The sequence below is a fragment of the Artemia franciscana genome, chromosome 16 (assembly GCF_032884065.1).
Source record: "Artemia franciscana chromosome 16, ASM3288406v1, whole genome shotgun sequence".
In the NCBI taxonomy this organism is placed as follows: Eukaryota; Metazoa; Arthropoda; class Branchiopoda; order Anostraca; family Artemiidae; genus Artemia; species Artemia franciscana.
The window spans coordinates 28,494,620-28,566,708 of NC_088878.1; the positions used below are offsets into that span (position 1 = coordinate 28,494,620).

The window sequence follows — 72,089 nt, forward strand, 5'->3', positions numbered from 1 at the left end:
GGTTGAAACGAATTATCTTCGACTTGGCTACGTTAATGGCAAGATCATGACTTGAGCATTCGGTCTTTAGCTGATCAAATAACTGGTCTGAAAACTGATTTGTTATGATAGTGTTTTCGACCAGGTAAGCGAGCACTATGGACAGATCATCTACAAACTTGTAACGGTCGTCGTGATGATTAAGTAGGGAATTAATTACAGCCAGGAAAATTATTCCAGCTAATTTCGTGCCTTGTGGGGCCCCGCAAGAAGTATCTAACCATGATGAATCCGAATCGTTTTCGTGGAGTGCAAAGACTTTTTGTTTTCGGCCAGTTGAGAAGTCAAGTACAAGGCCAAGGGTGCGTCATTTGGCCCCCATTTCCTGGAGATTCATGCCTGCAGTCAGGGCGGATAAGATCAAAGGCCTCTCGGAAATCCACTGCGCAAATGTCGAAGGAACAGCTACCTTTTTCAAGTCATTGGAGGACACAGTCAAACATCCGTACTAGGTAGATTGTAGTACTACACTTGGGGAATCCACCGTACTGGAATTTATCAATGCGCCCATGAATTTGTTTCAGAAGAAACTTGAGCATAAAGGCCTCAGTTACTTTTGCCAAACAAGGTGTCAGTAAGATCGGGCGGAGATCGTCACATGCACTTGGGGCGCGCTTTTTCGGAATAATTCTAATATAGGCCCTTTTCCACTGTGACGGGAAATAGCCAGAAGCAAAACACTCGTTAATGAAAAAACTTCAGACTTTACAGTACGTTATTTATAGTTACGGAGCAAGTTTATCCGTAAAGTAGACACGTATAGTAGACCTGAATTCTACTTAGAATTTTACGCTACAGCAATCATGTCACCTTATGCAAGAGCCAATACCAGCAGCGAGATGAAATCTCTTGATGAGCATTTAATAAATTTTTGAAAATAAAATAGTGTATTTAACACACAAAGCCTTTCATGCTTGATCAGAGATTTAATCGCCTTTTCCTTTCATCATTTTCAGTTTTCGAACAGTTTGCTAGTGATGGTTTTAGATGATGATTATGATGATTTTATGTAATCCTACGTTAGCCTACCTTGAAAAGACGTGCTTCAGTTTGAAAATTTATGCTTAATGTAATGTAACTTAACAGTTTACCATATAAAAGTATATTTGAAGTGTAAAAACAACTTAAGCTGTCTCCTCAAATGCATTAGGTTTTGCGCTGTGACTCATATTTGAATCCAGTTCATGAGGAATATGATATTTAAAAAATAGCATGATTATATTTATCGTCGAAAGACTAAATCATCATTTAATGGGCCTAAGTTGTGAGGGACCGGTTTAAAGATGGTTCATCTACTCAGCTAGAATTTTCGAAAATTTTACCGGCATTCTCTATTATTTACCGAAACTTTTGGAGATTCTTACAAAAATTTCCGACTTTTACTTGTATTTTCTGGGTTTTATCTTTGTTTTGCTGGAATTTTTCTTGGATCATTTCTCATGTACATATGCAACCGAGGAGAAACTCGTTTGTTTTTTTTTTTTATGTAATTTCTACATTTTGAGTCTAGTTAACCGTCAACCTGAAAACCAGTGTTTTCAGTGCTTGTTTTGAGTCGCCTCTAAACTATTTGTTGTGGAAGGTTACTCAAACAAGGATTTTACAAGGTGAGTAACAGCGTTGTACAGTAATATATTTGGAAGTATGGTACCCATATTAACTAATATGTGTAACTAGTTCCTCTACGCCTTCAATATTGATGGGAGCGATTTGGAATTCACGTTTTCCCAAGATTCGGGCTACATTTAGCGTACATAAAGAATAGCCTAAACATTCTAATAGACCACCCACGAATCTAAAACTATCTCTGTTTGGAGTTTGTGGCAAAGCCAGCATTTCTTTAAACAATTTGTCAATAGATTAATCCTAAAACGAAGAAATCTTAAAATGGATAATCAAATAAAACTGAAAGTGAAGAGAAATCATCATAAACAAGATAAGGACTACCCTCTCCCTCCCCCATAAGGCTTCTAGTTACCAAAGTGTAGTTTTTATTTCGAGCCGTGTTTTGTTTTGTCATTACGTCAACAACAACAGAATGAAAAAATAGTATCACAAAGCTAATCAAAGTTTACAAATAAAATTGGCGCTACCCATCCTTTCCCTCTTCAACTCTAAACAGCCTTAGTATCATTTACCTGTCATCAGAAAAGACATGCTTTTAAACACTGTTCTTATCAAATGACAAATATTAGCAAATCACCATAGTAACTAAGGCTACAGATAAAAAATAATGAATTTTAAATTGATTGTTCAAAATTTAATTATATCAATTACTGTCTCACCGATTTTTTTTTCACTTTTGCGGTTACATAATTACAAAATTGAAGCTTTAGAATATGTTTTGTTTTCAATAAAACCCAAATGACATTCTAGTGTTTGGAAGGTTAAGTGGAGCCGTAACTGTAACTCTTGGCTGCGGTAATTTATCTTTGTTTTAGGTTGGATTTGATGATTCAATTTGATTTCTATTTGTTATAGGATTCACTTATAGTAATATCAGATAACTTTACGTTTACACGTTTAGTATGATTATTCGATTCATCTTCTTCTCGTTACGGTTTCCATTAATTTATTCCCAGTTATTTCCTTATAATTCTTTTTTTTTCTTTTTTTTAACCCTCTCCATCTTTAGTAGCGTGGTATAATTATTGGTTACTATGAAATATTTGTAAGTTTTCTGTTTTTAAGCTTAAGAATAGAAAAGTTTGATTATTATCAAAATTTTAGATATAATTCCAATATTCAGTCGAAATGATCAATCAGCAGGGGTTGTGTCCTATAGTTTTAAGATAATGTTTTACTCTAGAATTTCAGGTGGATGTCAAAAGGGGACTATTACTCATAAGACTTTAAAATTTGCGTACTGATTTGGGACTATAGGACAGAAGCCATCTTGCCCCTATGCTATATCTTAATCCCCGATTTCGTCCAGAGAATGTTTGTGTCTTACATGCTGCTCTAACCGTTTATCTGTTAAGGTTATCATGTCAAGCTCATTTATAAAAAAAAGTTTTGTTGTGCTAAAAAAAATCAGACATCATGAATCAATTTAACAGTGTTGGTTCTGTAATTTTTCGTTTTAATTAAGGTTCCCCTGGCCCTGAATTTTAATTGAGTTATCTGTATGGCCTGAAATGTTAAATCAGATCAGTATAAAAAAATTGAATTTTTTGCGCTTAGAATCGATACAAACCCATTTTTTGTATGTCTTTGTTAAGGTGTCTTTAGTCCAGTCTACTTACCCTGGCACGTTAAGTAACTCCGAAAAGAAACTATGTTTGGTCTATTTCGGATTATCATGAATCACTACAGCCTAATTATTTTAAAAACATTTTTTTCCTCTTTGTTTCGTTTGCTTTAGTATAAATGCCCAGTAAGCATTAAGCTGGTCGGAGCCTAGACCAAACAAATTTGTTTTTGTTATGGTTGCCACGAATCAAGTCAATAATTTTTTTCATAGCTCTTGTCTCCATAGAAGTCCCCTTGTCTCTTTCTACATGCACTTTAAGCTGAAGCCAATCTGAGAGACTGAAATATTTTGGTCCAGTTTCAGCTCTATCACATCAACAAAAATAATCTTCTAAACATTCTTCTTAGGGGTCTACTTTGACCTATATACGTTGACCTCTAATTTCCAAGCCTATCGGAGACCAAACAAAATTTGGGCCCTTCTTTTGTAATAAAAAAAAAGAAAGATCAGGAAGATAAGTCTTTAAAATAGAATTAAGATATTGGAAGCCACGCTAAAGGCAGTTACCAAGAATAGTGTTAGGTACTCACATGACTGACCATGTTTCAAGCAGTAAGCTGTATGAAAAAATTGGCTGAGTCCCATATTCTAGGCTGAGAGATTCTCCAAAGAAATTGTTCAGAAATAGTGTTAGGTACTCGTCTGGCTCATTGTATATCACACAATAAGCTCTGCGGAAAATATGGGTTTGATCCCGCTTTTTAGGGTGATAACAAACGAATGGTTAAAGTAAATAGGTTGTGGGCTTTTTGACCACCCATGTGGTGCCTATGAAAAGCAAGTCATAACCGAATGAGGTGGAAAGAGGTCATTAGGAAAAATTAAAAAGGAGCAGTAGTAGTATTATCTTTCTCAATTTTCTGTCGTAGGTTTGGACGACTATGAAAACCTTTCAAATGACCTGTGTGAAAAAAATTGAGGTAAAAAATCGAAAATATTTGACTGTTTTTTACTCTAGTAGTTTTTGTGTTTCTTTTGTGGTAGACTTGTAAAACCTGTTTTTGTTTTTCAGAGATAAGCACCCAAGATAATAGAGCATGGTACGGACTTGGACAAACCTATTAAGTATTGAAATTGTATCACTACTCCTTGCACTATTACCGACAAGCAGCTGTTCTAAGACCAAATGACTCCAGAATGGTTGTAGCTCTTGGAGATATATATGAAAAGTTGGAGCTTTATGATGAAGCTGCCAAGTGCTATTGGAAAGCTAGATGTCTTGGTGATATTGAAGCCATTTCTTTGCACAATTTAGCCAGGTTTGCAGTATTTTGAAAAGTTTCTTAGGTATTTGAAAACAGGGGTGGCACCAGAATTTAGTATTAAATTTTCGAGCTGAACGCTCAGACTTTGCTCTGGATCCAGGTCCCTGAGGCTCCCCTTCGAATTCAAAGGGTCTGGTTGGGTGTATTCGAACCTTAGAGTATATACAAAATCAGCAACCACTGACAAATGTCTTGTCAAAATGAAGACTTAACAGTAAAGTGCTTACTCTGAGTTTTATCGGAAATAATATATTTTTTTGTCTTTTTTTTTAATTCAATGGAACGTAGATTTAAAGCTTTTGGTGTTAAGGTTTTAAGATTTTTAATTCAAATAGCTTACGGGATTTGGGAAAACCGAATCTTCGTACTTTAACAACACTTTGACAACTTTAACTTAAAGAATTTTATAACTCTTTCAAGAGAAGAGAACTACTTATGTAACACCAGTACAGTGGTTCTAAGCTAAGATAAGAAAGTAAAACCAGAAGCTTGAAACAGAAATGCCGCAAGCATTATGGTCAAGATTTGATATAGGGAGCTAGAGGGGCCAGGCACCCGGGTGGCACACCCAGGGGACGTCAAAACAAGCTTAAATTGTAATATGTTTGAGTAAAAGTTGTAATATTGACAGTATTGATGGTACGGCAGAGGACAGCAAAGTTTGCATTCCCCCCCCCCCCTACAACTCCAGCTCTGGGTGTGGTGGTGAACATTGTAGTTAGGATGGTAAAATAAAAACGTTATAATATATATCCGGCAATCGATATAGAAGTACTCAGTTTCATTAAGAAAATCAAAAGGTTAGCTTAGACTACAAGCACCGCAAGAAGTTTAGGTCATTTAGCCCTTATTGCCTAATGATTGCCATTAAGAAAAAAGAATAAAATATTTATTTACAAGCGCCATGATCAGTGATTAAGTATTCAAGAAAATCAGTTAACCCAAAAATTAAAAGGTCAGAATAAAATTTTCATTGTCAGAGTAGTGGAACCTATGTGAATCCAGTGCAACCAGTTTAAGCTGTTAGTAAAAGCTTAAAACCTAAACGCTGCGAGTAGTATAGTAGCATAATGTTTGTAGACATGAGTACATAATGAGTCGGAGGCAATAGGCTTGAGACTTTCTGTGTAAGATTTTGATTCTTGTTGATAGAAGAGCCCCACCAAGTGCTGAAAGCCATGTTGTGACCAGAATGGGTCCAGTACTGCACAAAGCCTCCTTTCATACTGGAGGTCCCAGGGACTTGCTGTCCAGTTCTAAGCCGGTTAAAGCGTTTCTGTGTAGACTTGAGAAGATATGTCGATACCTGTCCTATTATATGTCGATCCCTGGTATCTGGGACAATTGCTTTTCTACAGGTCAAAATAATTTCAATGATTTAAAGAACTTGAAAATGGAAATTTGGAATGCTATGACGTTAAAAAATAATTGTTGTATTGACATTTTGACTGATGAATACCGATGATCCGAACTGGACTTCAGAAACCCATACCCCAGGGGTAGGAAGCATGGCATTAGATGATATAGAGTTTGTTACTCATGTATCCCATGAAGGACGGGGTACATAGACATTGAGTAGGGCTCATGATGAATAAGGAAGTTGCTAAGTCTTGTTAGGCCTGGGAAGGTATTAATAATAGAATACTCATTTTATGACTAAAAATTTCAGGATATAAAAAATCAGATATAACTATAGTAGTATATGCCCCTGTAGAACCAATTGACGGAGATACTAGTCACTCAGATGAATTTTACTCATATTTACAGGAGCAAAGAGACTGGGTCCCAGGTAGAAATATTGTGTCTGCATTAGGAGATTTTAGCGCCCAGGTCGGTAGAAATAGGAATCAATTGTATCATAACCTTGGTAAATTTTGTGTAGGAAAAGAAAACAGTAATGGCTTCATACTGTTGCAGTTTTGTAGGTATAATAATCTAGTTATAACCAGTAGGATGTTTGGTCATAAAATTGCCCACAGGTTAACTTGGTATTCACTTGATGGTGAGACAGCAAATCTCAGTGATTATGTGATTTTAAACCGAAGAATGGCAGGATCAATACAAGATACTAGGGTATATAGTAGTGTTGTTATAAATGATAAAATTAAAGATCAACATCTAGTATTCCGGGGTGAATTTCAAGCTGAAATTTCGGAAGGGTAACTACCTCCAGGGAAATTTTGATGTTGGTAGACTCCAGGATGAGAATTTGAATGAAACTTTCCAGGAACAGTTGAATACTTAACTTGAGATTTAAAAATTTAACAATTGGGAGATAATTGGAATAATTAAAAAAAAAACATTTTGTGAAGTTGCTTATGGAGTCTTAGGGAAGAAACTTAGAACCGCAGCTAGGAATATTAGTGAAATAGCTTTATGTTTAATAGGACGAGGAGGGGCTTGTACAAGGATTATCTCAGTGATAAATTATATGAGAACAAAAGGAATGTAAAGAAGGTGTAGAAAGCAATAAAATATGAACTAAGGAGGTGTGAAGTGCAGGGAGGCCATGGATAAAATTCTGAGGATCTGGTAGATGCAGCTTAGCTGTATAATAGTAAAATATTTTACTGGCATGTTATTTAACTGAGAGGGGTTAGTCAATCCAGAATCGTCCCAGCTAAACATAGGAACGGGGCCACAATTAGTGATAAGGAAAAACTTAAAGAGAGATAGGCAAAACATTTTGAGAATGTGCTAAACTGAGATGGATCTGCAGGAAGAGTTATAAAGGAAAAGTGCTAAAAGGATTGTAAAATAATAAGGCTCCTGGTGCTGATAGTGTGGTAAATGAGTTTCTTAAATATAGTGGCTCTGTGGTTAGAAATGAGTTTCTAAAGATTATGAATAAGATAACTGAAAAGGGGATGTACCTAGCGATTTTAGGAAAACTGTAATTAAACCACTGTGTATGAGAGGTAATAAGAGAGATTGTGATTATTATTGAGGCATTAGTCTGGTCTCTAGGTAGTAGATTACTTAGTAATATTATATTTAACCGTCTTTGTCTGAAGGGAAAGCAGGTCGTACTCGCTTAGGGCCAGAAGATGTCATAAAAAAGATTTATGAAATGGAAAGGAAAGGAAATGAGAACTTCTTGGGGGGTATAAAGAGTGAGGATTTTAATAGATTTGGATGGTGGAGGATCGTGCGTAGTTCTGTTAGCCCCAAGTGGCTTGTTTCTGCTGTTAGTCGTTAGTAGTAGTAGTAATAGTATATTTGTATATTTTTGTTTGAGATTTCTATTAAACAGCATTGGAAGTGCCCTGTTTTTTTTTTTTTCCAGGGGTCATCGTATCGACCATGTAGTCCTACGTGTTGCAAGAGGGCTCATTCTAAGGGAAATGAAAAGTTCTAATGCCCTTTTTAAGTGACCAAAAAAATTGGAGGGCACCTAGGCCCCCTCCCACGCTCATTTTTTTCCCAAAGTCAACGAATCAAAATTATTAGATAGCCATTTTGTTTCGCATAGTCGAAAATCATAATAACTATGTCATTGGGGATGACTTATACCCCCACAGTCCCTGGGGGAGGGGCTGCAAGTTACAAACTTTGACCAATGTTTACATACAGTAATGGTTATCGGTAAGTGTATCGACGTTTTCAGGGGGATTTTTTGGTTTGGGTGTGGGGTTGAGGGGAGGGGGCTGTGTGGGAGGATCTTTCATTGGAGGAATCTTTCATGGGGGAAGAGAAACTCAATGAAAAGGGCGCAGGATTTTCAAGCATTACTATTAAAAAAATGAAAATATAAAAATGAAAAAAAATTTTCAATTGAAAGTAAAGAGAAGCATTAAAACTTAAAACGAAACAGAGATTATTACGCATATGAGGGGTTCTAAAAATACTTTAGCTTAAAGAACGAGGTATTTAGGAGGAGATAAATACTTCGCTCTTTATGCTAAAGTATTTTTAGTAATTTCAACTATTTATTCTATGGCCTTTCTGATTCAGGGGTCATTCTTAAAGAATTGGGAAAAAACTTAAGATTTAGTGTGAAGAGCGAGGTATAAAACGAGGGGACAAACCTCCTCATATATATAATCAAAAATATAAGAATATAAAAGTTTATTACGTAAGTTAATTCTTAAGTTATGTGTATTTTTTACTAATAAAAACGTTCGTTAAAAATTGAAAGTTCTAGTTGCCTTTTTAAGCAACCGAAAAATTGGAGGGCAACAAAGCCTCCTTCTCTACCCCTTATTTCTCAAAATCTTCTGATCAAAACTAAGAGAAAGCCATTTAGCGAAAAAAAGAATTAATATGCAAATTTCATTTTAATAATTTATGTACGGAGAGCCAAAATCAAACATGCATTAATTCAAAAACGCTCAGAAATTAAATTAAAAAAAAAGTTTTTTTAAATGAAAGTAAGGAGCGACACTAAAACTTAAAACGAACAGAAATTACTTCGTATATGAAAGGGGCTGCTTCCTCCTCAACGCCCCGGTCTTTACGCTAAAGTTTTTTACTGTTTTAAAAAGATGAGTTGAGCGAAAGAGTCAAACTTTAGCGTTTGTAAAAAGATGAGTTGAGAGAAAGAGTCAAACTTTAGCGTAAAGTGCGGGGCGTTGAGGAGGAAGCAGCCCCTTTCATATACGAAGTAATTTCTGTTTGTTTTAAGTTTTAATGTCGCTCCTTACTTTCATTTACAAAAAACTTGTTTTTTTTATTTAATTTTTATACATGAGGCTTCCCTTTGCCAATGAACATGAAGCTGTAATGCTCAAATTGACTAGGGAAAATGTTTTGGCCCCTTTTTAACACCCTTTTTCCTGGTGGGGAGGTTGGGTTGGCTCACCAAAGAATAAGTTTGTACATTAGGCTTCACTTTGCCAAATAACTTACGGCTGTAATATCTAAACTGACCAGAAAAAAGGTTTCCTGACCCATTTCTAGGCCCCATGACTCTGGCTACGAAAAAACTTTTGTTTTTTTAATTTAGAGGACAATCTTTGAAAGTTCCGAGCCAATCCCAATTCCAACATATATGTTTAAACAATCATAAATTTGCACTATTTACGCTTCTTTTCCCACGTTCCATTAAGGCCATTTGATTCCAAGAGGCATGTTTATTTGACATTTTTACTGTTTTAAACAAAATTGCCATATGAAATCTCTGTTTTATGTCTTTGGAGGATATGGAGGCCTAAGTAGAAAAAAAAGAAATTTAGTGCTGCTCAGTTGTCCTTTAGTTTCTTTGAAATCTTAAAAAGGCAACAGAACTTTCCATTTTCAATGGCAACTGAAGTTTCCATTACCACCCTTTCCATACAAGGTGACGATGTGAGTTTTAAGAGAACACAATTATCGCTTCACACTTCGCATAAAATGTATTTCCTGAAATTTTCCTATGTCCACGTTAGTAAAAAAACTGGCACCACGTTGAAAACACGAAACCAAAGGCAAAAATTAGGATGCTCTTTTAGGAGAATAAAATTGTTTAACTAGCTTTCACTAAAGAAAGACAGAGTTACAAGTTTCTTAGTAGGTTAGCAGTGACCTTGATATCTATTACTTTTAGCATGCAAATACAATTCTCTAAGAAATTTAAACAAGCTGAGTTGTCAGTTAAGCTCTGTGTTTCAGAATTCTTCAGATATTGGCAGGCCTAAACAGGGCTTGACAAACAATTTACATTTTCAGACACAGGATAAAGAAATGATTAGGCGGAAATTCTGGTTGAATAAGCTAGTGCACATAAAACTGAATAAAAATAGAAATTCAATGAAAAGGGCGCAGGATTTTCTAAAATTACTATAAAAAAAAACAATGAAAAAATAAACATGGAAAAGTTTTTTCAATTGAAAGTAAGGAGTAGCATTGAAATGGGCTTTCAAATGGGCAAAGCTTTTAATTGTTTTAAAAAGTAGAATTGTGGCAAAGAGTCAAACTTTAGCGTAAAGAGCGAGGGATTGCGGAAGGGACAACCCATTTCATGTACGGAGTAATTTCTGTTCGTTTTAAGTTTTAATGTCCCTCCTTACTTTCAGTTAAAAAAAACTAGTTTTTTTTATGTAATCAGAAAAAAGAATCAAGTGAACTTTTTGACTTTTCCTTTCTTTTTTCCAATTTCTTTTTAATGAACAACCAGCAATTGAAGAGAGTAAGCAATTATTACCATATTTTGTTGTTTTTTGTGTAGGAGAAAGCTGTTGTATAATATATTCTGGGACTCTTTATTCTTAGATTTGTTGCTTTGCAGACTTTGAAATCTCTTATTTTTGGTTTGTTTGTACTTTTGTTGTTAGTAAAATCCTATGACATTCATTATAAGCAATCTAGAATTAGAGCATGAACTTTCTACCCCTGCACTTACAAGGGATGCTACCTAGAAGGCTTAATTAATACCCGGATTAAAAAAAACATTTTTTCGTCATTTTAAAAATATTACTGTACCCCTCCCCCACATTTTAGCAAATTGGCACCACTGACACCTTGTATGTTTTCTTGATAAAACCTCATTCTTTTTACTGCTTGAACTGTTATATTTGATTAAATTGGCATAAAATTCAAATGAATATCAACATAACTAAATTTTCAAAAACTACACAGTATGGCATTTTCTTGATGTGAATCAGAGTATTAAAGGATTGTGTTATGTTTTCTTCAGCAAAGATATCCTGGTTGTTAAAATTGAAATTGACTATAGGTTAGGCTTTTCCGTCTAAAATGTTTTGCTTCTCTTCTCTTCTTGATTGTACTAGCTTTATTTTTTTTGTGTGGGTGTGTGTTTTTAGACTATAGGAACTTACCAAATCTTTCAGATGTGTTTTTTTTTTCACCTTGGCCAATGTAAATATACAATTTTAAAGACTGATGACAATCAAATCTCCTTTATATGGTCCAGGTTCTGATATCTGGTATAGGGATGTGTCAATTAAGCACAAACTTAACACAATAATTAGAAGGAATTGTTTCAAAGATCAAAAGAGGATACTATTGATAAAAGTAACTAGTCTTCGGTTGCTTTAAATATTGAAGTGTCTGGTAAGTTTCCTTGAAGTAAAGAATTTTTTCATCATGATCCATTTGGATTCCATGCAAAACATTAAAAAGAAAACATGAATGTAATGGAATTTTTTGGCTTATACAACTGTATTCATTTCTGACCTTATTCCTGCATCCATTTTCCTTGATGTAAAGAAAGCTTTCAACAGTATTACCCAAAAGATAATTATCAGTAAACCAGCTCATTATGGTGTAGGTAGGGAGGCATTTTCATGGTTTATCTTCTTACCTCACTTGCAGATCTATTGCTGTGGAGGCTGTAAACAAGTAAGTCCAGTTGAAGACAGAGTCCCAAGTAAAGAATTTTTTCATCAGGGTCCATTTTGGTTCCATGCAAAACATTAAAAAGAACATGCATGTTCTTTCTAAAGATACAAAGTTCCTTTTTACATGAATAGATAGCTTATTTATTCACTTTTCTTGGTAATTTATTTCAATGGCATCCATTGAGTCACTTCTTGGTGAGACACAAAAATATTCCAGACATTCATTATTTAATGATTGTAATAACGTTTTCAGAAGACATCAACACTTAATTCAGATAATATACAAGTTAAATGTAACATTTAATTAATTTTATGAGAAATTGGGCCAAATCACTGCCAAATACAACGACTTTGGCTGTTCTGTCAGCTCCTTCTGGTGTAGGTAGGGAAGCATTTTCATGGTTCTCTTCTTACCTCTCTTGCAGATGTATTGCCATGGAAGCTGTAAACATGGAAGTCCAGTTGAAAACAGAGTCCCCAAGGGTTCAGTTCTTGAGGCATCCTGTTTCTTCATCTGTATTAACAAGTTTTACTGACTTATTAGCACCATAACTTCAATAGCTTTGATCTTTTCAGGATCAGGTTGTATTCCTTGCTCACTGATGACATTTCCAAAATAAGTCATGCTGGTTACACAGAAGTGACATTTCCCTTTGTTGAATCTGATGCCCTTTTCTCTTGCTCTCTGCAGTACAGCCTTCAATCTCTTCTTATGTTTTCCAAGGGAGGATTTAAACATGAGAAGATCACCAGTGATGACAACAAATCTCCCTAATCCTTATAGGGCTTCTTCCATTCGTCTTTGAAATTCATCCTGGGCTGATATGATATCAAATGGCATGCGTTTGAAACAGTATCTACCAAAAACTGTTTTGAATGTCGCTAGGTCGGCAGATTCATCATCCAAGACCGATGACCAATACCCAGATCTTGCATCCAATTTGCTCAGAAGCTTTGCTCCATGGAGTTTTGATGTTATATCTTCAAGGGAAAGGATTGGGTAGAAGGGTCTTTTGATGAATCTGTTCAAATCAACAGGGCTTATGCATATTCCTAAAATGCCATCCTTTTATACTGCTACCATTGAATTAACCTAGTCAGTTGGTCTGGAGATCTTTTCGATTATTCCCTCGACCTCGGCTTCCAACTTGTCTTGGAGTAATGATGGGATTTTTCTTGTTGGGTAGGCAGTAGGGATCCTTCAGGTATAAGTGACATATTATTTTATTCACTTCTGTCCTTTTGACTGCATGAATGTCACTGCGTTCAATTTCATCAGCCTTACTGATTTTCAGAACTAGTTTGATTACATTCAAGTCTATGCTTGGCCTGAATCCAAGAACTGGTATAGAGTCAGTTTCAACAATGAAAAAGAGCAAGGTTTTAGCTTTGTTGGAGTGGTGCTTACAATTCAGCTGGCAAACACCTCTGACAGGGATTTTCGATCCGCAGTAAGTTTTGAGTCTCTGGGTACTTTTTATTAGAGGTTGTTTATGCGGTAGGGTGTAAAAGTATTTAGCAGGTAAGATGTTAGCTTGTGCTGCTGTGTCTACCTTGAATTTTACCGACACTGGCATTAACCCCCTTATTAAGATTGTATAAAAATGAGTCTGTTCATTTTCTTGGGTATTTTTAGACTGCTTAGGCTGGTCTAAATTGGATTTTTGTGTCTTTCCTTTTCATTAGATAGTTTGGATCTTGTTGAATGCAACGCCAAATCGTATGACTCATTTTTAAAATAATTTTGCCCCTTGGGTCACACCTTGTTTTTTTTTTCACCAAACACTACGCTGTTTAACGTTATGTCGCTTGTTTGTTTAAACCATCTAGTGGCCCTTAGAAGGGCTGTTGGTTAAGAAGCTATTGTGTAGAACTAGGGTACTTAAGCTCCCTTGCCATGAATACGATGAACAAGTTGAATATCTTCGGTTATGATGGTCACCCTCTTGGCGTGAATGGTACACAAGTTGGTATCCTCAAAAGTTTCAACTAGACACACCTCACTGGTTTCTTGTAGGGCCATCACAGCCGAACTCTGGAACCTCAAATCAGTTTTGAAATGATCTATCCCCATCTATTACCGCCCAATCAGCTGGGTCCTAACAGAAAGCCCTTTTAAGGGCTAACACCCTATTTTTAAAACTCTTAAATCACTTTCATTGCTCATAGCATTCATTTGTAAAATTACAGTTAAACATGAACCGACAATAATAAAACCTTTCAATTTTCAAAATTCCTTTTTTTCGGTGGTAGGTCTCAATTTAATAGTATATAAAGTAATATCTATATTGACGGATAGTTGGGAAAGAATAGGGGGCTTGGCTTTTTCATCACATTCCCTTAGAATCCATAGAAAGCCCTTTAATAGCCTTACTGCCCCATTGGGCTATGCTTTCCTAAGTTCTCGCGATAATTTTGCTGTTTTTAACCCCAAAAACAGGTTCTATATTATTTATTTTTGCATTCTAGCTTTATTGCCGTCTAAAATACACCAAATTAATGACTAGATTTTATAGCTGTTTCGTAAGGTCCAAGCTTTACAATAGAGTGGCCACGTTAATAAATATACTAATACTTTGCCAAAGCCAAATGGGTAGAGTAGTGCCTTCAAATCCAGGGGGTTGATGCTCTATTCCCGACTAGGCTGAGTGAGGCTGATAAATAATCTATATATATATATATATATATATATATATATATATATATACATATATATATATATATATATATATATATATATATATATATATATATATATATATATATATATATATATATATATATATATATATATATATATTTTTTTTTTTTTCCTGGGGTCATCGTATCGACCATGTGGTCCTAGAGTGATGCAAGAGGGCTCATTCTAAGGGAAATGAAAAGGTATTTAGGAGGAGATAAATACTTCGCTCTTTATGCTAAAGTATTTTAGTAATTTCAACTATTTATTGTGTGGCCTTTCTGATTCAGGGGTCATTCTTAAAGAATTGGGAAAAAACGTAAGATTTAGTTTGAAGAGCGAGGTATTAACGAGGGGACAATCCTCCTCATATATATAATCAAAAATATAAGAATATAAAAGTTTATTACGTAAGTTAATTCTTAAGTTATGTATATTTTTTACTAATAAAAACGTTCGTTAAAAATTGAAAGTTCTAGTTGCCTTTTTAAGTAACCGAAAAATTGGAGGGTAACAAGGCCTCCTTCCCCACCCCTTATTTCTCAAAATCGTCTGATCAAAACTAAGAGAAACCCATTTAGCCAAAAAACATTCAAAATAGAATTCATTCAAAATAGAATCAAAGGAAAGGTAAGTTTTCGAAACTATGAGTAAGTCTGTAATTCCAAGATAAGATTTAACGGCTGCTGTTTCTTTTATAATATCACTGATATATTCTTCCCTAGACTGACCTGACTGGTTCTAGCAATCTTTCCTAGACTCATCTGAGTCAAACTTATTCTCATTAAAGGTTAGGCAACTTGCAATAAGTCTATTACGTACACATATCGCATTTTCAGTATTTTAAATTCTGGCAAAGTTATTTGAGGCGGAAACTACATTGTCAGTATTGATGGTCTATTTCTATTGCGTATCTCGTGTCTTAATGGTATTCTAATTATTAGCAGCATTTAACAATGCTTCGTGTCAAAGTCGCGCTATTAGCTTATTTTCCGTCAAACTGTGGGAAAATTTCAAGCCCCCTGGCTTAAAATGTGGTCTATTTTATTCTGGCCTGGCTTAGCTTTTGGCATGAACTGCTTTTTCGGGAAGAAATTATTTTCTTCCAATACTTTTCACGTTGTAAACGAAGGTGTAATTTCTGTGAGCACTAAAGGTTGGAAAGGACGAATTAAAGGGTTTAGTCCCAAAAAGTCCAGGGAAATATGCTAGGTGATGGCGCTGGCGAACTCACGAACCCACAAATTTTAAATAAAAGAAAAGGTGGTTAAAAGGACAGTATAGTGTTCCAGGTATATTGTTAACGTGGCTATATGGAAAGGAAGTGTGGTCTTCGAAGTTATCTTTGTGGCTAACTGGTTTTAACAAGACAGATCCGTTTTGAAAAAATTGAAGCTCTGGGGTTAATTGTATCCTAAGTGTTTTCTGAACAACCAGTTACTCATATTATGGATAGCTTATATAACACAAGTTGTACTTGGCCTCAAATCTATATGTATGAAAAGGACTAGGCCTGTATATAGTTTAAAGACAGTGGTCTGCATAATAAGCATTTGAATGCTTTCAACTTGTTCTGGTTTGGCTAGTGGCAACATTGTATGTTGATCAAAATAGCCATTTGTATAATAAACTTGGCATAGGGGTATGTGTTTTGCATCAATTTATAGCCTACTGATAAATTTTACATTTTGAAGTTGAATGGCTAGTCTATCAGTTTAGTTTTTCAAAACTCCATGAGAAAACATGCTAGTAAAAGAAAAGTAGGCTAGTTCCATTTAATTTTTTCATTTTGGTGCTAGAGTCTTGTTTCTATTGAGCTGACTTAATCTTCACTTACAGCTCATTACCACAAATTATTTAACATATAAATAGTATATCCATAGCAATAGGCTAAATCCAGTTATAGAAGCCAATAAAATTTTCTCATATTGATTGATCCACTATGATGAATAAACCTACAGCAAAAAATAGATGAAATTTGGTGGATCATGCACAAATTGTTGTGTTTGCATGACAACACAGTAAGGTGTAGCCTACTGCTTGATAAAATTTTGCAATTCAGCTTAGATGAAAGTGAATATATCACTTGGTGCCCTTTTTGTATGTTTTTTCATAATTTGGTAATTGTTTCTCTGGTAAATTACATTGTTAGCCCTTAAAAGGCTAAGAAGACTCAAAACAGTCCTTTGCTGATACAAGAATGGTATTTATAATTTTTCTTTAGTGTTAGCAGTAAAATGTTAAATCAAATTTGCTGGAATTTCAAAAGAGCTAGGAATCCCCTTAAAAATGACACCAATTTTGATGTGACATCATTTTCAAAGGGTTTCAGGCACTTACTTTTAACACTAAGGAAAATAATTATTAAAATTTTTGAATCAGCCACAAATGGCAGTGTTTTCCCACTAGTTTTTTTAGAAACATGTTTTTTAAACTTTTGGTTGCTGTGGACTGTTTTACCATTAAGGGTTCAAAATATAATGCCCCACAGAAGTTATTATTGAATAATGAAAGAGCATAGGAACGGTATCAGGTATGTATCAGGAAAGGTATGTATTTTCTTTCATTCTAGTTAAATTATGTCTAAAAATACAAATTTCTGGCAAGATCAACCAAAGGTAACTAAGCAAGGTAAAAATTGAGGAGGATTTGAAGTAAAATGTTGTGTAGCTTGTTAGCTTTTTTTTAAAGGTTTTGCTTTATTTTTGGCACATTTTCAATGACAAGGTTAATTTTGGTTCAGAATCTGACAATGTTGCCTTAATCATTGTTGAAGTGAAAAAATTTACAATTATAAGGAAAAGATTACAAAGGTTAAAAAAAAAACAGTTGATAAAACTGGTGGGGAAGGCAGATACTATTTGTTTCTGAATCTTTTGGTTTCTATCACAAATCAATCTGAAAATAGTCATAATTTATAACAATATGCTGATCTGGTGGGTGCTAGGCTTACTTCATACAGAAAACAAAAGTAAAAACTGTAAACAAATGACAAGGTTGTCTGATATTTGGCTAATTTTTATTTTTTCCAGAGGTTATATATTGGCAATTTTGTACTGATCATATTATACAGAAATTGAAAACAAAGGTAGCTACTAGATAAAATAATTCAAAAATGTAGAAAACATCTTTAAGGCAAAATTCTGTCTTCACATATTTCCGTGGGTTTGTTTCAGTGTTCCATTTTAGGATTTCCCCCTAAAATGGGGATTTTCTAAAAATACCCTTTTTTATTGAAGGAATTTTATAATTTAGTGCTTCAAATTTGTCAAAATGATTCTCCTTAGATTTGTAAACTATATTGGCCTACATTGTAAGGAATAAAGAATTAAATAAAAGATAAATAAGAATTAGTTTTTAAGGCTAACAACAATACTGAACAAAACAAATATTTTCAGATGACAACCACTTCTTTTTCAGTGCTATAAGAAAAAGTTAGAAAGAAACACCTATACATTTTCTGAACAGAAAAAACTGGATAAAATCACACAACAAATAAACAATCAAACAGTTTTTGGTAACAAACTGTAGTAAGGAGCAACCTGGCTCAATAGCAACCAAAACTCTAAAAATGGGGTTTTGATATCAATAGCTACATCAAAAGAATGGCATTTTAATGCTGATCTTAAATATATTAGTTTAATCAAGTAGTCTTACGAGCCTGAAAGTTACGAGCCTGAGAAAATTTCCCTTATTTTAAAAAATAGGGGAAACAACCCCTAAAAGTCATAGAATCTTAACAAAAATCACACCATCGGATTCAGTTTACCAGAGAACCCTGTTGTAGAAGTTTCAAGCTCCTATCTACAAAAATGTGGAATTTCGTATTTTTTGCCAGAAGACAAATCATGGGTGCGTGTTTATTTTTTTTTCAGGGGTCATCGTAACGTCCAAGTGGTTCTAGAATGTCGTAAGAGGGCTCATTCTAACGGAAATGAAAAGTTCTAGTGCCCTTTTTAAGTGACCAAAAAAATTGGAGGGCACCTAGGCCCCCGTCCATGGTCATTTTTTCTCCAAAGTCAACGGATCAAAATTTTGAGATAGCCATTTTGTTCTGCATAGTCAAAAACCATAATAACTATGTCTTTGGGAATGAATTACTCCCCCACAGTCCCTGGGAGAGGGGCTGCAAGTTACAAACTTTGGCCAGTGTTTACACATAATAATGGTTATTGGGAAGTGTACAGCATTTTCAGGGGATTTTTTTGGGTTTTGGGGGTGGGGTTGAGGGGAAGGAGCTTTGTGGGAGGATCTTTCCTTGGAGAAATATGTCATGGGGGAACAGAAATTCAATGAAAAGGGCGCAGGATTTTCTAAAATTACTATAAGAAAAAAACAATGAAAAAATAAACATGGAAAAGTTTTTTGAATTGAAAGTAAGGAGTAGCATTGAAACTTAACACAAACAGAGATTATTACGCATATGAGGGGTTCTAAAAATACTTTAGCATAAAGAGCAAGGTATTTAGGAGGAGATAAATACCTGATTTAGTGTAAAGAGCGAGGTATTAACGATGGGACAAACCCCCTCATATACATAATACAAATTTAAGAATATAAAAGTTCGTTACGTAAGCTAATTCTCAAGTTACATATATTTTTTACTAATAAAAACATTCGTTAAAAATTAAAATTTATAGTTGCCTTTTTATGTAACCGAAAAATTGCAGGGCAACTAGGCTTTCCCCACCCCTTATTTCTCAAAATCGTCTGATCAAAACTAAGAGAAAGCCCTTTAGCCAAAAAAGGAATTAATATGCAAGTTTTATTTTAATAATTTATGTGTGGAGAGCCACAATCAAACATGCATTAATTCAAAAACGTTCAGAAATTACATAAAAAAAACTAGTTTTTTTTAACTGAAAGTAAGGAGCAACATTAAAACTTAAAACGGACAGAAATTACTCCATATATGAAATGGGTTGTCCCTTCCACAATCCCTTGTTCTTTACGCTAAAGTTTTTAATTGTTTTAAAAAGTAGAATTGTGGCAAAGAGTCAAACTTTAGCGTAAAGAGCGAGGGATTGCGGAAGGGACAACCCATTTCATATACGGAGTAATTTCTGTTCGTTTAAGTTTTAATGTCCCTCCTTACTTTCAGTTAAAAAAACTATTTTTTTTATGTAATCAGAAAAAAGAATCCAATGAACTTTTTGACTTTTCCTTTCTTTTTTCCAATTTCTTTTTAATGAACAACCAGCAATTGAAGAGAGTAAGCAATTATTACCATATTTTGGTTTTTGTGCATGAGAAAGCTGTTCTATAATATATTCTGGGACTCTTTATTCTTAGATTTGTTGCTTTGCAGACTTTGAAATCTCTTATTTTTGGTTTGTTTGTACTTTTGTTGTTAGTAAAATCCTATGACATTCATTATAAGCAATATAGAATTAGAGCATGAACTTTCTACCCCTGCACTTACAAGGGATGCTACCTAGAGGGCACAATAATTATCTGGATTAAAAAAAAATTATTTTCTTCATTTTAAAAATATTATTGTACCCCTCCCCCACATTTGAGCAAATTGGCACCACTGACACCTTGTATGTTTTCTTGATAAAACCTCATTCTTTTTACTGCTTGAACTGTTATATTTGATTAAATTGGCATAAAATTCAAATGAATATCAACATAACTAAATTTTCAAAAACTACACAGTATGGGTTTTTCTTGATGTGAATCAGAGTATTAAAGGATTGTGTTTTGTTTTCTTCAGCAAAGATATCCTGGTTGTTAAAATTGAAATTGACTATAGGTTAGGCTTTTCTGTCTAAAATGTTTTGCTTCTCTTCTTTTTCTTGATTGACTAGCTTTATTTTTTTTTGTGTGGGTGTGTGTTTTTAGACTATAGGAACTTACCAAATCTTTCAGATGTGTTTTTTTTCCCACCTTGGCCAATGTAAATATACAATTTTAAAGACTGATGACAATCAAATCTCCTTTATATGGTCCAGGTTCTGATATCTGGTACAGGGATGTGTCAATTAAGCACAAACTTAACACAATAATTAAAAGGAATAGTTTCAAAGATCAAAAGAGGATACTATTGGTAAAAGCAACTAGTCTTATGTTGCTTTAAATATTGAAGTGTCTGGTAAGTTTTCTTGAAGTAAAGAATTTTTTCATCATGATCCATTTGGATTCCATGCAAAACATTAAAACGAAAACATGAATGTAATGGAATTTTTTGGCTTATACAACTGTATTCATTTCTGACCTTATTCCTGCATCCATTTTCCTTGATGTAAAGAAAGCTTTCAACAGTATTACCCAAAAGATACTTATCAGTAAACCAGCTCATTATGTTGTAGGTAGGGAAGCATTTTCATGGTTTATCTTCTTACCTCACTTGCAGATCTATTGCTGTGGAGGCTGTAAACAAGTAAGTCCAGTTGAAAACAGAGTCCCAAGTAAAGAATTTTTTCATCAGGGTCCATTTTGGTTCCATGCAAAACATTAAAAAGAACATGCATGTTCTTTCTAAAGATACAAAGTTCCTTTTTACATGAATAGATAGCTTATTTATTCACTTTTCTTGGTAATTTATTTCAATGGCATCCATTGAGTCACTTCTTGGTGAGACACAAAAATATTCCAGACATTCATTATTTAATGATTGTAATAACGTTTTCAGAAAACATCAACACTTAATTCAGATAATATACAAGTTAAATGTAACATTTAATTTATTTTATGAGAAATTGGGCCAAATCACTGCCAAATACAACGACTTTGGCTGTTTGGTCAGCTCATTCTGGTGTAGGTAGGGAAGCATTTTCATGGTTCTCTTCTTACCTCACTTGCAGATCTATTGCCTTGGAAGCTGTAAACATGGAATTCCAGTTGAAAACAGAGTCCCCAAGGGTTCAGTTCTTGAGGCATCCTGTTTCTTCATCTGTATTAACAAGTTTTACTGACTTATTAGCACCATAACTTCAATAGCTTTGATCTTTTCAGGATCAGGTTGTATTCCTTGCTCACTGATGACATTTCCAAAATAAGTCATGCTGGTTACACAGAAGTGACATTTCCCTTTGTTGAATCTGATGCCCTTTTCTCTTGCTCTCTGCAGTACAGCCTTCAATCTCTTCTTATGTTTTCCAAGGGAGGATTTAAACACGAGAAGATCACCAGTGATGACAACAAATCTCCCTAATCCTTATAGGGCTTCTTCCATTCGTCTTTGAAATTCATCCTGGACTGATATCAAATGGCATCCGTTTGAAACAGTATCTACCAAAAACTGTTTTGAATGTCGCTAGGTCGGCAGATTCATCATCCAAGACCGATGACCAATACCCAGATCTTGTATCTAATTTGCTCCATGGAGTTTTGATGTTATATCTTCAAGGGAAAGGATTGGGTAGAAGGGTCTTTTGATGAATCTGTTCAAATCAACAGGGCTTATGCATATTCGTAAAATGCCATTCTTTTTTATACTGCTACCATTGAATTAACCTAGTCAGTTGGTCTGGAGATCTTTTCGATTATTCCCTCGACTTCCCTGCGATATAGTTCGGCTTCCAACTTGTCTTGGAGTAATGATGGGATTTTTCTTGTTGGGTAGGCAGTAGGGATCCTTCAGGTATAAGTGACATTATCCATAAAGTTTTCCTATTCCTTGAAACACGTCGTTGTAGCTGTTGATTATTTCATTCACTTCTGTCCTTTTGACTGCATGAATGTCACTGCGTTCAATTTCATCAGCCTTACTGATTTTCAGAACTAGTTTGATTACATTCAAGTCTATGCTTGACCTGAATCCAAGAACTGGTATAGAGTCAGTTTCAACAATGAAAAAGAGCAAGGTTTTAGCTTTGTTGGAGTGGTGCTTACAATTCAGCTGGCAAACACCTCTGACAGGGATTTTCGATCCGCAGTAAGTTTTGAGTCTCTGGGTACTGTTTATTAGAGGTTGTTTATGCGGTAGGGTGTCAAAGTATTTAGCAGGTAAGATGTTAGCTTGTGCTGCTGTGTCTACCTTGAATTTTACCGACACTGGCATTAACCCCCTTATTAAGATTGTATAAAAATGAGTCTGTTCATTTTCTTGGGAATTTTTAGACTTCTTAGGCTGGGCTAAATCGGATTTTTGTGTCTTTCCTTTTCATTAGATAGTTTGGATCTTGTTGAATGCAACGCCAAATCTTATGACTCATTTTTAAAAAGAATTTGCCCCTTGAGTCACACCTTGTTTTTTTTCCACCAAACACTACGCTGTTTAACGTTATGTCGCTTGTTTGTTTAAAGCATCTAGTGGCCCTTAGAAGGGCCGTTGGTTAAGAGGCTATTGTGTAGAACTAGGGTACTTAAGCTCTCTCGCCATGAATACGATGGACAAGTTGAATATCTTCGGTTATGATGGTCACCCTCTTGGCGTGAATGGCACACAAGTTGGTATCCTCAAAAGTTTCAACTAGATACGCCTCACTGGTTTCTTGTAGGGCCATCACAGCCGAACTCTGGAACCTCAAATCAGTTTTGAAATCCTTGGCAATTTCTAGCACAAGTCTCTGAATGGGCAATTTCCTTATTGTCCCCCTTCTATTACCGCCCAATCAGCTGGGTCCCAACAGACAGCCCTTTTAAGGGCTAACACCCTATTTTTAAACCTCTTAAATCACTTTCATTGCTCATAGCATTCATTTGTAAAATTACAGTTAAACATGAACCGACAATAATAAAACCTTTCAATTTTCAAAATTCCTTTTTTTTCGGTGGTAGGTCTCAATTTAATTGTATATAAAGTAATATCTATATTGACGGATAGTTGGGTAAGAATAGGGGGCTTGGCTTTTTCATCACATTCCCTTAGAATCCATAGAAAGCCCTTTAATAGCCTTACTGCCCCATTGGGCTATGCTTTCCTAAGTTCTCACGATAATTTTGCTGTTTTTAACCCAAAAACAGGTTCTATATTATTTAGTTTTGCATTCTAGCTTTATTGCCGTCTAAAATACACCAAATTAATGACTAGATTTTATAACTGTTTCGTAAGGTCCAAGCTTTACAATAGAGTGGCCACGTTAATAAATATACTAATACTTTGCCAAAGCCAAATGGGTAGAGTAGTGCCTTCAAATCCAGGGGGCTGATGCTCTATTCCCGACTAGGCTGAGCGATATATATATATATATATATATATATATATATATATATATATATATATATATATATATATATATATATATATAGTTGTTTGTGTACTGACGTCTTGTTTGTCGACTGTCGACTGACGTCATGTTTGTCGACTGTATATGACGTCATTAAGAAGAAACAGCCGAGGAAGCTGCTCAAAGAGCTAATGCCAAAAGGCTTGCGGCTAATAGAGAAAGTAAGAAAAGAAGTGTGCCGAGGAATCACAAGAACAGCGTGAAAACAGGGTTGTGTCTCAAAGAGAAATTACCAAAAAAAATCGGGCCGAGGAATCACAAGAACAACTTGAAAACAGGCCCGCGGCTCAAAGAGAAATTACCAAAAGAAAGTGTGAAATTTTTACAACTGTACTTCATCAGTGATAGTAATTGAATTGAATTCACGTTGCGAAATTTCTCCCAACGTTGAAAGGACTATCGTTTCCCAATTGCAACATCTTTTCCATGAAAATAATGATTTAGTGCGCCTGTTCAAACAGCAATCGATTTGATGCCTACTGATACGCATAAAATTGTTATTTTCGCTGGCAAAAAGCCTACTGGCCAACATATGCGTAGATACAATGCTCCAATTATCGACGAAGTGGCAATCGTTATGGTTGGTGATCAGTTTTTACCTCGAGATATTATCCTTCATAAGCGAAACGCTCAGTTTTTAAGAATTGCTGAAACTCATCGATGCTACGACTTCAGTTACGTAAAGCAAGCACAGGCGTCATGCACATTCTGGACATATCTACCTATTGTTCTAATAGCTTTATTTTGTAGAATTTGTACTCTTCTATAGTTGGATAAGAAGCTGCTGCTCCATAGGAGGCAGCCGTAGGAGATATATGGATAAACCAACGAATAATATATAGTTAGAAGTATCTTTGGTGGGAGAAAGTGCTGCAGACGCCGAAGTATGCCAACCCCACGGGCAATGTTTTGATGAAATAGCATCACTGGGAATCTCCATGACAGGTGGTAATCCAGATAAAAACCAAGATAGCGGAGATGATCAACTTGCTAAATTGATTTACCACATAAAGTTACGAGTCCCTATACATCTAGCTGTCTACCAACTCTGCAGAACATCATTAAAAATGTCTTGCGCACATTTACGCACAGTAGAATTAATGAGGTAAAGACCTCTATCCGTTCCAGTACAAGATTCGCTTTTCTTATCAGCTCCTCCACAGGTGAGGCAAACACAGTTAAAACGGTATCATCAGCAAACGAGGTAAGACAAACGTCTTTCAGGTAAAAACACATGATATCAACATAGATAAGGTAAAGAAGCAGACCCAACACTGAACCTTGTGGTACTCCACACATCACTGGAAATGCTGCCGAGTTCACATCACTCAAGACTACTTTGAGAGATCTTCCCGTGAGATAGCTTGCAAACCATTTCAGGCATTTTCATTGGACACCTTACGACTCTAACCGACTTAGTAGCGTTTGAAAATCAACTCTATCCAATGCTTTACGAATATCAATAAATATAGACAATGGTGTTTCACCTCTATCTATACCACTATTCACTGAATCCACGAGATGTTTTAGAGCATTTGTCGTTGAGTGCCCTTTAAGAAATCTGAATTGGGTCTCACTCAGTAAACTATTAGCCTGTAGGAAGCCCTATAGACGATTATAAACCACTTTTTCTAGTAGTTTAGAAAACAATGGAAGAATAGAAATTGGTCTCCAATTTTCAATTTCCTTTTTAGGGCCACCTTTATGAAGTGGTATCACTTTAGCAAATTTTAGCTGATCGGGAAAACTGCCCTTTTTCCTGTTTCTTCACTTTCATTACCTTAATGGGACACACAGTATCATAAATAGGTAAAATAATAGCCATTAGATTATCAAGTGCTCTCGTAGGGGGTCCCATTCTTCAAAAAATACAGTCAGGTGTCCAATCGATCACACTAACTTCCTCCACAAACTTTTGAAGACTCAGTTAAATTCATTTCATTCTCAAGTTAAATTCTTCGTGATCCGAGTCAAATTCAACATGTACCCAATAAAGTTCTTCATGCCCCCTTCTGGTTGATCTTTGTTTACATCCTTGTTTTTCTGAAGTTTTTCAATCTTCTGCACTCGTAGAAGGATGGCCGCAATCGAAGAAGTAAAAATCTTTTGATGAAACCTTCCTTCAATTTGGGCAAAATCAATCTTGAATGGATTAATTCACTCAAAAAATATTGCGTTAATTTTTGTTAGGCACTCCTGGTCCAGTAATTGCAAGCTTCCCTCGTTCTTACTCAGAAGTAACAGCATCTCAATAGTTTTGATGGCTTTCTCATCAGGAGTGCTTAGTCGATTATTAAATATATCAAGGGCTCTTAAGCTGTTTCTTTTGGAGCTTCTAGTCAGTAGAGCAATTTTTCTGATGCCACTGTCTTTGTAAATCAGTAAAGCTAAGTTTGATCCTGTTATACGTAACCATCTCGTATAAAGTCTTTTTGTTAAGTTCCGGCCAATATTGGTTCTTTTCCAGGATTTCCAAATCTTTTTCAAGATCCCCATGAGAACACCGGCTACTGAGCCAGTTATAACACCTTCAAAAAACCCATTTTTAATTTAATGTTCAGTTGAACGATCTTCTTAAATACTAGGCCTGTGTAGCACAGCTGTCTTCTTAAATACTTGTAATGATTTTCAGGTATTTTCTGGTTTGAATTAAATAATTAAAATTACTACTTAGACTCCATAAATATATTTGCATTTTGTAGCTAAATAAAACTACTTTATTTAAAATTTTCAGGAATTAATCTAGTTTCAGTTGACATATCAGATTTTATGTTAAAATACCCCAAAATTACTGAATTGTACATAACTATGTCGACATGCCTCTTCTAATAAAAGTTCTTAATAAAATATTGATTTTATTTTCAATATTTATGTTTTAATAAGATAAATACGACAAACTTCTGATGATAATAACATGAGGCAATACAATGTTATACAAAAATTTAGTTTTTAATTCTCTTTTTAACTACCAAAGGTTTTTAACTTCTTTTAATTATATTACGTGTAACTTGCTTAGAAGAAACCATATTACTGTTTAAGCTAGGTATTGTTATAACCCGTCGTATTATGATCATGACATCATAACCAATGTTATCGGAGCTAAGGTTATTGCTTACCGTTTTTCTTTTAATGTCAAAGCTCTAATAAAACTATGACGACATACTTTGTCTAGTATATAAAATGCAGTTCTCTGTTAAAACATTGATTTGGTTTTAAATGTTTGTTTTTTTTAATTACATAAGCACGCAGAGGTGACAAGTTTCTGGTGTTATAATAACGTAAAATATTACAGTGCTACATAAAAATAAAGTTTTTCGTAAAAACACTGATCATATTTTAATTTTTTTTTTTATTTCAAGAGGTTTTTAGCCTTATCAATTTCTATAAAATGAGCCATTAAACACAAGATTACTAAAGGATTAAACTGAACTGTTAATTAAATTGATGAAAATCTAGATGAAGGGGCATTACCTTGTTTAGGGCCAACAAAATTAGAATCATTTAAAAATTTCATTGGAAACTGAAAGTGATGCTGAAAAAAAAACTTAACTGTTATATTTTACTTCTGAAAGAAAAAAGCTATATTTTACTTCTGAAGAAAATGCGAAAAGAAAGAAATATTCAAGATCAATGAAATTGATGAGCGTCTAAACCTTCTTGATGATTCACTGACAAGAAGGGAATTCTTTTTCAAAATGGTTAAGCCGTTAGTGCTTGCGACTGACATGAGGTACTTCTTCACATCTCCTGTGGACCGATCCTGTCTAATCAACACTCCAGGCTCCTCCACTTCAACTTCGGGTGAGAATTTTAGTGCAGTAGAAATTCTTTTGTGCCTAGAGGAGAGGGCCTCGAAAAGCCTGAAGAGGAGGCTGTAATTACTAACAAGAAGGGAATTCTTTTTCATAATGGTTAAGCCGCTAGTGCTGGCGACTGACATGAGGTACTTTATAACATGTCATGTGAACCAAGTTTGTTTAATCAACATTCCAGGTCCCTCCACTTCAACTTAGGTCGAGCATTTTAGTACAGTAGAAATTCTTTTATACAAAGAGGAGAGGGCATTGAAAAGCCTGAAGAGGAGGCTATAATCACTAACAAGAAAGGAATTCTTTTTCGTAATGAATAAGTCGCTAGTGCTGGCGACTGATATGAGGTACTTTATCACATTTCCTGTGAACCAAGTTTTTCCCATCAACACTCCAGGTCCCTCCACTTCAACGTAGGTCGAGCATTTTATTGCAGTAGAAATTCTTTTGTACAAAGAGGAGAGGGCCTCGAAAAGCCTGAAGAGGAGGCTTTAAACACTAACAAGAAGGGAAATCTTTTTCATAATGGTTAAGCCGCTAGTGCTGGCAACTGACATGATGAAACCTTATCACATGTCCTTTGAACCGAGTTTGTCTATTCAACACTCCAGGTTCCTCCACTTCAACTTAGGACGAGCATTTTAGTACAGTAGAAATTCTTTTTTGCCTAGAGAAGAGGGCCTTGAAAAGCCTGAAGAAGAGGCTGTAATCACTAACAAGAAGGGAATTCTTTTTCATAATCGTTAAGCCGCTAGTGCTGGCGACTGACATGAGGTACTTTATAACATGTCATGTGAACCGAGTTTGTCCAATCAACATTCCAGGTCCCTCCACTTCAACTTAGGTCGACCATTTTAGTACAGTAGAAATTCTTTTATACAAAGATGAGAGGGCCTTGAAAAGCCTGAAGAGGAGGCTATTATTTCTAACAGGAAGGGAATTCTTTTTCGTAATGGCTAAGTCAATAGTGCTGGCGACTGACATGAAGTACTTTATCACATTTCCTGTGAACCGAGTTTGTCCCATCAACACTCCAGGTCCCTCCACTTCAACTTAGGTCGAGCATTTGAGTGCAGTATAAATTCTTTTGTACAAAGAGGAGAGGGCCTCGAAAAGCCTGAAGAGGAGGCCTTAATCACTAACAAGAAGGGAAATCTTTTTCATAATGTTTAAGCCGCTAGTGCTGGCGACTGACATGAGGTACCTTATCACATAAAAGCCTGACGAGGAGGCGGTAATCTCTGGAGCTGTCAGTGAATCAGCTAACTAATCAGTTGTGTGAATTTGGCTTGTGGGTTTTCTCAGAAGAGCAGCAACCCTAAATCTCCTCATGATTGTATATGAAAAAAACGAGGCTGCTCGGTCAAATGACATGCCAGAATGACTATGCCGAGCAGGGCTAAAATGATGATGTGACTAAGCATCAAGTAGATATACATCGGGTCTTTTTACCCCAAGCCAGGAAATCAAAAGTTCCTGTCCCGACTGATGCAATCAATCTATCCATTGCCATCTGGAAAAGATATTTCACTCAGTGGCCATGAATTACAATTATGGCAAGAAAAGTTCTATCGCTGCCGGCAACAAGTGCTGCAGTAGAAAGGGTTGTTAGGGGTTGCAGACTGATTGCTGGTGCTATGCTCTATTCTCTACACTGCTTTGTTCTATGTTAGCCATACACCGTGTAAACAAGCTTTTTTTATGCATGATAACTACAAGCTTGGCAAAGCTTTAAAGGGAAGTGATAAAGTTTTTTTCAAAGTAAGTGTTTTTAATTATTTATTCTGGCTCCTTAAACTGCCTAAGAACTAAAAATTTGACAATGTTTAATGATTTTCTATATAAGATGCTGCTTCTTTTTCTTCTCACATCTGGTCACGAACTGTTCTTGAAGAACAGCATGCTAAGTTGAAACAGAGAAAAGAAACATTCTAATTAAGAAACAGAGAAAAGTCTATTTGTCGTACTTACCTTACTAAACCCGGTACCGTGTACTGTACCTTCCCACAAATTTGAGCAATGTCAATGCACTGCTTTATTTTTCAAATTTTTGTAATACTCAAAGCCCATCTCAAGCAACTTAATGTAGTTCTTAGTGCTTCCGAGCTATTTGCCTTTTATACACGGAACTTTTTATTTTTCTAGCAGCTTTTTATTCTTAATGCTCGAATTTTCAGTCAAACTTAGAAAGATCTGCTGGTGCATGTCTTACCTTCACAATGTTTTCCTGAATTCGGTGCTGGAATATGTCAAACAAGAACAAGCTTTTTGTACAAGTGACTAGTCTTAGGTTGCTAAATAACACTGTTGTTAAAAGTAGATGACGAGGCTTGGATTGTGCTTTTCAAAGATTTCAAAATGTGCGGTTTTGAAAGAAAAAAAATTAAGCGAAATCTGTCGATATTTCTCTGGTTGAAGTAAACAGTGTCCTTCCGGTTGAAGGACAGAGTCCTGTTTGAATTTCGTTGTAGAAAGGATGCTAAGTTTGTTTTTAAAAAGATTTTTAAAAGCAATTTTCGTTTTAATTTTCACATTTTGATATAAGTTTTCATAAATATACATATTTTTTTGGCTCTTGGTATTTACCAAGTCACATATAGCGATCCCAATTTCTGTCTGTTGGTCCCGGTTTTGGTAGTTTGGGGACTTCCAGATAAGCTAGGACGATGAAATTTGGCAGGAGTATCAGGGGCCAGACTAAACTAGAAATAGTCGTTTCCCCGATTCAACCATTTGACGGGGGGGGGGCGGTTAATTCGGAAAAATGAGAAAAAAACTAGAGCATTTTTATTTTACGAACGGGTGATCGGATCTTAATGAAGTTTTATAATTAGAAACTAATTTAGAAGGACATCGTGTCTCAGAGCTCTTATTTTAAATCCCGACCGGATCCGGTGACATTGGCGGAGTTGGAGGGGGGAACTTGAAATCTTGGGAAACGCTTAGAGTCAAGAGATTGGGATGAAACTTTATGGGAAGAATCAGCTTTCCTAGATACGTGATGTACATAACCGGACTGGATCCACTCTCTTTGGGGGAATTGAAACGGAGGAGGGATTAATTTGGAAAAATTAGAAAAAAATCGGATCTTAATGAAATTTGATATTTAGAAACCTCATGTCTCAGGAGTTCTTGTTTTTTTCTGGTGTTTTGCTGAAGACGGCCCTTTTACATAGGGTTGAAATATCCACTGAATTGCATTCCATTGTCTTTGAAAAATTTCCCTATCGTTCCTAAGTTTTGTTTGTTTGATGGGAAAAAGGCAGTGTGGTCTTCGTCGCTATTTAGTTAAAATCAAATGTTCAAGCTTTTTTCTTGTGAGAAATGAAAAAAACAACTGGATATCGAAAATACACTTTGTCAGGTATTCTAGTCTTTCGTTACTTCTTTATATTTTTGTTTGTTTTTCCTTGATTTTTCGTAAGTCTCATATCATGGTCCAGTCGCTCTTTTTAATCGTCGTCGAGAAACTTCTTGAAAAAAGTGAAATGTTTGCTTCTGTATATTTTCTTTGGAATGCCTGGTGTCTAGGCGCGGCTGTCAAATTGAGAAGAAATTAATTATGGAGAAGAAGCTAATTATCGTGACTGTTTTTTTTTTTTGTTAATAGAGCTGTATTGAAGATGAATATCTTTTCTTTTGTCCTTTCTTATCAGATATAATTGGAAATTGACAGAAAATTTACAGATAAATAAGAAAATGGTTTCTTAAATTAACAGATAATTGAAAATTATTTATTGGCAACACACTTGCAGCAAATGTAGCTTCAGACCAAACTTGAGCCAATAATTTTACGTCTGGTTGCCAGGAACTTGTTGAGATAAAAGGGGGACTGAATTACCAGGTCGCCATGTAATTTTCCTCCTTTTGACATATACTTAATCTAATGGAAGGGATGTGTATTATACCCATTTCCTGTCAAGTGTACGGTAAGAATTTGCCAACCTTAAGATTACAGGTATAAAAATGGTAAAGTTGCTTAGTAAAAATTTGTGTAAGAGAACAACATTTAATGAAGTCCAGAAATTATTTTAACAGAAAAAATTAGCATTATTTCATCAAAGAGGGGGGAAGAGTTTGAAATATTTTCATTATCGTTGAATTTACCTCAACCGCGGATTGGCTTTTTATTGGGAAATATTGGGTATTATCGATTATGTCTAGTTTTTTTACGTTTAATAAGGAAACATTTAACAATGTTTCTTTCCTGTTTTTCCACCTATTGTACAAATATCTGGTAACAAATTGGGCATATCTTCCTATGAGTAAGTTTTATACTAAGAGAAGAGTATCCGATAAGCTTTTCTCTTCTTTTTTTAATGAATTGTTGAATTGCTTTATTCTTAAGGTGCCTATCTAAATATAAAGACCAGTTTGATAGTTCGGGTAAGGCTGTTGTTATTTTAAACACTAGGGTCATTTTGGTTTCTTTTTATGTAAAATGTCACGTCTAAGTAGACCATGAATAATACTGGTTGTGTTTTTTATGAAGGATGCCGCCTCTGTACCCGCTTCTTGGCTGTATGCGAGTAATTTTAATTCAAGATCTGAAGTAGGTCTGGGCTGGGTAATAAAATTTTTTCTTTAATTTAAAGCATTTTAGTAGGAACCTAGTTGGTACATTTAATTAATGAAAAAAGAGACATATATACTGGTATGGCGCCATTCTAGAGAAAAATAATACGAAACTCCCCTTTATGTTGTGATTTTTTTTCTTTCTTTCTTTTTTCTTATAAGTGGTTAGTCGAAAGCCTGACATCATAGTCGCTTTATCCACGTAAAATGAAATTTTATGACAGAAAAATATTAGTTCTATTAAAGGAAATTTGACATCCTGGTTACAGATAGGTTAAGTTTTCAGAAATATTGATTTCGTGGGTATGGATTGATCAGGTACAACGCTATAGTGTTGCCTATAGTAAAGGCCGTGTGGCTCCAATGTTTTATTATTTATTTATTTTTCACAGGGGCACTTTATATGGAAGGGATGTTTAAAATTTGTAGCGCGCTCATTCGAATGGAAATTGGAAGTTCTAGTCCTTTTTTAAGAGTCAAAGGTGAGTGAAAAGTAGCTAGCCCCCTCCCCTCCTCTTATGTTTTTTTCTCAAAATGTATCGTATAATAAAAATTTATCGTCATTTGTTAAAAATAGTTCAAAGATGACATAACGAAAACTTTGGTGTCGACACAACCCTCCAGGGCCCAGGGGTAGGTGTTATAAGTTATGCTCTGGGGGCATATAAGGTTCAAATGGAAGGGATCCTCGTATAAACTTCAGAGAGGCCTCACTTGATTGGAAATTTAAAGTTTAGTTCACTGTTTAAGATTCAAAAGAGATTAGAGAGCAACTAGCATCCCCTCCCCCCCTACGCCTTCTCCTCCAAACCCATTTAATATAAATTTTGAGATAGTCATTTTGTTAAAAATACTTCAGATATTAGATATAAAAAAAAACTCCAGGGTCGACACAAACCTTGAGAGCAAGGGGGCCAGTGTTTTTAAGTTATTTCCTGGGGGCATATAAGGTTTTATGTAATGGTTGGCCGCATAAACGTCAGAAGTGCTCATTTAATTGGAAACAAATGCATCTAATCAAAATTTTGAGATTGCCAGTTTGTTTGAAATAGTCCAACGATCACATAACAAAAATTTCAGGGTCAACTCAACACCCCAGAGCCCGGAGGAAAGGTTGTAACTTATGTCCTGGGGTGTTTAAACTTTTATGGAAAAAGTGGTTGTATAGACCTCAGAAGGGACTCAAATGATTAGAAATTGAAAATTATAATTCTTTTTAAGAGTCAAAAGCGATCCGATGGCAAGTAGGGAGGAAACTTGATGGGAAGAATAAGCACAAGTTCTAGATACGTGATGGACATGCTAGGAACGTATCCGCTCTCTTTGGGGGAGATTTCCAGTGCTTTTGGCGAGTTCGGTGCTTCTGGACGTGCTAGGACGATGAAAATTGGTAGGCGTGTCAGACACCTGCACAAATTGACTTGATAGCAGTTGTTTCCCCGATTCGACCATCTGGTTCTGGAGGGAGAGGAAAAATTGAAAAAAATGAGGTGTTTTAATTTACGAATGTGTGATCGGATCTTAATGAAATCTGATATTTAGAAGGGCTTAGTTTCTCAGAGTTCTTGTTTTAAATCCTGACCGACATTAAGCCTCTAATTTTCCTTTTAAATCAATCGGTTAATTTTTAGAATTTTGCTAGAGCTCATGCCATATGAGCTCTAGGCTCTTCCGACCTCGTCACAAGTGCCATATGAGCTCTTAGCTCTTGATTTATTGATGGTAAACTGTTGATTGTGCTTCTTCAGTGGTCAAGTTTTTCAAGATCTTTATCATATATAGCTGCAATCTAAAAATAGCAAACGGGGTTAGTTTTACCGCAAAGCTTTGCCCCGGTGATATAAGTGCAAAGCTGAATAAACATTCATCAATAAGTGATACATCCTTAATGCACCAATTTGTCATGGTCCTGGAAAAGTAAAAAAAAAAACGCTATAAAACCCAAATACAAACAGAATAAGGGCGCCAGAAATATCTTGGGGGAAGGGTCAAACCCAACTCCATGGTTATGTTCCTGGCTTAAATTGCTTTTAAATCATTCGTTCATCTAATTTTAACCAAGTTAGCTATATAGTTAAAATAAAAAAGATAGACAGATTTATCACACGAAAACCCTATTGGGCCAATCGCTATTGAATTAGTCACAAAACTAAAATTAAGATTTTTTTTTTAGTTGGGAGTGGACAGGGACAGTTCAAAAAAATTACTCCTTAACATAAATGAATGTTGTAAGTGTCCTTGTCATATTTCCATCATTGAAGCCCATTCACCATACCCTAAATCAACCGGCTCAAAAGAAAGAGAATAAAACAAATCTGTCAAAAAAGAAAAAAGGAATTTACATTCTGAAGATGAAGATCTAGCAAGCAAGTTTAATAAAATGATCAATTTTCATAAAAACGAGGTATATCTCATAATTTTATGACAAAATGATTCGTAAACTGATCGTGTAAGCAGTTTCTTGTCTGAATCTCTAACAGATCAAGAGCAAAATCTTGGGTAAGGGCCCTGCTGAACCAAGGGCGCCAATGTGACTCGAGGTGGGCACCAAATTAAAAAGTCTATTTTAAAAGATTAAAAAAAAAGAAAGAAGAACGGAATAAGTGTGCATTAAGTTTCTTAGGAGGAGGGTCGCCCCCTCCGACCTCATGTAAAATTACGAACGCAATTACTGTATAAAGAAACTACGATATAGTTCAAAGTGTACACCTGTTGGTAGATGGTTGATTTGCTGGCGGATTGAAAGATGACTGGTACATTACAATCAAAACTAGTAATAGCAATTTTTTAACGTCTGAATAGGTAAATTGGTGTATTTGCGACGAGCTGCATTATTTTTCTTAATTAGTTATTTTGGATTTTTTTTTGTCCTTCTCTTCAACGTATCTGTTTTTAGGAGCATGATGAGCCTATTCTGCGTCACTTGACTGATATTACTGTCGACCTTACCAGCAGTCCAATGGGATTTACTTTGAAGTTCCATTTCTCGCCAAATGAATTTTTCACGGATTCAGTTTTAACAAAAATATACCGTATGAATTATAGTGTAAATGAAAAGGAACCATTTATTTTGAAGGTCCAGAAATTGTCAAATGTCAGGTAAGTAGTTTGTTTTTCGGTTGCATAAGTGTCATCAGTACATTTATATCGTTCTTCGAATCAAGTAGGCGTTTTTGCGAATAAGATTAATTTCCTCGTATAGTCTTATCTTCGTATAATTTAACGTGCTGCTTTCGGATGGGTAAATTTATCCCCTGGTTTTATTGCACTTCATTTATGGCGTTTTTATTTGGCACTTGGTTCTTATGGCACCAAGTGACATATAGCGATCACAAATTTTGTCGGTAGGTCTGTCGGTCTGTCTGTCCCGGTTTTGATACTTTAGCCACTTTCAGGTAAACTAGGACGATGAAATTTGGCAGGCGTATGAGGAACCAGACTAGATTAAATTAGAAATTGGTGTTTCCCCGAATCGACCATCTGGGGGGGAGGGAGTAGGGGGATGGTTAAATTGGAAGAACTAGAAAAAAATGTGGTATCTTTAACTTATGAACGGGAGATCGGATCTTAATGAAATTTGATATTTAGAAGCATATTATGTCTCAAAGCTGTTGTTTTAAATCTTGACTGGATCTGGTGACATTTGGGGGAGTTTGAGGGGGGGGGGGGCTAAAATCCTGGAAAACGCTTAGAGTGGACGGATCGGGATGAAACTTGGCGGGGAAAATAAACCGAAGTGTTAGATACGCTATTAATATAACCGGAACGGATCTGTTCTATTTGGGGGAGCTGGGGGGTGGTTAATTCTGGAAAATTAGAAAAATGAGGTATTTTTAAGTTACGAAGGAGTGATCGTATCTTAATGATATGTCATATTTAGAAGGATCTCGTAACTCAGATCTCTCATTTTAAATTTCGATTGGATCCAGCGTAATTTGGGGTAGGGGGCTGGAAATCTCGGAAAACACTCAAAGCGGAGAGATTATGATGAAACTTGGTGGGAGGAACAAAAACATGTCCAAGATACGTCACTGACATAACTTGAATGGATCTGCCCTCTTTGGTGGAGTTAGGGGGGGGAGGGGGTAATTCAGAAAAATCAAAAAAAAAAAAATTAGGTATTTGTAACTTACGAACAAGTGATCAGATCTTAATGAAATTTGATATTTAGAAGGATTTTGTTCTTTAGAGCTCTTATTCTAAATCCCGACCAGATCTGGTGACATTGAGGGGAGTTGGATGGGGAAGCTAGAACCCTTGGGAAACGTGAAAGTTGAGGTATCTTTATCTTACGAATGGGTGATTGGATCTTAATAAAACTTGATATATAGAAGGATCTTATGTCTGAGATGCTCCATATTCAATTCGAAATCGGATCTGGCGACATAGGGGGTTGGAGGGGGAAACAGAAATCTTGGAAAACGCTTAGAGTGGAGAGATTGGGATGAAACTTGATGGGAAGAATAAGCACAAGTTATAGATACTTGATTGACATAATTGGAACGGATCCGTTCACTTTGGAGGAGCTGGGGGGGGGCGTTGATTTGTAAAAATAAAAAAATGAGGATATTTTAGCTTAAGAGCGAATGACCGGATGTCAATGAAATTTGATATTTAGAAGGAACTCATGTCTCACAGCTTTTATTTCAAATCCCGACCAGCCTTTTCCATTGAGGGGAGCTGGAGGGGAAACTGGAAATCTTAGAAAACGCTTAGAGTAGTAAAATCGGGATGAAACTTGGTGGCTAGAATAAGCAAATGTCGTAGATACGTGATTGACGTGACCGTACTGGATCCACTCTCTTTGGGAGAGTTAGGGGATGGGGTTCAGTGCTTTGGCGAGTTTGGTGCTTCTGGACGTACTTGGACGATGGAAATTGGTAGGTGTGTCCTAGAGCTGCACAAATTGACTTGATAAAGTCGTTTTTCCCGATTCGACCATATGGGGGGCTGAAGGGAGAGGAAAAATTAGAAAAATTGTGGTACTTTTAATTTATGAGTGGGTGATCAGATCTTAATGAATTTTGATATTTAGAAGGAACTCGTGACCGATTTTCGTTTTAAAGCAATCTATTGATTCTTAGAATTTTGCCAGAGCTCATACCATATGAATTCTTGGCTCTTTGCTCTTCCGACCTCTTCAGAAGTGCCATATGAGCTCTTAGCTCTTGTTAGTATCTGTTTCAACATGAAGGTTAAGAGTATATTTTTTTTAAACCTATATTTTAGACATAGCGGGTTTTTATAGAAGTTACTTGAAAACCTTCGTATATTGGTTTAACATGCTGCTTTCTGATAGGTAAATTTAGGTCCTGTATTTTAAGAATTTGTCTCAACATGAAGGTTAAGAATAGGTTCTTTTGATTACTGTTTTTCAGACTCCACAAGTTTTTCATAGAGAAAAATACTGAAGACTTTCGTATAGTTAGCTTAACGTGCTCTTTTCGGATAGATAAATTTAACTCCTGGTATTTTAGAATGTTTCAACATGAAGGTTAAAAATAGGCTTTTTTGAAAAGTGTTTTTTAGACTTCATAGATTTTTCATAGAAGTATACTGAAAACCTTACATTTTAAATTTAGCTCCAGATTTTTCTAGAATCTGTGTTGACATGAGGTTAAGGAATGACTTTCAAAAAGTGCCTTTTATATTTTGCAGGTTTTCATTTAAATATATATAAACCGTTCGTATAGTTTAATGTGCTGCTTTCAGATAAGTAAATTTAGCTCCTGAATTTTTTTGAATCTTTCTTGACATGAAACGCTTTTTCGAATTTTTTTTTTCGATTTTACAGTGTTTTCATAGAATAATTTCGAAAATCTCTGTATAGTTTAACGTGCTTATTTCAGATAACAAAAATTTCGCTCCTAAATTTTTTAAAATCCATCTCAGCATGAAAGTTAAGAAAAGGTGCATTTATAAGGCACTGGATAACTGACTGTTATATTTGCTAGTGCATTTGATAGCCGCATAAATAATTTATAATAATCTGTCTGAGAGACGTAAAGATTCGTAATGCGTCACTATATTTCCTAAACATATTTTGACATGCTTAGGAAATTTAAAATAGCCTCTAAAGTGCTTAATTTTATTTTTATTTTCATTTATTAACCAGTGTAATTTTTAAGCTTCTATAACTTCCAAAGGGTTTCAGGTCGAAATACGTCTAATCTAGCCTGATAAATACTGACATATAATTAATTTGCTTTTGAGAATTTCCTTTATATGTGGAAAGTTCAAACTTTCTATTATCCTGAGTGCATTCTATAACAGTTGGCTTAGCAGTATTTCAAGGGCTTTCAGTATTGACAAAGAGAATGTTGGAATTTTTTTTTATACAAAAATGCAAATCAACGACTTGAGAGCCCTTTTTAACTAGTGAGTATATAGTTAAAACAAGAGCTAAGAGCTCATATGGCACCCGTGACGAGGCAAGAAGAGCTGAGAGCCAAGATATCATATGGTATGAGCTCTAGCAAAATTCTATGAATCAATAGATTGATTTAAAAGGAAAATAAGAGGCTTAATGCCGGTCAAGATTTAAGATAAGAGCTCTGAATCATGATGTCCTTCTAAATATCAAAATTCATTAAGATCCGATCACCCACTCGTATGTTATAAATACCTAATTTTTTCAAATTTTTCCTCTCCCTTTAGCCCCCCAGATCGTCGAATCTTGGAAAACAACTGTATCAAGTCAATTTGTGCAGCTCCCTTACACGCCTACCAATTTTCATCGTCCTAGCACGTCCAGAAGCACCGAGGTCGCCAAATCACTGAACCCCTCGTCCAAAGGGAGCGAATCCAGTACGGTTCCGTCAATCACGTATGAAGGACATTTGCTTATTCTATGCACCAAGCTTCATCCCGATTCCTCCACTCCAAGTGTTTTCCAAGATTCCCCCCTCCAACTCCCCCCAATGTCGAAAGATCTGGTCGGGATTTGAAATAAGAGCTCTGAGACATCAATTTTTTCTAAATATAAAATTTCATTAAGATCCGATCACCTATTCGTAAAATAAAAATACCCCAATTTTCTGTTTTTCAAGAATTCTGGTTTCCCCCTCCAACTCCCCCCAACGTCACAGGATCTGGTCGGAATTTAAAATTAGAGCTTTAAAGCGCAAGATCCTTCTAAATATCAAATTTCTTTAAGATCTGGTCTCCCTTTCTTAAGTTACAAATACCTCAATTTTCAAAATTACTTCCCCCCCCCTAACTCCACCAAAGAGAGTAGATTCGGTCCGATTATGTCAGTCACGTGTCTTAAACAGGTTTTTATTCTTCCCACCCAGTTTCATCCTGATCTCACCACTTTAAGTATTTTCTAAGATTTCCGGTTCCCCTCAACTGCCCCCCCCCCAATTACGCTGGATCTGGTTGAGATTTGAAATAAAAGATCTGAGTCACGAGGTCCTTCTGAATATGAAGTTTCGATCACTCCTTCGTAAGTTAAAAATACGTCAATTTCTAATTTTTCAGAATTAATCCCCCCCCCAATAGAGCGGATCCGTTCCAATTATGTAAATCACGTATCTAAGACTTCTACTTATTTTTACCACCAAGTTTCATCCCGATCCCTCCAAGCGATTTCCATGATTTTAGGTTCCCCCACCCCAAACTCCCCCCAATGTCACCAGATCCGGTCGGTACTTGAAATGAGAGCTTTGAGACACGATATCCTTCTAAATATCAAATTTCATTGAGATCCGATCACCTGTTCGTAAGTTAAAAATGCCTCATTTTTTTAATTTTCAGAATTATTCCCCCCCCCCCCCCAACTACCCCAAAGAGCGCGTTTCCGTTCCGGTTTTGTTAATCATGTATCTAGGACTTGTGCTTATTTTTCCCACCAAGTTTCATCCCGATCCCTCCACTCTCAGTGTTTTCCAAGATTTTAAGTTTCCCCCTCCAAACCCCCCCTTAGTGTCACCAGATCCGGTCGGAATTAAAAATAACAGCTCTGAGACACGATATCCTTCCAAACATCCAATTTCATTGAGATCTGATCAACCGTTCGTAAGTTAAAAATACTTCAATTTTTCTTTTTCTTTTCGAATTAACGGCCCCCCCTCCAGATGGTCAAATCAGAAGGAAAAGAAAGTCCTTTTCCTTTTCCAGAGGGAAAAGGACTATTTCTAATTTAATTTGGTCCAGTCCCTGATATGCCTGCCAAATTTCATCGTCCTTGCTTACCTGGAAGTGCCTAAAGTAGCAAAACCGGGACCGACAGACCGACAGAATTTGCGATTGCTATATGTCACTTGGTTAATACCAAGTGCCATAAAAGCGAAAAGCTGTTAATAGCATTTTGAGAACTATTGTAGGAAAATATTTTTTGTGTCTGTCTAACAAATGGAATGTGGATTTTAGGGATGCACTATCAATTGAAAACCGGGTTTCCCATTGAACGGGATTGTGAAAACGACCAAAAAGAAGAAGCATATGGGGTTTATCCAGAATATAACCAAAACTGTAACTAAGGACTGCTTTTTTGACTTGTTCTCTGAAGATGGAAATATTGATGAAAACGTTGAAGCCTGGACAACAATGGATCAAAAGGTTGGATTTTATATCAAGGATAGAGTTGTGCCTCGAGCTGTCCTCTATTTTGCTGGTAAGTAAATGCTAGTTTTCTTGTGATTTTTTGTTGAATGGAAATTGAAACTACTAAAATTTCATGGGAGATAATAAATTATATAGTGTGAGTCATTTTTTAAGGGCTAATTTTCAAGAGATTGATTGTTGAAGTCGTATTTCACCTCTCATCTTCGTGACAACAACCATTTGTTCAACAAAAGCTGTTTTTTCCACCCAGATCTTCTCGGATTTCAAGGCAGAGTTAATCTGGAGCTTTTCGTCAAGTTTAACAAGAGATGGATTTTCCATCCAGATCTTCCATAGCCTCAAGGCAGAGTCAATCTGTTTTTTTCACCCACATCTACTCTGGTCTCAAAGTAGAGTTAATCTGGAGCTTTTCGTTTAGTTAAACAAAAGATTGTTTACCACCCGGGTCTACTCCTGTCTTAAGGCAGAGTTAATATGAACTTTCATTGTATAAACCCAGTGCCAAAACAATGGTTTACAAGGATTTTCACAGAGCTCTCATCCTTGTGAAAATCTTGAGTACTATACGACCATTGATCTTTATATTCATAAGAACAACATGATCAAGATGGAATGTTCGCCCAATTTTACATAAATATTTACTAGCTGAAATTTTTCTGATGTCATTAGGCTAAATGAAATTCGAGGGAAAATGAAACGCTAGTTTTTTTTTTAATTGGATATGTGAATCCGGAAGTAGTTCAGCTAGATCCTAATGTTGTTCTTGGAAGTCCTTTGCGTCCACAAAAAGTGATAATGTAGTTTTGCTTATGGTGTGGATGTGTAAGTGTCTTCAGAATTGCTGTGATACGTCAGAACTGTACCTGAAATAAAGTGGAAACAAAGTGGATGGTTTTTAAACGATTAAAAGCCTGGCTAATATAATTATCTTTTTTTTTCAGCAAACGTAGGCTTTTCAGTCGAGACCATTCATCTCTTTTCCTTTTGACTCCTTCTGTGATCTGAAGAGAGCTACTGAAATGGTTTATTTTACCACCCGGGTCTACTCCTGTCTTAAGGCAGAGTTAATATGAACTTTCATTGTATAAACCCAGTGCCAAAACAATGGTTTACAAGGATTTTCACAGAGCTCTCATCCTTGTGAAAATCTTGAGTACTATACGACCATTGATCTTTATATTCATAAGAACAACATGATCAAGATGGAATGTTCGCCCAATTTTACATAAATATTTACTAGCTGAAATTTTTCTGATGTCATTAGGCTAAATGAAATTCGAGGGAAAATGAAACGCTAGTTTTTTTTTTAATTGGATATGTGAATCCGGAAGTAGTTCAGCTAGATCCTAATGTTGTTCTTGGAAGTCCTTTGCGTCCACAAAAAGTGATAATGTAGTTTTGCTTATGGTGTGGATGTGTAAGTGTCTTCAGAATTGCTGTGATACGTCAGAACTGTACCTGAAATAAAGTGGAAACAAAGTGGATGGTTTTTAAACGATTAAAAGCCTGGCTAATATAATTATCTTTTTTTTCAGCAAACGTAGGCTTTTCAGTCGAGACCATTCATCTCTTTTCCTTTTGACTCCTTCTGTGATCTGAAGAGAGCTACTGAAATGGTTTATTCTTATTTATCTTGAGTCTGCTCAGATTTCTTTCTGTAAATCTTTTGATTTAAGGAGTTGAATTAGAGGATAAACATTGAGTTCGGAGTTCTGAGTGTAGATATAGTCGGGTAGACTCTTGGCTGATACCAATTAGATTAGCAGCATATTACATTCAAATAGGCAATGGTCAATTGTTTTATTTTTTTTGTTAGAATACCTGCAAAGAGGAAAGGGAACCGATACAAAAACGCCTGAAAATTTAGCCTATTTGAGCCTGACCGAATTCTATGATAATTTTGGAATGGTGCTTATTGGGGAATGGAGATAAAATAGGATTATTCTTATTTAACAAGACCTCTCATAATCTCCAGTGGTGGATGTCTCTATTGGGAATTGGTCTCCCACTTGTCTGGTCAATATTAAAAGCATTTTTGCAATTTTATCCGCCTCGTGGTTATCAATTATACCTGAGTGACTTGGAACATACTGAAAGCAAGTTCTTATGCCTCTTGAAGCTAGATTATTAATAATTTAAGTGAAGCTGTCCACTTGAACGATATTTTCGTCACCCAATATCACTTTTTCGTCTTCACTTATTCCTAATCTTAGCGACTTAGTCTTCCTAACATTAATTTTCAAACCAATTCCAGCATTCTGAACTCGCAAAAGACAATGAAAAGTGTCTATATCTATCTTATACTGAGAAGCTGAAGACAGCAGCTCTTGGCTTGACAAAGAGTCAGAATAGACCTTAATATTTTGTAAATTATCCATCTAAGGTTGATTATTCATGAGGTGCTCTAATGCCATGATTATGGCATTTAACTCTGCAGACATTATAGACACATTATCATACATTCTCTCACCCATCGCTACATTAAGGGGTGGTGGAACTTTTTGGACCCATTAACAAAATTTGGAATTGTTTTTTTTCGTGTAATTGCATTAATTTCAGAAATTTGTATCTCTATATAAAAGCAATAGTGGTAAGCTCTGTAGTCCACATGGGGATTGACCAACTCCAATGGGGGGGGGGGGTGCAATAGTCTTTGCTGGCACTGAGAATTTCTTCTGGGTATTGGCATACTCATTTGCAATGCCTCTTTACATGGATGGATTTCTTAACCAGTTTGCAGGGTACATAAGCTATTGGTTTCAAATTTTGTCCCTTAATTTATCAAAAGAAATCTTTTTCTTTCATTTATTGTTGATATTCCACTCTGAGTAAGCAGAAAATTAGTACTTATTGATTTCCTAAGATCAAATATGAGACGGATTATATAATTTTTTGTTGTTTCGATTTTCTGCATCAAGGTCTTTGCACATGCACAATAATCAATGATCCCATCATCAATATAAGGTCTTATATGTTGATTGTAAAATTTGGAGTGCAGTTTAATATGTTGTATTACATTATTCAGTTCACGAATTGAGAATTGACAGGTTGTATACTCTAATCCTTTTCGAGTCTGGTATATCGGATTTATGGAGATTAGGGTGGTGATACTCTTACTGTTTAATGTTAGCTTATTTGAGAAAAGAGTTGCAAATTAGTTTGCCTTTTCATTATCATAATGGGTATTATTTTATAGTAGCTCATACTTGATTGGGTTGGGGTATGTTTTTTTTTTCTACTGATTAATTATGTTTTGTTACGAACAACACCTTTCACGTTCTTCTGTTGATTCCATTTAGATTCTGAATTTGAATGATAGTTGAAAATAAATCTTAGGGAGACCTAAGAGGGTCAATCATTTTGATCAAAAGCTTCCGTCAATCGATTGATGTGTCCTTCACGCAGCCCTTCAGTCTTGGCCATAACTAATCTCAAATTTAATTTTAACTCACGGCCAGATTTTTTGTTTCAGTTCAGAGTTGGGTAGTGAAGAGTCTACCGTGTGTGAAATGAAGTCTAATACTGATTTGGCTTTTCTTGTATGTAATTGTTTGCGTTTAAGCGAAAACAAAAAGAACTCGCATTTTAAATTTGTTCTGAAATCATTAATTTTCTTTTTTAGTTTGGAAATTGTGCTATCTGGTTCCAATGTTTTTACCGCCCGCAAAATCCTGTCAAATACCGCACTTTTCTTATTTTGGTTATAACAGCCTCTACTTTTAACTTTCCATAACTCAGGATGATCGCAGTTTAACTCTATTAATAAATAGATAAACTCGTGTTCTACATTTTTGTTTACTTCCGATGTATCTTCCATTGTTGTTGACGCAATGCTTGTACAAAACTAGTTTAGACAGTCAATCATGCTTGAATCAATCGATTGACGAAAGCTTTTGATCAAAATTATTGACCCTCTTAGGTCTACCTAAGATTTATTTTCAACTATCATTACCTCCTTTAGAATGATCAGTTTTATGTTTATTACGGACATGTTGGGCTTATAGATCAAGCACTTCTTTCAGAAAAAGAGAGGCAAATGATTAAAATTATAAAGTGGGTTTCGAAAAGGTTTCCCAGCAGTCCAGATAATTTTTGTGTGTTAAAATTAATGTTCAGCGATCTGTAAAAATGTAGAATAGTTTTTAGGCACGGATAATATATTCCTACATGTTGTCGGATACCTTCCCGCCTCTTTTTGACAATATTTTTGTAACAAGTGACCTCAGATGTGGAACCAGTTTTTCCTCTGGACATGAATAAAAAAAAGATAATTTTTACGTAATTTCTCGCCAGTTTAGAAGACGCTCTTTTGAAGCTGCAACTGAAGAGGCAGACGCTGCAACTTCACTGATACTTTTTCTTAGGCTCTTCTCTTATTCTAGTGATTTGAGGTAAATGTTATGAGGAAAGATTGAATATGACCTTTTCAATATGATTCTAGTCTTTCTGTAAGCATTCCTATATATATGAAAAATCCGAAGAGACGGAAACACTTTGGAACTTTTATCCAAAATTCTATTCTTTAATTCGGTAACCTGTAGGCTCCTGTCTCAGAATTGATAAGTTTCCAAATAAAGTTTATAATAATCTCCCTTTACACAGAACTTTTAAGTGATATTGATAATGCAAAATAACACGAAAAACGTTTGTTGGTGATTAATTCTGGCTTTTTTTCTTTTATTTACTTTCTTTCGTTCTGATTTTTATGATCAGTTTTATGTTCATTAAACCAAACATCTACGGTTTTAGCTTTTGCTCCTGGAAACGCATTATTTTCTTGCACTATCAAATTTGATGAGCTGAGCAAATACTTTAAAAGCATTTCTTCATCTCAGCTATACTTATGCTCCTCCTACGATTATGCATTTTGGTTTTTATTTATTTGTTAGTGTTTATATTTTTGTAATAAATATTTTGAACATTTTTTATCTATATCTTTGTAATTTTTATGCAAGGTATTGGAAGAAGAGGAGGAGGAATATGAGGAGGAGTCGCAGTTGACGCAGACTGACGAAGAGTCGAGCGATGAAGAGTCGAGTGACGAAGAACTAAAATTTATTGAGAAAAATAAGACTCTCGAAGATCTTTTAAAAGAAAACAATTTTCAGTAAACGGGAAAAACAGTGATTGGCCTAAAAGAGGAACAATAGTCAGCTGGCTTTTGTTTTTTCAAAATAGGACTAATTAAACCAGCACTGAATAAATTAGGGACAATACCAGTAACAAAAATCATTTGGAAAAGTAGTGATAAATGTTCAACTAAGACACAAGAACCGAATTCTAAGTGCTTCTCACAAATCGAATCTGCACCACGGGAAGTCTTTTTTCGTAGTTTCAGGATACATTTTATGCTCTTAATATGCCTTCTGATGTTTATTCTTTTAATTGGAACCTGGCCTTAATTTGATCATTCACTTTAACAGCTAGCGTAGTTTTAGTGGCTGTATTTCTATTGAAATTTATACAATCATGCTACGATGTACTTTCATTTAAGTACTCGTTCGTCAATAAGTCAAAATATATGCCAATTTTCAGCTTTTTATCGTTTACTATCAATATTTGAAATCTCCATTTCTGAAAATTTTCACTAATATTTTCTTGATTTTAATAAATTATTTCCGACACCACTGTGGCTAATCATGACATACCATAATTCTGGCTCGGTGAATGAATAGATCTGAAATTAATAAATCTATCTGTTCTTGTGGTGAAAGAACTAGCTGTAACCTTGTCACAAAATCACGTAGCTCATTGGGAATATAAACCTGAAAATGATTAGATTTTTCTGAGGATAGCGGATATTTGGTAGTTTACTTAGAGGATAATCATAAATTAGTATTCATTGTATTATTATATTTTTTGTATTCGTTTAGAAAGGCAGGACAATCTGTCGTTTGTAGCCAACACTTAGAGATTAAACTCAATATTTCATCTTAAATGAGAGTAACCTCCGTTGTAGATTAGTTTGAATAGTTAGTACGCAATTCACAATTAATTTTTAGTAAAGGCAGGATTCAGCTAGCGCTATAGTAATCCAACAACAATTTTTCAGGCAATCAGAAAATTCCATGAAAAATCTGATTCGCTCATATTAGGACCATCTAAATTTCTGTACTATAAAAAATGTCATTATGAACTTCCCTTAAGGGGGATTTAGCCAAGAATTTAAAACGCTGAAAGTCGTATTTATATCGGCATCTAATATAGACATTAAAACAAACCAGATTGAAAGTCTAACAAGCAAAAACGATTTCTCGAAGCCTAGATTGTCTTCCTTGGCCAGAAACGAATTCCATGTTATTTTGTATGATAAGGGTCATAATTATTTACACACTTTGTGAGACTTATCCATAACCCCCCCCCCCATCCCTAAATAGCGTCTCTAGTTTGTTATTTTCTTAAGGGTGTATTGTTTGTAAGCGATTTGAAATGCAGTTACTATAAGTTTATGTGAGTTTATAATATGAGCTTCTGAATCTTATTTGAAATTCTATCCCAGTTCATCTTAGTCGGCATTGTATTTGACTTTTGAAATATTGTTTTGCTGTGTCCTCTTACTTGGTTTAATATACATTTTTCATTCTTCCTTTGATGCATCTCAAGAATTAATAGTTTGCGTTTAGGTCATTATGCAGTGACGTAACTAAAGTTTCTCAAATCTGAGATGGTCTGCAGATAATTTGAAAACTACATGTGTCGGTCGTAGTCAGAAGGACAATTCGCTAGTTTTGAGTAATTCACAGGGGTAAAACACTTTCAAGTTCATTGATCTTTGGAAATAACTTCTAATTTGAAACCCAAGATATTCTCGGTTTAGGCATATATATTCACCACAACCATTAACGATAAAATATTCACTGTTTAACACGGTAAGACCTATTCATAATGAGGTTTAGCTAACGCCAATATTCAGCCAGTGCGGTGCCATTAACTATTTTGGGGCAAAATTTTGTCAAATTTTATTTTAATCTTGTTTGTTTAGCCTTTAACCTTGACTATTCGCTTGCTTTATTCTATCCCCCCCCTGCCATTAAAAATTACCCCACATTAGAAATTAAGCAGCCGCAGAGAAAGTATGACCAATAAATACAATGAAGAAAATGATAGATTTTGGAATAGTTTATCAATATTGCAAAAAGAAGTAAAGAATGCAATAAACCTAAGACGCGAGAAGAGAGTAAATATAGTCAAATAGTAATTTGAGTGCAAAAAGAACATAAATTACTTTCAGTGGGAGTAGAAGTAGGGCTAACTTGTGTACCTTGTAAAGACCAAAAGGTCATTTGCACCTTACAGAAAACAAAAACCTTAATAAAAAGTCCCCTACATATCTTACCACTGGAACCAAATTGGTCTTACCATCAAATACACCGGAAACAAATAATAGGTACACTAATTAGCAAAAGTTATATGTATATATATATATATATATATATATATATATATATATATATATATATATATATATATATATATATATATATATATATTACCTTGTATATACATCAGAATAGTTTTTGTACAAATCATAATAGTTTCAATCCCATATAAGCTCAATACAGAAAACAAAACGAATTTTTACTTTTTGAACATTAATAAAAACGAAGTTGCGGAGACTTATGGTATATGAAACTGTCAATCTAGATTTAAATTTATCCATTCTTTAGCGTTTGTTTATATGATCTTTCATTTTTTTTAAATTTGTTTATGTTATGACTACATAAACAAAACTCAGACCTCGAAATCAGAATTGTTTTCAGAAACACAAATGACGCTCTACGCCTTACAAGGCATAGGAGGGATGGCCCTAAACCTGTTTACAGTAATTTCACCTTGTTTTAAGTTTAACATGGTTATTCACTATAATTTCTTTGTGGTTGGTTATTCATTGTAAATAAATAACTTGTGGATAGAGGTCTCTGCAGAGCTGTGATATCGACGAACAACTTTACCACCGACTCTTGAAGCTTTAGACACATTTTCTCTGGCTCCTAACATTTCCTTTAAAGAATTCAGAACTACAACTTAAATATTCCTGCTTATTAATGACAGAAAATACTTCTATCCTTAAGGTGCTCTTCTGTCTTTCCGAGGTTTTGCAAACAGCAAGAGCAAGGAATTCTGTAAAAATTAAAATTCTTAAACTCATTTGTTTACCCTGATAAATTTGTGATCTACTTCGAGGGGAGGGGTCTAAAGAGGGTTATAGAGAGAGAGAATTTTATTAAATTCAACTTAAAAAAAACAATATTATGCCCCAAGAAAGAGCAGATTTTGTAAGGCTGGGACAGTAACATATAAGGTAGGAGATAACAGAAGAGGCCACCCCAGCGTGAGAAAACTACAGCAAAATACATACAAAAATCTAGTATCCATCCATCCCGACATCCAGGCATTTTTACTTCGGGACATTTTTACTAAATTAAGTTTATTACAATATGAGGAATTTGGTATATGATTGACAATATCTAATAGTTAAATGTGAAAATTTGAGCAATCCTGACGAGAAGGAGAAAAATACTACAGATACAAATTATGCAACTGGACTGATCTTTCTCTTAGGAAATCTTCATAAGCCAAATAGAAATTCGAAATACGAAAAAAAAACATTAAAGAAACGAAAAATTAAACAACATTAAACATTGAAACATCAAACGAAAAAAAAACATTACTAAATAAAGAAAAAGAGACAAGGATTAATCATATCTAAAATACAAGGCAGTCTTAAACAATAAACAGGGCTTGGGTAATTTGAAAAATGAAAAGGAGATGCATCAATACATCTGAGAAAATATAAGAGATGTATATAGAGAGATGATATAAGAGATGTATATAAAGATGTATCTGCATAAAATATGTAAGAGATGTATCTCTTATCTTTATATAAGAGATATATATAAAGAAAAATGTGAGTCACTAACTTCTTGGGTTTTCCTTTTTGTCTTTTTGCATAGTGTTAATGCATGACTAAAGTTAATTGCACCTATGAATAATTAAAAAAATAGGCTATATTGACATTATTTCCACTAGCTTTCAGTTTTTCCATTGCCAAGGCAATAAAACTCATAACCTGTTCCTTTCGTACATGATGTATTGCTGAAGGGAGAGAGACTTTTACATCGGGTGCTGCAGTAAGTCCTTTTTGTAAAGTGAAATTGGATGGAGCAAGTGTTAATTTTACGTCCACCTTAATATTCGGTGGAAGCCATTGGGGTATATTAAATATCTCGTTATTTATTTTCCAAACTAAATGTAATTCACTAGTTGTCACCACTCTAATTGCGTTCTTATGTCACTACCTGTCTCATATTCACATCAATTGGATGAACCTGTCAATTTCTTATAAGACTTTAGTGTGATGAACATAAACTGTATGTAGCTCGTTTAATTTGAGAGAATCTTGCTATTATCCACCAGTGTTCCCGTTATGTGGACACTTATTTGTAAAAATAAATTACTTAATACACAAATATCATAAGATATTCCACCAGCTATACTCAGCATTTCATTGTTAGATATTTTTTACTACAACATGGAAATATATAAATGTAGAAGACAAATCCAGGAAATAATCTTCATTGGAGTAAATTTTTTTAAATGGATATTGTCGAAGAGCGGTTGCTGTAGGCAGAATTATTCATAGTAACCATGTTTTACACTCGTATTAACGTTGTCTGCATTGAAAATATATAATTATGAAGTGATTGATGGACTGGATTCCTTGTGTGGTAGATATACCGTGTCAGTGTAGGGAAATTTTTTTTTTTGATATAACAAATTTCTCCCTTGATTCTTATGGTTTCTTCTTCTTTGCCATGAGGTTAGTGTCTTTTGTTACTGACCTAAGCTACTGAATAACGATGTAGTGTTTTTCATATTTATTTTTATATTTAAGAATTAAAGACACTTCTTGACTACTATGGTCCCTGCACCGGCCCTGCAGCGCATTCCTGCAGCGTGATTCAATCTCTGGGTCCCTTATTACCAAGCTAAGGTAAAATCCACTGCGCCACCAAAGAATATCCAACTGTGTAGAAATCCTTGCAATAACCTTTTCCACTTTGTAGAGATTCAAATCCCTCCCCAAGGGATCCTGGACTGGACCTGAGATTCTCCTAAACATGTTTTTTAATCCTTCCCAGAGCCCCAATAGTGTTGTTTGGAGGATGCAAAATCTGCGGCAGCCAGTATAATATATTTTATAGACAAGGGTAAAACAGAGTGAAACAACTAGACAAATCAACTGCCAAGACCATAGCCTAATATTGATGAAAGACCTTTGTGACAGTTCATTCTGTGACCCATTTATCTTGGACAAAGGGTAGCAACATAGTAAAGAATATCAGAAAAAACGATTATGATTTCTCTGTTAGACATCTTGTTACTGAATGGGTCAAAAATGAAATGTAATCACGGTCAAAGCTTTTGTTCTTACTAAAATATCACCCAATTAAGTTCAGAGTTGCAAGTAGAAAGTGTTTACAGGGATATATTGAGGATGCTTTTGTGATCAAGGCCGTATCCAGGGGGAGGGGTTGAGCCCATCCCCCCCCCCAACAAAAAGTTTCATTTTGGGAAACTACTGATACGGGAATTTCATATAGCTTCAGTTAAATTCGAAATTCAAAAGATGATATGAGATGAGTAGGGTAAACAAGTATATGTTTGTAGGTAAATCAGTATATGTTTCTTATGTTTATATTGTTCTTGAAATTCCCTTTTTTTAGAGTTTTGATTACTATTAGTCAGAATTCCTTCTTACTTACAGTTCATTGGCATGAAGGGTTTGGTATTTTACAGCTTATCCAAAGAAATAGGTTGCATCAAGTTCTAGAAGCCATTCAAAATATTCCAAATTCTTGAACTAGTGTTATAAAATTACCACAAAATAAATAATTGGTAAGTTAAATTGATTAAATAACGTAAAATAAAGTATTCCCTTGGAATTATATTGTACAATTGCTGTTTTAGGGTTACCTTATAGCTTAAAGACCAGTTTTTTTTCAGCATCACTTTCAGTTTCCAATGAAATATTTCAATGATTCTGATTTTGCTGGCCTGAAACAAGGTAATGCCCCTTCATCTAGATTTTCATCAATTTAATTAACAGTTCAGTTGAATCCTTTAATAATCTTGTGTTTAATGGCCCATTTTATAGAAATTGATAAGGCTAAAAACCTCTTGAAATAAAAAAAAAAATATTTTTTAAATATGATCAGTGTTTTTAAGAAAAACTTTATTTTTATGTAGCACTGTAATAGCTTATGTTATTATAACATCAGAAACTTGTCACCTCTGCGTGCTTTTGTAATTAAAAAAAAAACATTTAAAACCAAATCAATGCTTTTACAAAGAACTGCATTTTATATACTAGATAAAGTATGTCGTCATAGTTTTATTAGAGCTTTGACATTAAAAGAAAATCGCTAAGCTATAACCTTAGCTCCGATAACATTGGTTATGATGTCATGATCATATTAAGACGGGGTGTAACAATACTTAGCTTAAACAGTAATATGGTTTCTTCTAAGCAAGTTACACGTAATAAAATTAAAAGAAGTTAAAAAGCTTTTGTAGTTAAAAAAGAGAATTAAAAACTGCATTTTTGTATAACAATGTATTGCCTCATGTTATTATCATCAAAAGTTTGTCGTATTTATCTTATTAAAACATAAATATTGAAAATAAAATCAATATTTTTTAAGAACTTTTATTATTAGAAGAGGCATGTCGACATAGTTATGTACAATGCAGTAATTTTGGGGTATTTTAACATAAAATCCGATATGTCAACTGAAACTAGATTAATTCCTGAAAATTTTAAATAAAGTAGTTTTATTTAGCTACAAAATGCAAAAATATTTATGGAGTCTTAGTAGTAATTTTAATTATTTAAATCAAACCAGAAAATACCTGAAAATCTTTAAATTAGTTTTTACTCGTTACACGCTTTAAGAATTTATTCTGCTACTAGAAAAATTTTTGCTACCAGATATAACAGTTTAGTTTATCCCTTTAGTAATCTTGTGTTTAATGGCTCATTTTAAAGAAATTGATAAGGTTAAAAACTTCTTGTAATTAAAAAAATATTTTTAAATATGATCAATGTTTTTACGAAAAACTCTATTTTTATATAGTACTGTAGAAGCTTATGTTATTATAACATCAGAATCTTGTGCTACTGTAATAAAAAAAAATATTTAAAACCAAATAAATGTTTTTACAAAGACCTGCATTTGATACACTAGATACAAAATGTCGTCATAGTTTTATTAGAACTTTGACATTAAAAGAAAAACGGTATGCTGTAACCTTAGCTCTGATAACATCGGTTATAATGTCATGATTATAATATAAAGGTGTGTAACAATACCTAGCTTAAACAGTAGTATCGTTGCTTTTAAGCAAGTTACACGTAATAAAATTGACAGAAGTTAAAAACCTTTTGTAATTGAAAATAATTAAAAACTACATTTTCTATAACACTATATTGTCTCATGTTATTAACATCAGAAATTTGTCGTCACATTTACATGCTTTTCTAATTAACAAAAAAATATTGAAAATAAAATCGATACTTTTATAATGAACTTTTATCATTACAAGAGGCAAGTCGACATAGTTACGTAGAATACAGTAAATATGGGGGTTTTATTATAAGATATGATTTGTCTACTGAAACTAGAATACTTCCTGAAAATTTTAAATAGATTAATTTCATTTCATTCACAAATGCAGAAACATTTATGGCGTCTAAGTAGTAATTTTAATTATTTAATTCAAACCAAAAAATACCTGAAAATCTTTAAAATAGTTTTTACTCGTTACACGCTTTAAGAATTTATTCTGCTACTAGAAAAATTTTTGCTACCAGAGATAACAGTTTAGTTTATCCCTTTAGTAATCTTGTGTTTAATGGCTCATTTTAAAGAAATTGATAAGGTTAAAAACTTCTTGTAATTAAATTTTATTAAAATATAATTAATGTTTGTACGAAAAACTCCAATTTTATGTAGCACTGTAGTAGCTTATGTTATTATTACATCAGAAACTTGTCACCTCTGCGTGCTTCTGAAATAAAGTAAACGTTTAAGATCAGATCAATGTTTTTACAAAGAACCGCCTTTTATATACTAGATAAGGACTGTCGTCATAGTTTTATTAGAACTATGACATCAAAAGAAAAACGGTATGTTATAACCTTAGCTCTGATAACATTTGTTATGATGTCATAATTATATATAAGGGGGTGTAAGGTTAGGTTAATTTTAATTTAATTCAAACCAAAAAATACCTGAAAATCTTTAAAATAGTTTTTACTCGTTACACGCTTTAAGAATTTATTCTGCTACTAGAAAAATTTTTGCTACCAGAGATAACAGTTTAGTTTATCCCTTTAGTAATCTTGTGTTTAATGGCTCATTTTAAAGAAATTGATAAGGTTAAAAACTTCTTGTAATTAAATTTTATTAAAATATAATTAATGTTTGTACGAAAAACTCCAATTTTATGTAGCACTGTAGTAGCTTATGTTATTATTACATCAGAAACTTGTCACCTCTGCGTGCTTCTGAAATAAAGTAAACGTTTAAGATCAGATCAATGTTTTTACAAAGAACCGCCTTTTATATACTAGATAAGGACTGTCGTCATAGTTTTATTAGAACTATTACATCAAAAGAAAAACGGTATGTTATAACCTTGGCTCTGATAACATTGGTTATGATGTCATGAGGGGGTGTAAGAATACCTAGCTTAAACATCAATACGGTTTCTCCTAAGCATGTTAAACGTAATAAAGTTGATAGAAGTTAAAAACCTTTTGTAATTAAAAAAATAATTAAAAACTGCATTTTTTTTAACACTATATTGTCTTATGTTATTAACATCAGAAATTTGTCGTCACATTTACTTGCTTTTCTAATGAACAAAAGAATATTGAAAATAAAATCAATATTTTTATAATGAGCTTTTATCATTACAACAGGCATGTCGTCATAGTTATGTAAAATGCCGTAATTTTTGGGGATTAACTTTGATTTTTTTCTGAATCTAGAATAATTCCTGAAAATTTCAAATAAAGTAATTTTAGTTATCTACAAAATGTAAAAGTATTTTTTGAGTCTAAATATTCATTGTAATTATTTAATTCTAACCAGAAAATACCTGAATTTTTTTAGATTAGTTTTTACACGTTACGCGGCTTAAGAATGTTTTCTACTATAAGAAAAATTTAGAAATTGTGAATTTAAAATGAATTGTGAGTCCATCAAAATAAAAATATACTTTTGCCTAATATTTTTTATATATTCCGAAATGAGACCTATTACGACCAGAACCATACAAACAATTGCAAGAATAACTGATGAAAGACAATATCAAAACTCTGCAGATGAGAGTGAAAATCAATTAAGAAAATCTAATCACGACGGACACGATAATATAACAGCAAGTGGTAATCACCCTCATTTTGAGGCAAGCGTGACAAAACAGACCGAAACAAAACAGGGTATAAAGGAGGATATAAAGGCTTGGAATAAGCAGTCCGATCATGATGGAGACAACACCAAAGACTCAAATGGAAAAGACGAAGGTGGTGAATGGTTTATCTCAATTGTGAAGACTCAATTGAATGTTATGATAAGTTTATTCTTTTTTTTTGTTTCATTTACTTTGTTTAATATCTGTTTCGATGATGATACAATTGATTTGCTGGATCTGATTTTTAACAACTAATCTGATTTTAACCTTTTTAATTAATATATATTACCACAGCTATGGTCAAAACATACCGTTTTTCTTTTAATGTCATAGTTCTAATAAAACTATGACGACATTCCTTATCTAGTAAATAAAATGCGGTTATTTGTAAAACATTGATTTGGTTTTAAATGTGTTTTTTTTTAAATTACAGAAGCACGCAGATGTGACAAGTTTCTGATGTTATAATAACATAAGCTACTACAGTGCTATATAAAAATGTCGTCTTTCGTAAAAAAATTTATCATATACCAAACTCTTCATGCCAATGAACTGTAAGTAAGAAGCAATTCTGACCAATAGTAATCTAAATTCTAATAAAAGAGAATTTCAATAACAACAAAAACATAAAAAAAACTTGTGCTGATTCAAATTATATAAAGTTCATTAAGTTTTATATAACCTCTCTAGAAGCTTCAAACCTGAGACAATTTTCCTGCTTTTTTAAAACGGGGGGGAGGGGCTGAAAATTCAAATGAACTTAAATAAAAAATCATACAATCAGATCCAGTAAATCAGAGTATGCTATTGTAGCAGGTCTAAACTTATACAATACAAAATGTGGAATCTTGTGCTTTTGGCCTGAAGAAAGATAGCAGATGCATGTTCATTTATTCTTTTCCCTGACGTGAATGTATTAAATATAATTGGTAGAGGGTTCATTTTACTGGAAATAAAATTTCTAGTTTCTTTTTGAAGTGACCAAAAAGACTGAAGGGCAGCTAGTCCCTTCAAGGTATTGCAGCCGTTTTTTGAGAAAGAGGAGAAAACTGGGTTTAAAAATTCTAGGAACTTCACTTCACTGGAGAGCAAGTAAGCCTGTAGTAAAGGCTTTTAAACTTAGTTTGGGGTTTTTGATACTGCAGAATTCGATAGGCGGCTTTTCAAGTATATCCAAACTTAGGAAGTTGTCCATTTGGTCTTTACGTCTCTTTCACTAGAAACTTGAAAAACATATGCCCTTCTGAACAAACGAAAATTGGATATACGTCTCTTCAGTTTTCTGTTCAGTTGGATGTAAGTCTTTTACTTATATGGTCAGTTGGATATACGTCTGTTCACGCGATATGGCAAGGCTGGATATATACACACCTGCAGGATATACAAGTTGCTGAAGAGCTAAGGACAATGTATTTATTTCAGGTAAAAAAAATAAGAAAGTAGACACTTCTAGTTGACTGACCCCAACAAGTCTTCATTCTCTGTTGACGTATATTTGTATATTCTATGTATATTTTGCCAAAACTCGCTATCAACTCGATTTGCCATCAAGGGAACTAGCTTCTTAAGTATGACGGCAAGTTTCTCACTCTGTACACCTCTTGAATTTGACATCATCGAGGGGAAAAGTTGACAATCGAACCTTCACTGTAGGAAATCCAATTCTTGAGGAGGTTCTTCCAAGTCGGTTTTCACGGACATGATTTGTTTGTCTCTGACGAAAGAAACCTGCACTATATCAGCTAAGTTATATGACATTTTTTTTGTGTTTCTTCCTGACTTCCACAATCTGAAATCTTTACAGCACATTTCCAGGATTTAATTTTTTCCTCGGACATGGAAAATAAGCTCGTTTAGGCTCTGTAAAGAGCATACGACTTTGGTGCGACGAATCTTTGACTCGATGTTGGCATGGACTGTGTCTGCACTCTGACTCTTTTTGTCAAGTAACGAAGATCAATTCGGTCGATTGTGCTTTCTGAGGCGTTGATAATCCGAACCAAAGCAGTGTAGAGTGTCCAAATTCTTGTTTTGGGCGGTACAGTTGTCACAGTACAGTATGATGTCTTTCACTCCAAGAGCACCCTGAACTTTAATGAATTTGTGAAGAGCACTTGCAATGTTCTCCGCATTTCTTCCAGCAATTGCCTTGTGCCAAGTCACACAATAAGAGGGACAAGTCGGGTGCCTTGTCCCAACTGGCGCAAAGGTCTCGTTGAAGGTAACGAGACGACTGATGAAAAAAGCTTCTTTTGAAGACGACATCATGGGCAGAAGAAGTCAATCTTCTGCAAGTCGAAGCTGTAAACCCTTTCTGTGTTTTTCCATATACGATCGGCGTCAGTAGCGTCAAGGTTCCTCACTTTTTATACTTCTCTTGATACTTTTCCAGCTTTGCTACCTCAAGTTCAGAGGCTGATCCGGCACTGATTTCAGCTGATAGGTGTGGGCAGGTATCACATTCATTAATAGATGGCATTTTTCAAGGAGACATGTTGTTTTTTCAGTTCTTCTCGATACATATTCAGACCAATCTCCACTTCGGGATTTTTTCTTTAAAATGCTTTACTGGGAAAGTAGTGGTAATTTTCTTTGAGTGATATTTCATGTTAGGACAGTGCTCGTGCCTATTGTGTGTCATAGAAGGCTCAAATGTTATAATGTGTTGTCTAACGAGCATTCTCCGTGCTTCTCCATAAATCATTGCATTCTCTCTCGCAGCCAAGCCTCGCTTATCCACCATTCCACTGAGTTTGAGGGAATCTTCTTCGTACTTGCGAAAAATACGCTGAATGATCTTGTCGGATTTCGGATGGTAGCCCAGGATAGCCAAAAACGTTTGTTTTCAGACCGGCTTCAGTTCAGAATCAACTGGGAATTAAAACATTGTAGATGTATTCCTTCTGGTAGAAGAATTTTCTGTAATTTCGACTCGCCTTCACTTTGGCTTGCTGCCTGTGATGTATGCCATAAGCCAATTGATTTTCTCCCAAAATCCCAACGACCAAAAAGATTGGTTTAGCCTTTCTCGCAGCTCCTGGGTAATACGTAAGCACTGAAGCTTACAATTCCCCAAATCACACCTAGAGAGAATCGGTCTTTCTCTGATCAAAGAGATTTCTTCGTCAATCTCAATAATTGGTTTTGCAGCTAGCTGAATACGCGAACTTGTTGAAAGAGTAGGTGGACTAAGCTCTTTTTGACTGATAAGTGACCTGGGCTGGTCAGCTTCAGTGTCAAGTAGTCCCTCTGCTAATGGCAGGCCATCCTTAGTAGCATCAGCTGAGAAGACTTGGATAGAAGACAAAGTAGAAGTATTGTTCATCGAGAGAGCCTAATCTTCTAGGATGTCACTTGATAACGCTGCTGATAGTGCAAAACTGAGGCTGTCTAAATCGTCTCGCAAAGCATGATTGAGAAGGGGTTTAAAGCTCATATCATTCATTTCTGCAGGAATATCTGTTAGGCTGGAGATGTCCAGGATATACGTCTTTTTCAAAAAGAAAAGCTGGTAAAAGCAAAATAACTTGTGGATATACGTCTGTTCGCAAAAATTTAACTTCTAAACTGTTCAAAAAGAAAAGCTGGTAAAAGCAAAATAACTTGTGGATATACGTCTGTTCGCAAAAATTTAACTTCTAAACTGTTTAACTTAGATAAACATAGATGGCACCAATGGAAAGAGCGCAAAAATTTAACATAGAAAGTACTGGTATCTCAATTTTTTCCAAAATGGCGTTTACGTTTGTTTCACAAAAAACGGCCGAATGGATTCACCATAATCCAATTGAATCAATAATTTATAAGTCATTTAATGTATTATTTTCACACTAACAACAACATTGGAATATGCAACTCTATCCATAAAGAAAGACCAGTAACCAAGGCTACATACACTATAATCCAGACTTTGAATACTGTAATCCACTACCAGTTCTACAATAAATATGATACTGTACTTTTGATAAATGGTATATCTAATATTATGAATATACATATAAATGAACATAAATCAAATTGTGAGCATTAAAACTAAATAATTAAAAAAATACTTTTTAAAACCTTTTTTAAAAATAGCCCTAGCACCTTTACTTCAACGAAGTCCAACCAGGACTGGCGAAAAGAATGAAATGAGAATATAAGCTTATTCAAACTAAAGAGAACAAAATGATTAGATGCAATTTCTTAAAGCTAATCTTGCTTGTTTAGCAGCCTGTCTCAAAGGTCTTTTCGTAGTTGGTTCAATACTATTATAAATCGGTTTAGTAAAATATTTTGTTAGATCATTTTTAATTAAATTTGAGTGTAAAGAATTTTGTGAGTATTTCCCTAAGTCCATGTTCAAAGAAATATGGTTATTTATTTTGAGATTAATTTCGATTGATTCTCGAACCACCTGTTCTATTCCCAAATCATTACTGATGAGTGAAGATTTTTCAAAACGTATCATGTGGGACGGATTATTAAATATGGGCCAAATTAAAGCAGAATCAAAGGAGTTGTTAGAACTATTTGAAATTAAGGCCTTGTCTTTGTAATTTTTATGCTGTTGTAACCGTTTGTCTAGATTCTGATGGGTCCTGCCAACATAGTAATTTCCACAATCACAAGGTATTTGATAGACCCCTCTTTGGCGAGTAACTGGGGTCTTATCTTCACCCGAATTTAAGAATTGATGATTATAAATTTATTAGTAAAAACTACGTACATATTATTTTATTGTACAAATATTTTTTAATTTTGTTGTGATGTTTGGGATATACGGAAGATAGACAATATTTGAGGGCTTATCAGTAGCCTCACATTGTGAAGTATCTTCTTCGATTTTACAAGAATGTCTTTTTATTCTACAGTTAATTATTTTATTGACAAAAGGAATGGGGTATCCATTACCAAAAAAGAATATCTCTGATAAAGTTTATTTTTGCATTTATATATGAATCGGAGCAAATATTCAGGGCACGATCATTAAGGGAAGTTACAACTGCTCTTTTAACTTGTGGGGGGTAATTTGAATTAAAGTGAAGATATCTATTGTTTTGTGTTGGCTTTCGATAAATAGTAAAATCCAGTTTGTCAGCATTACGAATAATTAATACATCTAAAAACGGTAGTTTATTTTCAATTTCAACTTCTAGGGTGAACTGCAAATTTCGGTCATAAGTGTTAAGATGATCTAAGAAGCCCCGAATTTCAGCTTCCCCATAATTCTAAAGTGAAAGTACGTCATCCATATAATGACCCCAATAGACGTGTTTAAAACAATAAGAATTCAATGCCCAATTCTCAAGATTCACGATGGAATATTTGCTAGTAGCCCGGATAAAGGTGCCCCCATGGGTAACCCATTTTTTTGCTGATAAAAAGAATTGCGAAATTGAAAATACATAGAAAACTTATTGCAAATTTTAACAAGAGTCATTAAAACTTCACAATCAATTCCTGTCGCTGAAGTCTCGGTCAAGTGGTAATTTTCTTCTGTTTTTTTTTATAATAAATCCTCTGAAATAGTTACATCTATATTTGTATACATGGAAACAATGTCAAAACTACTAACTATTGAGTTTTCTGAAATACTTGTGCTACTAAGTTTTTTAACCAACTCTGTCGAGTTATGAATATAGGAATTTTGAGCTTACAATTAAAGTTTGAAAGCTGTGCAAAGCCATTTTCCAATATTGGCAGCGGAGGCTTTAGTATAAGCTACGATAGGTCTTAAGGGAATACCCTGTTTATGTATTTTTGGTAAACCGTAGAGCTTAGGACAGAAACTACCACGGGGAAAAATTTATTGTATAGTTGTGGGGTGATTTTACCATTTTGATTTAGCTGCTTTAATTCATTTATAATATTATCAGCGAACTGATCGGTACGATCATTTGTTATTGTTTTATATGTAATTGTGTCATTTAAATGCGAAAGAATTTTGCTGTCATAGTCTGTCGCATTCATGACAACAAGTAAATTGCTTTTGTCTGCTTTAGTTATTATAATAGAAGGATCTTTTCGGAGATTAGATAGTATTTTTATGTCATGCAAATTTTCCAGTTTGGTATTGGTAGGAGGCTTAAGCTGTTTTTGGTTGTTATAGAGGATATTTATAAGACCAGATCTAACTTCTTCCGGGTCAGAGACAGAAGGATAGTGTTTATGCAAAGCGGACTCTAGAGAGGAAACTATATCTGCCACAGGAACCTTTTTCGGTAGAAAAGATAATTTTGGACCTTTTTCTCGTGTTTCAATTTCCTGGGGTTCCAATGTTTTCAAATTGAGGTTAACGATAGCAGGTCCAGGAGTGAATCTCGGAGAATAAATACGGTTTCTCATCGAAGATTTATTTCGTAAGCCTTGCAATTTCTTATAGAGGCGCTCCTTGAACAAGCGAAAATCGTGGCTAAACAAATTGAGCAAAATCAACAATGAACAGGTTTTCCAGCAAAAAAGTTTCCAGCGATTTTCTCTTTGAAGAAATAATATGTCGTTTCTGTTTTTTGTCCTTAATAATATGGACTAAGGTTTTTAACTATAGTGTATGGGTAAATGTAGTGTATGTATGTAGTGTATTATTTAGTTTTAATGCTAGCAATTTGATGTAAGTTCGTTTATATGTATATATATATATATATATATATATATATATATATATATATATATATATATATATATATATATATATATATATATATATATATATATATATATATATATATATATATATATATATATATATATATATATATATATATATATATATATATATATATATATAAATATTTATATATATATATATATATATATATATATATATATATATATATATATATATATATTTTTATATATATATATATATATATATATATATATATATATATATATATATATATATATATATACATATATATATATATATATTATATATATATATATATATATATATATATTATATATATATATATATATATATATATATATATATATATATATATATATATATATATATATATATATATATATATATATATATATTATATATATATGATGAAAAGAGAAATCACCAATGCAACAGCACAAACACATAAAAAAAAAAATAAAAAAAAAGACAGAAAGATAAAAGGAAGACTGTTTTCCTAAATTAGTTATTAATATAGACCAGCACTTGAATGAGGCCTTAACCCTACTCATCCATACACTCACATAGGTCAAACAGCATAGCCATACACAATCAACCATAAAGAATAATCCATGGGCAGGCAGTCATGTCGTCAATAAGTATAAGTCGTCATTTACTAAACAGTAGAAAAAATAATAAAGACAAATAATTCAGAGGTAACAACCCAACACAAGGGCTCATCAGGAGAATACGCTTGCCTATAGTGCTGAAGACAGCCCTTTGACATAGGGCCGAAATATCCACAAAAATAATCTCCACTGTCTTGATAAGATTTTCCCTATTGTCTCTACTTTGTATTTGTTGTTAATATGATATTTATGGCTAGTATATGACTTGCCACTGAATTGGTTTAATGTTAGCTTATTTGAGAAAAGAGTTGCAAATTAGTTTGCCTTTTCATTATCATAATGGGTATTATTTTATAGTAGCTCATACTTGATTGGGTTGGGGTATGTTTTTTTTTTTCTACTGATTAATTATGTTTTGTTACGAACAACACCTTTCACGTTCTTCTGTTGATTCCATTTAGATTCTGTATTTGAATGATAGTTGAAAATAAATCTTAGGGAGACCTAAGAGGGTCAATCATTTTGATCAAAAGCTTCCGTCAATCGATTGATGTGTCCTTCACACAGCCCTTCAGTCTTGGCCATAACTAATCTCAAATTTAATTTTAACTCACGGCCAGATTTTTTGTTTCAGTTCAGAGTTGGGTAGTGAAGTGTCTACCGTGTGTGAAATGAAGTCTAATACTGATTTGGCTTTTCTTGTATGTAATTGGTTGCGTTTAAGCGAAAACAAAAAGAACTCGCATTTTAAATTTGTTCTGAAATCATTAATTTTCTTTTTTAGTTTGGAAATTGTGCTATCTGGTTCCAATGTCTTTACCGCCCGCAAAATCCTGTCAAATACCGCACTTTTCTTATTTTGGTTATAACAGCCTCTACTTTTAACTTTCCATAACTCAGGATGATCGCAGTTTAACTCTATTAATAAATAGATAAACTCGTGTTCTACATTTTTGCTTACTTCCGATGTATCTTCCATTGTTGATGACGCAATACTTGTACAAAACTAGTTTAGACAGTCAATCATGCTTGAATCAATCGATTGACGAAAGCTTTTGATCAAAATTATTGACCCTCTTAGGTCTACCTAAGATTTATTTTCAACTATCATTACCTCCTTTAGAATGATCAGTTTTATGTTTATTACGGACATGTTGGGCTTATAGATCAAGTACTTCTTTCAGAAAAAGAGAGGCAAATGATTAAAATTATAAAGTGGGTTTCGAAAAGGTTTCCCAGCAGTCCAGATAATTTTTGTGTGTTAAAATTAATGTTCAGCGATCTGTAAAAATGTAGAATAGTTTTTAGGCACGGATAATATATTCCTACATGTTGTCGGATACCTTCCCGCCTCTTTTTGACAATATTTTTGTAACAAGTGACCTCAGATGTGGAACCAGTTTTTCCTCTGGACATGAATAAAAAAAGATAATTTTTACGTAATTTCTCGCCAGTTTAGAAGACGCTCTTTTGAAGCTGCAACTGAAGAGGCCGACGCCGCAACTTCACTGATACTTTTTCTTAGGCTCTTCTCTTATTCTAGTGATTTGAGGTAAATGTTATGAGGAAAGATTGAATATGACCTTTTCAATATGATTCTAGTCTTTCTGTAAGCATTCCTATATATATGAAAAATCCGAAGAGACGGAAACACTTTGGAACTTTTATCCAAAATTCTATTCTTTAATTCGGTAACCTGTAGGCTCCTGTCTCAGAATTGATAAGTTTCCAAATAAAGTTTATAATAATCTCCCTTTACACAGAACTCTTAAGTGATATTGATAATGCGAAATAACACGAAAAACGTTTGTTGGTGATTAATTCTGGCTTTTTTTTCTTTTATTTACTTTCTTTCGTTCTGATTTTTATGATCAGTTTTATGTTCATTAAACCAAACATCTACGGTTTTAGCTTTTGCTCCTGGAAACGCATTATTTTCTTGCACTATCAAATTTGATGAGCTGAGCAAATAGTTTAAAAGCATTTCTTCATCTCAGCTATACTTATGCTCCTCCTACGATTATGCATTTTGGTTTTTATTTATTTGTTAGTGTTTGTATTTTTGTAATAAATATTTTGAACATTTTTTATCTATATCTTTGTAATTTTTATGCAAGGTATTGGAAGAAGAGGAGGAGGAATATGAGGAGGAGTCGCAGTTGACGCAGACTGACGAAGAGTCGAGCGATGAAGAGTCGAGCGACGAAGAACTAAAATTTATTGAGAAAAATAAGACTCTCGAAGATCTTTTAAAAGAAAACAGTTTTCAGTAAACGGGAAAAACAGTGATTGGCCTAAAGGAGGAACAATAGTCAGCTGGCTTTTGTTTTTTTCAAAATAGGACTAATTAAACCAGCACTGAATAAATTAGGGACAATACCAGTAACAAAAATCATTTGGAAAAGTAGTGATAAATGTTCAACTAAGACACAAGAACCAAATTCTAAGTGCTTCTCACAAATCGAATCTGCACCACGGGAAGTCTTTTTTCGTAGTTTCAGGATACATTTTATGCTCTTAATATGCCTTCTGATGTTTATTCTTTTAATTGGAACCTGGCCTTAATTGGATCATTCACTTTAACAGCTAGCGTAGTTTTAGCGGCTGTATTTCTATTGAAGTTTATACAATCATGCTACGATGTACTTTCATTTAAGTACTCGTTCGTCAATAAGTCAAAATATATGCCAATTTTCAGCTTTTTATCGTTTACTATCAATATTTGAAATCTCCATTTCGGAAAATTTTCACTAATATTTTCTTGATTTTAATAAATTATTTCCGACACCACTGTGGCTAATCATGACATACATCATACCATAATTCTGGCTCGGTGAATAAATAGATCTGAAATTAATAAATCTATCTGTTCTTGTGGTGAAAGAACTAGCTGTAAGCTTGTCACAAAATCACGTATTTCATTGGGAATATAAACCTGAAAATGATTAGTTTTTTCTGAGGATAGCGGATATTTGGTAGTTTACTTAGAGGATAATCATAAATTAATATTCATTGTATTATTATATTTTTGTATTCGTTTAGAAAGGCAGGACAATCTGTTGTTTGCAGCCAACACTTAGAGATTAAACTCAATATTTCATCTTAAATGAGAGTAACCTCCGTTGTAGATTAGTTTGAATAGTTAGTACCCAATTCACAATTAATTTTTAGTAAAGGCAGGATTTAGCTACCGCTATATTAATCCAACAACAATTTTTCAGGCAATCAGAAAATTCCATGAAAAATCTGATTCGCTCATATTAGGACCATCTAAATTTCTGTACTATAAAAAATGTCATTATGAACTTCCCTTAAGGGGGATTTAGCCAAGAATTTAAAACGCTGAAAGTCGTATTTATATCGGCATCTAATATAGACATTAAAACAAACCAGATTGAAAGTCTAACAAGCAAAAACGATTTCTCGAAGCCTAGATTGTCTTCCTTGGCCAGAAACGGATTCCATGTTATTTTGTATGATAAGGGTCATAATTATTTACACACTTTGTGAGACTTATCCATACCCCCCCCCCCCCATCCTTAAATAGCGTCTCTAGTTTGTTATTTTCTTAAGGGTGTATTGTTTGTAAGCGATTTGAAATGCAGTTACTATAAGTTTATGTGAGTTTATAATATGAGCTTCTGAATCTTATTTGAAATTCTATCCCAGTTCATCTTAGTCGGCATTGTATTTGACTTTTGAAATATTGTTTTGCTGTGTCCTCTTACTTGGTTTAATATACATTTTTCATTCTTCCTTTGATGCATCTCAAGAATTGATAGTTTGCGTTTAGGTCATTATGCAGTGACGTAACTAAAGTTTCTCAAATATGAGATGGTCTGCAGATAATTTGAAAACTACATGTGTCGGTCGTAGTCAGAAGGACAATTCGCTAGTTTTGAGTAATTCACAGGGGTAAAATACTTTCAAGTTCATTGATCTTTGGAAACAACTTCTAATTTGAAACCCAAGATATTCACGGTTTAGGCATATATATTCACCACAACCATTAACGATAAAATATTCACTGTTTAACACGGTAAGACCTATTCATAATGAGGTTTAGCTAACGCCAATATTCAGCCAGTGCGGTGCCATTAACTATTTTGGGGCAAAATTTTGTCAAATTTTATTTTAATCTTGTGTGTTTGGCCTTTAACCTTGACTATTCGCTTGCTTTATTCTATCCCCCCCCCTGCCATTAAAAATTACCCCACATTAGAAATTAAGCAGCCGCGGAGAAAGTATGACCAATAAATACAATGAAGAAAATGATAGATTTTGGAATAGTTTATCAATATTGCAAAAAGAAGTAAAGAATGCAATAAACCTAAGACGCGAGAAGAGAGTAAATATAGTCAAATAGTAATTTGAGTGCAAAAAGAACATAAATTACTTTCAGTGGGAGTAGAAGTAGGGCTAACTTGTGTACCTTGTAAAGACCAAAAGGTCATTTGCACCTTACAGAAAACAAAAACCTTAATAAAAAGTCCCCTACATATCTTACCACTGGAACCAAATTGGTCTTACCATCAAATACACCGGAAACAAATAATAGGTACACTAATTAGCAAAAGTTATATATATATATATATATATATATATATATATATATATATATATATATATATATATATATTATATATATATATATTACCTTGTATATACATCAGAATAGTTTTTGTATAAATCATAATAGTTTCAATCCCATATAAGCTCAATACAGAAAACAAAACGAATTTTTACTTTTTGAACATTAATAAAAACGAAGTTGCGGAGACTTATGGTATATGAAACTGTCAATCTAGATTTAAATTTATCCATTCTTTAGCGTTTGTTTATTTATCTTTCATTTTTTTTAAATTTGTTTATGTTATGACTACATAGACAAAACTCAGACCTCGAAATCAGAATTGTTTTCAGAAACACAAATGACGCTCTACGCCTTACAAGGCATAGGAGGGATGGCCCTAAACCTGTTTACAGTAATTTCACCTTGTTTTAAGTTTAACATGGTTATTCACTATAATTTCTTTGTGGTTGGTTATTCATTGTAAATAAATAACTTGTGGATAGAGGTCTCTGCAGAGCTGTGAAGTCGACGAACAACTTTACCACCGACTCTTGAAACTTTAGACACATTTTCTCTGGCTCCTAACATTTCCTTTAAAGAATTCAGAACTACAACTTAAATATTCCTGCTTATTAATGACAGAAAATACTTCTATCCTTAAGGTGCTCTTCTGTCTTTCCGAGGTATTGCAAACAGCAAGAGCAAGGAATTCTGTAAAAATTAAAATTCTTAAACTCATTTGTTTACCCTGATAAATTTGTGATCTACTTCGAGGGGAGGGGTCTAAAGAGGGTTATAGAGAGAGAGAATTTTATTAAATTCAACTTAAAAAAAAACAATATTATGCCCCAAGAAAGAGCAGATTTTGTAAGGCTTGGACAGTAACATATAAGGTAGGAGATAACAGAAGAGGCCACCCCAGCGTGAGAAAACTACAACAAAATACATACAAAAATCTAGTATCCATCCATCCCGACATCCAGGCATTTTTACTTCGGGACATTTTTACTAAATTAAGTTTATTACAATATGAGGAATTTGGTATATGATTGACAATATCTAATAGTTAAATGTGAAAATTTGAGCAATCCTGACGAGAAGGAGAAAAATACTACAGATACAAATTATGCAACTGGACTGATCTTTCTCTTAGGAAATCTTCATAAGCCAAATATAAATTCGAAATACGAAAAAAAACATTAAAGAAACGAAAAATTAAACAACATTAAACATTGAAACATCAAACGAAAAAAAAACATTACTAAATAAAGAAAAAGAGACAAGGATTAATCATATCTAAAATACAAGGCAGTCTAAAACAATAAACAGGGCTTGGGTAATTTGAAAAATGAAAAGGAGATGCATCAATACATCTGAGAAAATATAAGAGATGTATATAGAGAGATGATATAAGAGATGTATATAAAGATGTATCTGCATAAAATATGTAAGAGATGTATCTCTTATCTTTATATAAGAGATATATATAAAGAAAAATGTGAGTCACTAACTTCTTGGGTTTTCCTTTTTGTCTTTTTGCATAGTTGTAATGCAAGACTAAAGTTAATTGCACCTATGAATAATTAAAAAAATAGGCTATATTGACATTATTTCCACTAGCTTTCAGTTTTTCCATTGCCAAGGCAATAAAACTCATAACCTGTTCCTTTCGTACATGATGTATTGCTGAAGGGAGAGAGACTTTTACATCGGGTGCTGCAGTAAGTCCTTTTTGTAAAGTGAAATTGGATGGAGCAAGTGTTAATTTTACGTCCACCTTTATATTCGGTGGAAGCCATTGGGGTATATTAAATATCTCGTTATTTCTTTTCTAAACTAAATGTAATTCACTAGTTGTGAATTACATTGGATGGAATTACAGTTGCTGTAGTAAGTCCTTTTTGTAAAGTGAAATTGGATGGAGCAAGTGTTAATTTTACATCCACCTTAATATTCGGTGGAAGCCATTGGGGTATATTAAATATCTCGTGATTTATTTTCCCAACTAAATGTAATTCACTAGTTGTCACCACTCTAATTGCGTTCTTATGTCACTACCTGTCTCATATTCACATCAATTGGATGAACCTGTCAATTTCTTATAAGACTTTAGTGTGATGAACATAAACTGTATGTAGCTCGTTTAATTTGAGAGAATCTTGCTATTATCCACCAGTGTTCCCGTTATGTGGACACTTATTTGTAAAAATAAATTACTTAATACACAAATATCATAAGATATTCCACCAGCTATACTCAGCATTTCATTGTTAGATATTTTTTACTACAACATGGAAATATATAAATGTAGAAGACAAATCCAGGAAATAATCTTCATTGGAGTAAATTTTTTTAAATGGATATTGTCGAAGAGCGGTTGCTGTAGGCAGAATTATTCATAGTAACCATGTTTTACACTCGTATTAACGTTTTCTGCATTGAAAATATATAATTATGAAGTGATTGATGGATTGGATTCCTTGTGTGGTAGATATACCGTGTCAGTGTAGGGAAATTTTTTTTTTTGATATAACAAATTTCTCCCTTGATTCTTATGGTTTCTTCTTCTTTGCCATGAGGTTAGTGTCTTTTGTTACTGACCTGAGCTACTGAATAACGATGAAGTGTTTTTCACATTTATTTTTATATTTAAGAATTAACGACACTTCTTGACTACTATGGTCCCTGCGCCGGCCCTGCAGTGCATTCCTGCAGCGTGATTCAATCTCTGGGTCCCTTATTACCAAGCTAAGCTAAAATCCACTGCGCCACCAAAGAATATCCAACTGTGTAGAAATCCTTGCAATAACCTTTTCCACTTTGTAGAGATTCAAATCCATCCCCAAGAGATCCTGGACTGGACCTGAGATTCTCCTAAACATGTTTTTTAATCCTTCCCAGAGCCCCAATAGTGTTGTTTGGAGGATGCAAAATCTGCGGCAGCCAGTATAATATATTTTATAGACAAGGGTAAAACAGAGTGAAACAACTAGACAAATCAACTGTCAAGACCATAGCCTAATATTGATGAAAGACCTTTGTGACAGTTCATTCTGTGACCCATTTATCGTGGACAAAGGGTAGCAACATAGTAAAGAATATCAGAAAAAACGATTATGATTTCTCTGTTAGACATCTTGTTACTGAATGGGTCAAAAATGAAATGTAATCACGGTCAAAGCTTTTGTTCTTACTAAAATATCACCCAATTAAGTTCAGAGTTGCAAGTAGAAAGTGTTTACAGGGATATATTGAGGATGTTTTTGTGATCAAGGCCGTCCAGGGGGAGGGGTTGAGCCCCCCCCCCCCCAACAAAAAGTTTCATTTTGGGACACTACTGATACGGGAATTTCATATAGCTTCAGTTAAAATCGAAATTCAAAAGATGATATGAGATGATTAGGGTAAACAAGTATATGTTTGTAGGTAAATCAGTATATGTTTCTTATGTTTATATTGTTCTTGAAATTCCCTTTTTTTAGAGTTTTGATTACTATTAATCAGAATTCCTTCTTACTTACAGTTCATTGGCATGAAGGGTTTGGTATTTTACAGCTTATCCAAAGAAATAGGTTGCATCAAGTTCTAGAAGCCATTCAAAATATTCCAAATTCTTGAACAAGTGTTATAAAATTACCACAAAATAAATAATTGGTAAGTTAAATTGATGAAATAACGTAAAATAAAGTATTCCCTTGGAATTATATTGTACAATTGCTGTTTTAGGGTTACCTTATAGCTTAAAGACCAGTTTTTTTTTGCAGCGCTAATCAGGTGGTAAACTCCATCTAAGGCTAAATATGAATGTGAGACCAATAGAAGACAAGTACCGCGAGGGAAAGTTGAAAAGAACTCTGAAGAGAGAGTTAAACATTGCGTGAAATCCTCCAGGGGTTTAAAACGGAAGGACTTTCGAAGTTCGAGCCATCTTCGGGATCAGTGTCGTGGGTAGCGAGTGCTGTTGTGATGGGTTGAGGGCAGCCTCGGCTGTTCTCTGGTCATGTTGGTCATCTGTGTTGCTTACGGCGTGTATTCCTGGGTGGATTCGTAATCCGCACGCGGCTGGAACGGTGTCAAAGGACCCAGTGCTTTTGTTGCTTCGGCTTCAAGACGCTGGATTCCCGGCAACGATTCGGCCCGGCTTCTGTTGCTGGGAGCCCTTTTGTGGGTCTCCTGGGTGAGCGGAGAGTAGGCGAGTTCCTTCCGACCCGTCTTGAAACACGGACCAAGGAGTCTAACTTGTGTGCGAGTCGTAGGTCGATGAGAAGACCGATGGCGGAATGAAAGTTAAGGTATTGCTTGCAATGCTGATGGGAGATCCTTCTCCACTGGAGAGGGCGCATCCCAGGGGCGTCGTGATCCCGTTGCGGATGCGACGCACCTAGAGCACACATGATGGGACCCGAAAGATGGTGACCTATGCCTGGCCAGGTCGAAGTCAGGGGAAACCCTGATGGAGGACCGAAGCGATTCTGACGTGCAAATCGATCGTCGGAGCTTGGTATAGGGGCGAAAGACTAATCGAACCATCTAGTAGCTGGTTCCTCCCGAAGTTTCCCTCAGGATAGCTGGCACTCAAGCAAAGGAGACGGGAGTCTCATCCGGTAAAGCGAATGATTAGAGGCCTTGGGGCCGTAACGGCCTCAACCTATTCTCAAACTTTCAATGGGTGAGATGCCTTGCCGACCGTGGTGTTGTTAGCGGCAAGGATTTCGGATCCGAGTGCCCAGTGGGCCACTTTTGGTAAGCAGAACTGGCGCTGTGGGATGAACCAAATGTCCGGTTAAAGCGCCAAAACCAATGCATATTCCCGATCCCACGGAAAGGAGTTGGTTGCTCCAGACAGCAGGACGGTGGCCATGGAGGTCGGAAACCGCTTAGGAGTGTGTAACAACTCACCTGCCGAAGCAACTAGCCCTTAAAATGGGAGGCGCTTTAGCATTGTGCTGATACCGGACCGCCGGTCGCAGAGCTCGTCGATCCTTGGTGATCGTCGCTGACGCGCCGGTGAGTAGGGAGGTCGCACTGGTTGCGTTGAAGGGTTTGGGCGTGAGCCTACCTGGAGCGGCCAGTGGCGCAGATCTTGGTGGTAGTAGCAAATACTCGAGAGAGATCCTTGAGGCCTGACGTGGGGAAGGGTTCCATGTGAACAGTGGT

At 34.6% G+C, this 72,089-nt stretch overlaps 1 pseudogene; it reads left to right on the forward strand.

Annotated features, from left to right (window-relative positions):
* Window positions 1-70,478: 70,478 nt before the first annotated feature.
* LOC136037428 (large subunit ribosomal RNA) overlaps window positions 70,479-72,089 on the forward strand; it is a 4,529-nt pseudogene continuing 2,918 nt past the window's right edge.